Below are 72,089 nucleotides of genomic sequence, written 5' to 3'. Positions count from 1 at the left end.
TTTTCTAGAGCTCTAAGGCTTGTAATAGCATAGGCAAAGGAGAGTAGGTGTATCTTTCCTATCCATTCACATTATAACACTATACAATGCTTTCTCCGCTTATTATTTTCCAGTAGTGGGGTGCTTCCTGCTTTTTCCTCCAGGCTTTTATGTGATTGGTTGCCAGATTTAGCAAAATTGTATAATACAATTATTAATAGTATTAATAATAGGTGGGTTACAGTATAGTTAAAATACACAAACATTGTAAAACTCCGTGTTGTCAAAGGCTTTCATGGCTAGAATCACTGGGTTGTTGTGAGTTTTCCAGGCTGTATGGCCATGTTCCAGAAGCATTCCCTCCTGACATTTTGCCCACATCTATGACATCTAGGCAGATGAGAATTATGTATCTATGGAATGTCCAGGATGGGAGAAAGAATTCTTGTCTGTTTGAGGCAGATGTTAATGTTACAATTGGTTACCTTGATTAGCATTGAATAGCCTTGCAACTTCAAAGCCTGACTGCTTCTTGTCTGGGGGTGAATGCCTTTGTTGGGAGGTGTTAGCTGGCCATGATTGTTTCCTGTCTGAAATTCTCCTGGTTTTTTTTAGTGTTGCTCTTTATTTACTGTTCTGATTTTAGAGTTTTTAAAATACTGGTAACCACCAGATTATTTGTTCATTTTCATAGCTTCCTCCTTTCTGTTGACATTGTCCACATGCTTCTGGATTTCAGTGGTTTCTCTGTGTAGTCCGACATGGTGGTTGTTAGAGTGGTCCAGCATTTCTGTATTCTCAGATAATCTAGTTCAAAGCAGATAATGTGGATTATCTGCCTTGATATTCTGGATTATATGGGTGTGTGGAAGTGCTCTTAGATACATGATCTCAGTAACAGAGTCCTTCACTTGGCAAGAAATCCTGGTTTTATTTTCTAGCACTGACAAATGCTAAAGTGAGGCTGTACTTTCAGAATCAATTGGGTCACTAAGATGATGTAGATGAAGCAGTTATTTCTTTGTTGCGTGACTATAGAGGCATGATCTTTGCCCAATGAGGCAAACATGTGTTTAACAATCCAGTTTGTTAGAAAAAGCAATGAACAGAAGTATACTGACCAAGCTCTATATTTAAACAATAGTTCATATCCATTAATCCTGTCATTTGTCTTGCAGAGGAACCATGCAGTGCCATTTCCAAAAAAAGTGTGTGATCTGCATAGTGTTTGTTTATGTAATTCCCCATGCATTTTACCAGATGAAGCCAGATGTGCAATTCTGTCACATGAATGAATAACATGAGTGTACCCTCAGGTGCTCTGTAGCATCCCTGACCCCAATTCTTCAGCAATTTTTTTTCCAAAAAATTCTGATGCATCCTGCTCCTGTGAACAGAAACTTCTGGAATATATCGTTTGAATCTTTTAAAAATATATTGTAATGAATTAAATATGATAATGAATTATGCATAAATGCAGACGCTCATGTTATTTATTTGGATAAAAGTTCAAAGTATGTGTTAATGTCCATCCATTTGCAGTTGAATGAGGCTAACTTTATCAACTAGAATCTCATTATCAAAGTTATCAGATGCAATCCAAAAGTCAGTTAGGGGCCCTTCCACACAGCCCTATATCCCAGAATATCAAGGCAGAAAATCCCACATCATCTGAGTGTGGATTCAGATAACCCAGTTCAAACAGATATTGTGGAAGTTTCTGCCTTGATATTCTGGGATATAGGGCTATTTGGAAGTGCCCTAAGACAGAGTAGTTGAATCAGTATTGGTTAAGTTGACTTGCATGCAACTAAGGGCCCTTCCACACAGCCAAATACTTTCACCCAGAATATAAAGTCAGATAATCTACAATATCTGCTTTGAACTGGATTATCTGAGTCCACACTGCTTTTCTCCCATCAGTAGGATTTAAAGTAGGATTTAAAGTGGCATATAATAGTTTAAAACAGAAATTACATAACATATTACTTCAGTCAAAAAACATCATAAACCAAACACACAAATTCATTGCAGATTTTATACAGCCGCGTGGAAGAGGCCTAAATCAATATAAATTCCAAGTTCTATTTTTAAATAAGGCTGGCAATCAGAGCATCTGTATCTATTGTTCATACAACTTGACTCAGGTGGATAATGGAGTAATTATTAGGGCTGTGCAAAATTTTTGTAACTCATCCTAAGTCAAATCAAATTTGTTAGATTTGTACTTACGATACAATATCTGACTTGCAGGTGTTGTCTGCACCAAAAAATAAGAAATCAAAACTTTAGCCTAGTGTTTTTCTGTAAGTTGCGTAAATGTCATGACTCTCTGTGACACAGTTTTAATTCAAGAAAGCACTACCAGGAGGTGAAGCCAAATGTGTTGCCATGCCTCACAGCAAATCAGGGCTGAGGGAAAGGGGGGGGGGAGGGAAACAGAGTAACGGCCATTGCTCTTTCAATTCCCGAGCACCTCGCCACACCCTTCACTTGAACTCGGGAAGGGAAAGAGAGAAGACTTCTGTGCCTGGTTAGCTTTCCAGGCAGGCAGGCATGCATAGGTGACCGGGTTGCACCAGAGAAGAGAGAGGAGACTACATTAGCAGCTGCTTAGCTTATAGCTTACTGTAGCTGAGGCTGACTCTTTGCGTTGGGGAAATAGAATGTGAAAGAAGCTTTACAAACTATAGAGACACTGAGACAGGCACTGGCAGGCACCGGCAGGCAGGGGTTTGCTTATTGTTTTCTGAGGTGGGTAGGCACCTTAGGACTTATATTTTTACTGCATTTCATGGAATCTCTGAGGGTTACTGCCTGGGCTATATTATCCTCTGTGTGGTGTGTGCATACAGCCAAAAAGCACAATTTTTTCACCCAGCTATAAATTGTATTAGCAGCATTTTCTAATGCTAGTATGATCTCTGTGTGCATAATTCAGCAAAAAGCACACAACCACTTGTTTAACCATGGTACAAGTTGCCTTAGCTGCTTTTTCTAGAACTAGTTTGATCTCTGCGTGTATAATCCAGGAAAAAAAGAAGACAACAATTTGTTTATCTTGACCGCAGTCAAAAGCACTGAGTTCAAGTCCTTTTGAATGGGTGGAAACAAACTATAAAGCTTCCCTGGGTTTTGGGAGAGACTTTTCTTGCTTAATATAGCTCTTAAGAGATAACATTTCTGTACATAGTCTGAGTCAATCAACATGAAGTGTTCCAGTGGCAGTAGGTTGGGTCGTACATCCTCTGTGTCAGCCCGTGGTTTCCGAGGGAATTTTGGCTGCCTGCCCTCTTGCTTTTCCTGATCTTGGCCTCTTGATTGAAGCACACCCTGCCAAAGGAGGAGGTGGAGGGGGGGGGGGGCAAGGGAAGGAGCCAGGTCCTGTCCAGAGTCTAATTCACTTTTACAAATGTTCTGTTGCATCTCATAGTAGATTCACCTTGCTGAAAACACCAAACCACACACAGCCAGAAGTCTTTATAGTTTATTTAAAACAAAAGGTAAAAGGTTCATAAAAGCAAAGGTCATAAAAGCAAATATCCTAAAGCACTTGAAGCTTAATCCAAAAAGGCACCAGAAAAGCAAAAAACAAAGAGAACATGACAAGGCCCTGAAATCATGAACACAAAAACTGCAAGTTAAATCCAGACAAGCATAGGCAAACTTCTTGGTAGAACGCAAAGTTGCTTTGACAAAAATTTGGTCTCAAACACATGCCTTAATATCCTTTGCAAAACATGAAGGCTTTTCTTTGGTCCCTGGCCTCCCTGGCCTCCTTCTTGTTAGCTATCCTTTCACTCCTTCGGACTTGGAATTCCAAACGGTCAGCCCGATCTAAGGTTCCCATTTCGTCAAGGTCAGTCTGTTCGTTAGTGTCAGCCTGTTTTTCTGCTTGCTCATTATCAGGCTGAGAATTATCCTCCTTCTCTCAATCCATCTGCACCTGGCTATTTTCAGCATCAACACTCTTATGCCTTGCTGTGGGAAACTGCACTTCTTCGTCATCTATAACAGGGACATCTTGAACCAAACTGTGAACCTGAGTCCCATCAGCCTCATCAGAGACAGTCTGTGATTCCAGCTGAGTCACAACATGTTTTGAAACTTGATGGGCTTGCTTGCAGTGTCCTGTTCTCCAAGTGTGCCCACAACCCCACTCCACCCCAATCCATTTCAATTATGTGCCCCTAATTTTGTAATGACTTTTGAAACTGTTTGAAAATTGGAAATGGCTTTATGACCTGTGATTCTGTGATCTGTTCTATGTGGTTATGTTATTTTAATTAATATCACTGCTTAATTGTTATGTAATGGATTTTATATTGCTGTTTTATATTGTTGTTTTGATACTGTTGGCATTGAATAGTGGCCTGTGTTAGCCACCCTGAGTCCCCCCTCGGGGGTGAGAAAGGCAGAGTAGAAATGGTCTAAATAAAATAAATAAATAAATAAATAACTTTTTATTGATCACACAGTCCTAGTAATTATCAATATTTCAATAGGTTATATAAAGCATAAGGTTTTTATATATCCCAAGGAATGTGAGCAAGAACTATTCTCTAATCCTAGAGCCTGTCACAATCTCATTATATTGGTTGCTTTTCTACCCAAGGTTTGATGCTCAGTCACAATGTATAGTTCCAGCATATGTGTGCATATGGTAAAGAGTTTATTTGGTTTATTTCATAATGTAAGAAAAGGCACTGTTTGGTTAAATGAATGCCCCCTCATGTTAAGCGATAAATCAGCTATTGACTCTAAAATATTAGAATAAAATACTAACACATTAGGCATCCTCACCAGCAAATAAAGAACAACACTCAAATGCAGGAGGACTCCAGACAATAAACAATCAGGGACAGCTAATCACCTCTCAACAAAGGATTCCCCCAGGCACTAACAACCCACACCTAAAAACCATCAGGCCATCAAATGTTAATCAAGGTGGCCAATTGAAACATTCACACCTGTCTCAAAGAGACAAGAATTCTTTCTCCCATCCTGGACATGCCACAGATATATAAACCCCATTTTCCTAGTTTCCAATAGACCTCACAACCTCTGAGTATGCCTGCCATAGATGCAGGTGAAACATCAGGACATGCTTGTAGAACATGATAATATAGCCTGAAAAACCTGCAACAACCCAGTGATTCCGGCCATGAAAGCCTTCGACAATACATCCTCTTTTTTTTTCTAATACAAGTATAGCTAAATTGTTTTGGCGTGTAGGTATACACCTAGGCTTTGACCACTCCAATATCACTAACCAGTTGTCAGCAAAGCATTGCTAACAACAAGGCAGCAGGAGATGATGGGATCCCAGCTGAACTGTTTAAAATCTTAAAAGATGATGCTGTCAAGGTGATGCATGCCATTTGCCAGCAAATATGGAAAACACAAGAATGGCCATCAGACTGGAAAAAATCAACTTATATCCCCATACCAAAAAAGGGAAATGCGAAAGACTGCTCAAACTTCCGTACAGTGGCCCTTATTTCTCATGCCAGTAAGGTAATGCTCAAGATCCTGCAAGGAAGACTCCAGCAATACATGGAGCGAGAGTTGCCAGATGTTCAAGCTGGGTTTAGAAAAGGTAGAGGAACGAGAGACCAGATTGCCAATATCCGCTGGATAATGGAGAAAGGCAGGGAGTTTCAGAAAAACATCTGCTTCTGCTTCATTGACTATTCTAAAGCCTTTGACTGTGTGGATCATAATAAATTGTGGCAAGTTCTTGGTGGGATGGGCATCCCAAGCCACCTTGTCTCTCTCCTGAGGAATCTGTACAAGGACCAAGTAGCAACAGTCAGAACTGACCACGGAACAACAGACTGGTTCAAGATTGGGAAAGGCGTACGGCAAGGCTGCATACTCTCACCCAACCTTTTTAACTTGTATGCAGAACACATCATGCGATGTGCGGGGCTGGATGAATGCAAAGCTGGGGTGAAAATTGCTGGAAGAAACATTAACAACCTCAGATATGCAGATGACACCACTCTGATGGCCGAAAGCGAGGAGGAGCTGAGAAGCCTTCTAATCAAGGTGAAAGAAAAAAGCGCAAAAGCCGGGTTGCAGCTAAACGTCAAAAAAACCAAGATTATGGCAACAAGAATGATTGACAACTGGAAAATAGAGGGAGAAACCGTGGAGGCCGTGACAGACTTTGTATTTCTAGGTGCAAAGATTACTGCAGATGCAGACTGTAGCCAGGAAATCAGAAGACGCTTACTTCTTGGGAGGAGAGCAATGTCCAGTCTCGATAAAATAGTGAAGAGTAGAGACATCAGACTGGCAACAAAGATCCGCCTAGTCAAAGCCATGGTATTCCCTGTAGTCACCTACGGATGTGAGAGCTGGACCTTAGGGAAGGCTGAGCGAAGGAAGATCGATGCTTTTGAGCTGTGGTGCTGGAGGAAAGTGCTGAGAGTGCCTTGGACTGCGAGAAGATCCAACCAGTCCATCCTCCAGGAAATAAAGCCCGACTGCTCACTGGAGGGAAAGATACTAGAGACAAAGTTGAAGTACTTTGGCCACATCATGAGGAGACAGGAAAGCCTAGAGAAGACAATTATGCTGGGGAAAGTGGAAGGCAAAAGGAAGAGGGGCCGACCAAGGGCAAGATGGATGGATGGCATCCTTGAAGTGACTGGACTGACCTTGAAGGAGCTGGGGGTGGTAACGGCCGACAGGGAGCTCTGGCGTAGGCTGGTCCATAAGGTCACAAAGAGTCGGAGACGACTGAACAAATGAACAACAACAGTTGTCAGCATTTCAGATTATCATAGTAATCAGGCGAAAAAGGTTATGTAACGTCCAAAAAGGTGTTGAAATAATGTGAATTTTTTCATATTCTTTCATCTCTTCCTTTTTTTTATTTTAAAAAAGCCTTTTGCAAGCTTCAAGACTGCAGTTCTGGCATTAATATTGGACATCATGAAAAATGTGTGCAGCAATGACTGGGAAGACATAGATATATGAAAAATATTTTCAGGCATTCAAAGGAATGTACAAAAGCTTAAACTGGAGATAGGTCAGAGCTGGGGAAAGTTACTCTGTGGACAACAATTCCAAGAACATCCAAGCAATGTTCCTCATATTTATCAATCTTGTTTCATTCATTCTTTAACCTTTGCTTGCCAGGTGGCATTAAACTTCTATTCACATTGGCTTGACTATAAAATTCACAGGGCTTTTTTTGGGGGGGAGGGGTGGGAATAGCCTTTTTTCCACAACGATTTTCCCCAGAAAAATGGGGGGGGGGGAATGATGTAGAAACAAAACTTTTAGAAATCTTTCATTCTGAAATTCAGAATTTCAGAATTTCATTCAGAAATCTTTCAGTCTTCGTGTTATATAATTTGAATACCATGTCATAGATATTTATCATTGGAAAAGAACATATTCTACACACTTTTCTTTTTTTTCCGGGGGAAATGGCTTTGGAAAAAATAGGGGGGGAAAACTATTTCTTTCCCAATTCTTTCCCAGGCCTTCCTATCTCTAGTTAAGAAGAATATTTTTTCGTCAGAATCCCCAATCATAAGAGTTTTCTTCTTATGTACAAATGAAAGTAGGATTCTCTTCACACCTTGACATTTTACAGATTAAGGAACTGAAGCTATTGGGGCTGGCAGAGTCAAAAACGTTAGAATGAGTCTAACATATTCAATGATAAGATATCATGCATTATTTCAATGGGCAAATGCTAAACTAAAAAATAATGGAAAATAGCTTCACTCAATTCAATGAGAACTAGGTCCATGTTTCATGATTCCCCCATTCTGCATCTTTGTAGAGGTTCTTTGTTTTATATTTCTCAGGGTCCTTCTACACAGGTCCTAAAATCCAAGAGAAACCAGGATAAAAGGGATGGTGGCTTGATGCCACTTGCCAAAAATATGGGCTGAATTGCATCATTGGCTGAAAAACATGACTTAAACAGGCTTAAAATCTGAGATCACCTGAAAAATTGCTTCACTTTATATCTTTGTAGTCAAGAAAAACATGGACCTTCACTGCAATATGCTTGTGTCAACTGCTCCAGAGCACGTGTGCATTTTAAAATCCCTAAACACCTGATCAGGGTTGTAAAGAGATGGAGCCATGGACACACAGGTGGATAGATGGAAGCACAAATAGAAAGCAATTCCCATGAGAATGCTCTGCAACTATTCCTTTGTTCTCATATTTATGAAATTAAACAGAGCTTCAGTTTTCACAATGGGCATCAGCATGGAAGGCAAGTGAACCCAAAGAGAAGTAGGTTTTAAGAGAGCAAACATAAAAGCAGCAGGAATGGAGGAGAGATAATAACAAGAAATCTGCTTGTCTGTACATTTGTATACCTGCATCAGTGCTTATGAGGTCCAGCACATCTTGGAGAGTTAATTTTTTAAAAATAAAAAAACCCTTCAGGCAGATGCCCTGAATCAATTGGCAGTTTTCTAAAATCAGTTACAAACAAACCTTTCAAGACGCCAGAGGACTATTTGCTGGGTCTGACAGCTCCGTGTTTGGACTTGCTTTCAGGTACTGCAATATTTTGCCCCACATTTTTGTTCCAGATTATGAGGCTGTCTGGAAGGTCCCACAGTCTTTATCTAGCTACGGTTTCCAAGAGTTTACCTAGATTTAATGAGAATATTACTGAAAATGCAAAATGCCTGTTGCTGCATCAATAAAGTGGTCTTATTCCCCCATATTTTATTATTTTTGAAAAGCACCTTAATTGAGTTGTTACGAACAAGAAATGTAGTTCACACTGTTAACTATGTAGCTTGTAGCTTGTTCTTTCAAAACTTTGCATTTTTTTAAAAAATATATGTGACTGGAGATTTTTCAGGTATTTCTGAAAAATCTCTTTACACCTAAGTGCTGCCTATGGCACAGAATTAAAGTAATCAAGGCATATAAGTATGTGTTGTTTGACATTTCTGCCAATGTAATAAATTGAACTCTTTATCTGGAAAAAAATCATATGTGCTGACCTTTGGTTTTAAGTAAATAAACAACAGAGAAGAGACAGAGGTTGAAAGAAAGATAAAATGGTAGGGAAATAGTCATATGTATAGGATGTATTGTACTGTTTTTTTGATGTTATGTGTAACATTGCAAGCAATGCTGCTTCCAATAACATCTCTGTATTTACAGAAAAAAATGAGATTACCCCACCATCTCTAGCAGACTTCTCAGCAGTCAAAATGACATTGGTCTCCCCCAGCTACTTTGAGGTGACAAGAGTTTTTTCCACATATCATGTACACTAGTGATTTCAAAGAATTGATATATTTGGACTTCCAAAATATGTTGATGAAGTTTACCTCAAAGACCCATATGTTCGAGGAGTTCAAAAAGCTTTCCCAATCTAAAAAACACAGATCAATGTATTGGTTCTGACTTATTTCTCTTTTGCTCTCCTCATAAAATGTAAAATTTAAGGCATATCTGGGTTGTTCTGTTTCAGAGAGTACTTCAGAAAAAAATGCAAAAAAAAATCCCTTGCCAATAATACTAGCTATAAGAACAAACCTTATTCAAGATCCCTTTAATACATGGTGCTTCTACACTCTAGAATTAAGGCATTTTAGCACCACTTTAACTACCATGGCTCAAGGCTTTAGAATCCTGGGAGTTGTAGTTTGGTGAGCTACCAGCACTCTTTGGTAGAGGAGGCTCAGGACCATGTAAAACTGGAGTTTCAATGGTTCCATATAATTGAACTATGGTTGTGAAAGTGGTGTTAAACTGCATTAATTCTATACTGTAATCTAGTGTAGAGATATACCTATAGGTAGGATGTTACTGGTTGAAGCTATGTTGTTATTATACCAGTTATTAAAGTAAATAAATAAACTACTTTGTGTATGATGGAGATGAATATTTTTATTTATTTTATTTATTTACACCATTTCTACCCCGCCCTTCTCACCCCTGGGGGGAGGGGGCTTTTTAGTAGAACAGTTGTGGGGAAAGGCATCCTTCCTCACTTCAAGTTGTACACTTTTATTTTATTCCTTACTACATTTTATGAAGTGTGTCATAATGGTGTTACAGCGCTTAAGTTGATTATCCCTTATCCAAAATGGTTGGGACCATTGTTTTTGGTTTCAGATTTTGTGTGTATGTAGATTTTGGAATATTTCCACATAGATAATGATATATGTATGAAATGCTGAAGATGATTTTATACACAATATTTTAAATAATTTTGTGCATGAAACAAAGTTTGTGTACATTGAACTACCAGAAAGTAAAGGTGTCAACCATATGGACAATTTCAGATTTTGGAGGCTTTTGGATTTTAGAATTCCAGATAAGGGATATTCAACCTGTACCTAGAATAAGCATACAGAATCAGTGAGACTTAAAGTAGGCATAGTAGACTTAAATCCTATTGATTTCAATTTGTCTACTTGGAGTATAACTAAATTTGCATTCAAACCAATTTTCTCTTGCAAATATTCTCACAAATTTAGAATTTAGAATTTTAGAATCATGCTTGTTCTTGTTCAGGCAAGGGGGATATTACAATTTTTATCATAAATGTTGAAGTTTGAAATTGGAAATGCAAATCATTTTTCTCAGTGTCTTTATTTTAACTTCAAAAGATCTGTTGGATTTTTATTATATGTGAAAAAGTTTCAGTATTCCACATCGCTTACAGCATACCATCTTTAAACATCAGATAATACAACTCATTTTCCTTAATTCTTCTTTGCTCTAGAGGAGACAGTAGAAGGTAATGTGTGCTCTAGAAATGATGACCAGTCTCAATTTGTTCTCTAACACTTTTATCCTGCCATGTTCTTGTTCTGTGAAATGAATAAATATTCCCATCATTGCCCCCAGGGATCAACACAATATGGTGCAATTTAGCTACTCTGTTAAATCAGTAAAGGAACACAAGAATTCAATTAAAGAAACTTCTTAAAGCAGTTACATACTGTAGCAAAAGCAAAGCCAGAAATGCTGGACGCCAATTATAGCCTGTAATATTTTATGTCAGTTTTCCTTTTATTGCTTTTTTTTAATTGACCAGCTTTTCCTGAATTAAGATTAGCCATGTAATCAGTATAAAATTACACTATGTTTTTATGTGTGTTTAATGCCACAGATTAGTTAGTTGGTTCATTTTATAGCAATGCCATACCCATTCCATAATCTTTACTATTATTTCTATTTCAGTCTATGCCTCTTTTCTTTTCTCCACAGTTCTCCTTTCTCAGGAGGAATATCTATCCTTCCCTCTATCTCTTAATGAAATCCTAATTCTTCTTAACTCACTTTATGCATCCAGTTTTGAGTAATTAATTGTCTAACACTGTATCTGTCCAATTAACCTTCTATATGATGATTGAATGTCACTTCTGGCATCAGAAATCATGCTGAAGAACTTTGCAGATTAAAAAAAACCCTTCTATACATTAAAGAGGATTTCACTATAGAACACACACACACCTCAATCTAAGATTATGCTTTCATCATTGGCCAATCTAGATATTATGTTATATGTGCATTGCTGCATATATTCCAGGAGGACACAGAAAATAAAGAAAAAGGACCAAATGTTTGGTTATAATAGGACCACAATTTATTGTTTAGGGTAATTGATGTACACTGATAATCTACCCCAAAGTAGACCCCTAAAGGCTGTCAGAGTAAGGTGAACAAACCCAGCACTGGAACACTTCCAGACATACCCTGCAGCCAAACATAAATATGGAGGATGGTCTTCCAAGAAGAACCTCTTCTGATATAAAATGAGCTAGAATTATAACTCTGTCTTTCTGTGAACTGTCCTGGAACAAGGAGTGAACTTGATAGAAATTTGATCCTTTAACATTACAAATGTGAATTCTAATTTAATTATTGTTTCTTGAAACTGCAACTTGGAGTCATTTTTTAACTTGAATTTTTGCAAAGAACCTCAAATTAACATTAAAATATGAGCTTTGAAATCATGACTGTATATTCTTCAGCAAATGGTTTGAGTCCTGCTTGCACAATGCTTTATTTTAGTTACGCTCTAATAATATCTCTTTCAATGAAATATATAGTTTTTTTCTACATCTGTTTTTATTAAATCTATATTATAAAGAACTTTAAATGCAACTATCCTTGCATCTGCTTTCTTTTCTCATCTCCTGCATATGTAATGTAACTGATAGCATTTGCAGCATCTTCGCAAATCCATTTCAGTATTCCCCAAGGAGATGTACTGTCCTTAGTTTTATATTTGCATCTATTTTTCAACTTATAGATATGTGGTAGCTTATACCTATACATGTATAAATCCCAAAAGAAGGTTTCAACTACCTGGGAGTGTCTGGAAGAAGAGTTAGAGAAGAATATTGGTTTTCTGCTATACTGTAAATATTCCTTATATGAAGTCTTATCTACTACAAAGGCAAGTTGGGTATGTCTGCTCCTTAACTGGAGGGGGAGAGCTTCTGCTGAAAAAGGGGGTTGTTTCTTCTGCTCCATACAGAACCCATTAATTTCATCACAACATTCTTGAAGGTATGTCTACCATTAAAATAACAAATGTCACACAAACATGTGTCTTTTAAGTCAGATCCTACTATCCAAATCATCCAGCTCCACCTGCATTATCTTGAAGTGGATTGACTACCTTTAGCATCACATTTAACTACTATTATCTACACTGAATGTGTATTGACAGCCATGTCATTCCCCAGAACTCACTTGGGACAAAAGAGAGAACCCCATCTGTTCCATGTGATCACTTCATTAGATTATTTTTATCCAATAACCAACTGCTATAGGCTACATACATACCTGTGCATACCAACTTGGGAAGTTAACTTAGACTTAATACTAGTCCCTCTGCCATTATGTGTGAATTTTTTTAGAAATTCAAAACTAGGGAAACCCCTTTGGGATGCTTTGTCCATCTCAAACTCATATACACACTGAATGTTAGTTCTGAAAGAAGGTCTTCCATTTCAGAACCCCTGCTGGCTTATAAATCAGTGGTTGTCAACCTGTGGGTCCCCTTGTGTTTTGGTCTACAACTCCTAGAAATTCCAGCCAATTTACCAGCTGTTAGGATTTCTGGGAGTTGAAGGTCAAACATCTGAGACCTACAGGTTGACAACTTCCTCCTCTGAGAGCTGACTAGATCCTGGCCATGTGGTGGGGGGGGGGAAGGTTCCGGAGGAAGGGGGTGCTATCCGAGTCGTGTGGGGGAGGAGATTTGCGGGTCACAAACATCTCAGGGAGAAGCGCAACAGAGTCTTTGCGACCCTGGAAAAGGTGGGTAGTGGTAGGCTCCTTGGCAGCCCCCTTGGTCTCAAGGTCCTCTTGATCAATGCCAGATCCGTTAATGGTAAGACCGCGGCCATCCAGGACCTGATCCTGGATGAGAGGGCAGATCTGGCATGCATTACCGAGACCTGGCTGGACGAGCTGGGGGGGGGGGGTAAACCTTTCTCAGCTGTGCCCACCAGGTTTTGGAGTGCATCAACAGGCCAGACAAGGGGGGCGGGGAGGAGGGGTCGCAGTAGTCTTTCGGCAATCCATCGCCGTGACCAGATGCGTTGTTCCGCAGGCTTCTGGGTTCGAATGTGTCCACTTGAAGGTGGGGAGCCGTGACAGTGTGGGGCTCCTGCTGGTGTACCGCCCACCCCGTGACCCAGCAGCTTCCCTGTCTGAGCTAGCGGAGGTGGTCTCTAATTCGGCCTTGGTCTCCCAGCGCCTGGTGGTGCTGGGAGACTTTAACATCCACGCTGAGACCACTTTATCTGGCGCAGCTCAGGACTTTATGGCCACCATGGCGACCATAGGACTGTCACAGATAATATCTGGCCCCACTCATCAAGCTGGACATACTCTCGACCTTGTTTTTGTGGCGGACAATGAAATGATCAGAGTGGAAGATCAAAACATCCTTCCAGTGTCATGGTCTGACCATCATCTGATCACTTTTAGACTTGCTGCGACCCTAAACCTCCGCAGGGGTGGAGGACAAATTAAGATGGTACGCCCTAGGAGACTGATGGATCCGGATGGATTCCTGAGGAATCTTAGGGTTCTTCCTGCCATGGAGCCTGGCGATTCTATCGACACCTTGGTGGCTCTCTATAATGGGGAGATGTCCAGGGCGTTAGATACGATCGCACCTGAACGCCCCATCTCGTTGCGCCATGACAGGCCATCTCCTTGGTTCACCGAGGAGCTGGCTGTGATGAAGCATACGAGAAGGGGGCTAGAGCGCAAATGGAGGAAATCTCGAGTTGTATCTGATCGAGCACGGGCTAAAGCCTCTCTTAAGGCATACTCCGTGGCTATACAGGTGGCCAGGAAATCATTCACGACCACCCGTATAGCATCTGCAGCAAATAGATCATCGGAGCTGTTCCGGGTCGTGGGGGAACTCCTCCACCCACCTGTGGCGGAGGAGGTCGCTGATGACCCTGCAGCTTGGTGTCGCGATTTCGCACACCATTTTGCAGGTAAAGTCGCCCAGATACGTCTTGAGCTCGACTCCAATTCCATCGCAGTGCCAGAAGAGGTGACGGAGGCACCTGCTTGTCCAACCTTGTGGGATTCTTTTAGGCTTGTTCTTCCTGAAACCGTAGAGGAGATTCTTGGGGCTGTGAGGGCGACCACCTCATCTCTGGACCCATGCCCATCTTGGCTCATTAAATCAGCCAGAGGGGGGTTGCTTGACTGGTTTGTACCGATTATTAATGCATCGTTGGAGCAAGGAATTTTTCCATCTAACTTGAAGCAGGCTGTGGTTCGCCCACTCCTCAAAAAAGCTTCCCTTGACTCCACGGTGCTGAGTAACTACAGACCGATCTCCAACCTCCCCTTTCTGGGTAAGGTGCTGGAGCGGGTGGTCGCCTCCCAGCTCCAGAGTTTCCTGGACGACACCAACTACCTAGATCAGTCACAGTCTGGTTTCAGGCCTGGTCATGGCACCGAGACAGCCTTGGTCGCCTTGGTGGATGACCTCCGCAGAGAGCTGGACAGGAGGAGTGTGACTCTGCTGGTTCTCTTGGACATCTCAGCGGCTTTCGATACCATCGATCATGGTATCCTTCTGGGTCGTCTCTCCGGGATGGGCCTTGGGGGCACGGTTTTGTCGTGGCTCCAGTCCTTCCTGGAGGGACGAACTCAGATGGTGAAGCTGGGAGACGCCTGCTCTGACCCCTGGCCTTTGACCTGTGGGGTCCCGCAAGGCTCTATTTTGTCGCCCATGCTTTTTAACATCTACATGAAACCGCTGGGAGAGGTCATCCAGAGTTTTGGAGTTGGGTGCCATCTCTACGCGGATGACAAACAACTCTACTACTCCTTTCCACCTAATTCCAAGGAGGCTTCTCAGGTGCTAGACGAGTGCCTGGCCGCTGTGTCGATCTGGATGAGGAAGAACAAGCTGAAGATCAATCCCGATAAGACAGAGGTCCTCCTGGTCGATCGTAAACCGGATCGGGGTATAGGGTGGTCACCTGTGTTGGACGGGGTTACACTCCCCCTAAAGCCACAGGTCCGCAGTTTGGGTATCCTCTTGGATTCTTCGCTTACACTTGAGGCTCAGGTGTCGGCGGTATCCGGGAGGGCCTTTGCGCAACTGAGACTTGTGCGCCAACTGCGACCATACCTCGCGAAGGCTGATCTGGCCGGGGTGGTCCACGCCTTGGTCACCTCTAGAATGGACTACTGCAATGCACTCTACGTGGGGCTGCTCTTGAAGACGGCTCGGAAACTTCAATTGGTCCAGCGGGCAGCAGCCAGGATGCTAACCGGGGCTCATTATCAAGAGAGGTCTACCCCTCTGTTTAAGGAGCTCCACTGGCTACCATTTATTTTCTGAGCCCAATTCAAGGTGCAGGTGCTCACCTACAAAGCCCTAAACGGTTTGGGACCACCCTACCTGCGTGACCGCATCTCCATCTACGAACCCACACGCTCGCTCCGGTCATCTGGGGAGGCCCTGCTGGTGATCCCACCCACATCGCAAGCGCGCTTGGTGGGGACACGGGACAGGGCCTTCTCTGTGGCGGCCCCCCGACTTTGGAACGCCCTTCCAAAAGATCTCCGACAGGCCCCTACTCTAGCTGTTTTCAGAAGGAATTTAAAAACTTGGCTGTTCCGTTGTGCCTTCTCAGACTAGGAATCCCCACCCCAAGTCCTAGTAGCACCTTAGCATAACTAATCGTCGCTGCACACCGCACTTTAATCCTACGTGCCTCCTGCCATTTCAGCACTTTTAACCCTTATACCCCAGTGCGCCGGCCGAACCAGTTTTAATAATGTCTTGATGTACTGCCATTGTCGTTATTTTGCTTATTGTTTGATTTGCTTTGCTATTGTTGTGTTATGTTTTCCTATTGTATTGTGTTTTGAGGCTTCGGCCTGTGTAAGCCGCATCGAGTCCTTCGGGAGATGCTAGCGGGGTACAAATAAAGTTAATAATAATAATAATAATAATAATAATAATAATAATAATAACCACTGTTACAGATACTCCATTATACACTGAACATGAAAAAAAGGTTGAGACACACCACATTTACCAGACTATGTGAACATCCACCAACCTGTTTTACCGTCCAATGCATCCATCAATCCAATTCAACTGGAATAATGACACATGTATAACAAACCAGAATTTTCTTAAAACTGCAAAGTAAAATCATTAAATAAGTGCTTTCACCATGAAACTGGCAATGAAGTAGTTACAGGTGGTGATGATGATGATGCATAACACTTTAGAGCTCTTAAAAAAACACACACAACAAATTACTATTTTAGACTCTAAAATTCTCATCATAGTACACATAGTCTTGAACCATTTATTTATTTATTTATTTTGCTTTAAATGCTTCCTGGAGATTTCAATGGCGAATTTTTTCATATAAATAAGCAATTGGTTTACCTCTAAATAACACACTTAAGTAAATCTATTTTTCCAGGTTGACTGTATAGTTAATCAATCTAATACTAAATGAAACTGCTTAATTTGAAAATGGAACAAAGAAATAGATTTACTGTTCTCCAAAGCTGTGCAATTTAAGAGGTCTCGACAGTATTCACCAGCCCTTCAGCATAATTCTTGTACAAATCTCACTACTCTGCTCCCTTCCAAGCATTTACTAATTAACTCTGAACATCATGAGTGACATAAAGATCAAAAGAAAATATTACATTAAGAGAACACCCACCATTCTAAAATGCTGTAGAGCTTTAAGACACAATGCCCAATATCATTTCAAACCACACCAGTACAGTTTGAATCCACCAGCATTTTTTTTAACAGGAAAACCATATTTAATTCTCTTGCAAATAAAATTTCAGGGCAGGGAAAAAATCCCCATATTCCTTAAGATAATATGATTATGCAGACATTTCAAGTTTTCATCCATCTCATCCATTCATATACAAATACTGACATTTGCCAATACACCATGAGCCATCACCTGTAAAAAAATCTTCTGAAGTGCTCAAAATATTTTGAAACTCTAAACAATTAAAACATAGCAAGGGTCACAACTGAACTATAGCCTGTGAAGTGTTTAAATATAATGGGCAGTACTCTTTTTATGCAGTGTGGTTGTAAATGTAAATGTAAGGTTTGGATTCAGTACTTTAAATGAAGAAAAGTACATGAAAAATCTCACACTTCACTCCTTAAACATTTAAAATTTTACTGCTTCCTATTAGAAGTCAGTGTGGCTTTGTTTAACAGGTTCCTTGGGCAAAAACAATCAATCTGTCTCTTCTCACAAAGGCTGTGTACAATCCGAGGCTCTCACAACCAGCAAGTCTAAACTTTAATTTAAGGCAACTTTCTTTTTAAATTCCACTCACTAAAGTGCATTGCTGAAAAATTAGCAGAATGTTTCAATAAGATACAGTCAGAGTTCTATAGGCAGGCATACTAGTTTTAGATATTTAAACCATTGATTTGTCAGAAATGGATATTTGATGTTTTCATTCTCTACTCAATTCATTCTGTAAGACTTGCATATCATATTTATTTAAAAATAACAGGTTTGCATGTGTACATTGATTAGATGCTTGGTTGCACTCAGTTACTGTTTGCAATATTAAGGGATCCTAGAGTGAATTTAAAGCTGCAGAACCATATCTGAATTATAGCAAACATTTCATTTGAAAATATTGTTATTTAATGAGGAGACAGGTTTACCTTAGAGAAGGCAATGATACTGGGGGGAAAGGAAGGAAAAAGGAAGAGGAGCTGACCAAGGGCAAGATGTATGTTATCCTTGAAGTGACTGACTCGACCTTGAAGGAGCTGGGGGTGATCATGGCCGACAGGAAGCTTTGGTGTGGGCTGGTCAATAAGGTTCCAGAAAGTCAGAAGCAACTGAATGAATAAACATAACAAAAAAGTTTAAACAGCAAAATTGAAAAAGGCAAACCAGCATCAAACATCTTATTTAAAATTGCAGTATCAGTCAACACCATAAAAATAGTATCGTACCCTTTTTCAAATCTGGATTTCCCCATAAAATAAATTTGGCATAACCATATTGTTCCAATTGTAATTGTCAAGGCAATATCACCTGAAATTGGTGACAAAATACTGCTACCACAGAAACCTGAACATCTAGGTTCAGATGTGATTCCAGGAGCACACCCAAACTATGAACCCGAGGTTTCAGGGGGAATATAGTCCATTGCAAAACAGGCTGAATCCCTATTCCCTGATATACCTTTCAACTAATCAGAGGCACCTCTGTTTTGTTTATATTCAGTTTCTTTCTTTCTTTCTTTCTTTTTTGCTTGCATATATTTCATTGTCAACAACAGACATTCGTTTAGTAGAAACAGCTTCCATATAGTTGGATATGAAACAAAAATATAGTGTCACCAGCATACTGATACAGCTGGGTTTCATCATCTTGCCTCTCCCAGATTCATGTAGTTAACAAAAAGCATGGGAGGCATTTATTATTCCTTTTATCCACTCAGTCAGTTCCCTTCTGGCTACTTTTATAATCAAAATAGGACAAAGCTTTACATACTTATGGTAGATTTCAGCTCTCCTCGGGCTGTATTTATTATTATTATATCAGGCCTTTTTCTGGTTGGACTCAAGGTGGCTTAAAACACCATCCTAACATAAACCATTCATAAAACAAGGCATAAAGCAGTAAAAGCCACTAAAAGTAATAAAAGCTATAAAAGGCTGTACAAATTGAAATCTATACATTAACTCAGCATAAGCAGGAGCCAAGAATGCATCAATTGGAACTGTATCAACTATGCATCCAAATATGAATGGATCCAAGGTATTTTATCTGTAAAATGTTTAGCAAACTTTTCACAGTGGGATGTCAAGTGATCCCCAATCTTTTTTTCTGTTCCTACAATGAGTAAGTATCATGCTGTTAGTGATAGAAACTTGATGAAAGTAATGGTGACAAGCCTCTGACATTGCCATCATTCATTCACTACTCTGAAGAGTTTGTCTGTTATTGTTAGAAGGCTTTGGGTTATCAACTATGAACATTGTGTGAATGGCAGTGAAGAGCATCCATGGCCACTCTCTTTTGGTATCTAGTAAGACTAGAGGAAAGTATTTTTGAGTATCTTTAGGAACCATGTGATCTTCCAGATGTAGTTGGGCCACAATTTCCAGTTCAACATCTAAAACCCCCCTTGATTCCTATTCTTGAACTAAAAGGAAAAATAATGAGACCAAAAGCCCTCCCATATTTATTTTATTTACTTCATTTATATACCGCTTTTCTCAGCCCTTGGGCGACTCTTTGGATTACAACATCTAGAAGCCTGGATGAACCTACCTAATGGAAAGAAATGCTGAATGTTTTGCTCCAACAGCAACGGAAGAGAATAGACATTTCTCTGAAAGGGATAGGCAGGTGAAGAAGAATTCTGACCATAATTTTGGAAAGGGAGTACAGTTGCCAAAAGGAACACATGAAACTAATATCAATGACATATGGGCCATATACTTGCATCATATGGGGTAAAGGTTGTATGTATTCATTAGGAAACTCTCATGACCTATTCTTATGTACTTAGAATGAGAGCGAAATGTATCTCTATATATTTGCTAGGAAATCTGATTTAATTAAATAAATGCAGGTCTGTATATAAACAGACACACATTTGAAATGGCAGGTACTAGTTTGATTTTCAGGAAAAAATAGGTGAAAATAGCATTTATATAAATTATGTTTATACTAAAAAAAACTAAAACAATATACTCATGCAGTCACAAACTGAAGTAAACTACCATAGTAGCTTAAAATCAAAGCTTTTGTTAAAATCAGTGTACATTTTATATTCCGACCAAGCCAAGACACTCAAAATATGACAAGATTTGACACTGGATAATAATGCAGGAAGAAGTCTGTGGGTGGATCACACTATTTGATGAGACATGATAGAGTGGGGAGAAATAGAGAGAAGCAAACACTAAGGCCAAAAATCTGAGCAAGCATACTAATTTCTTCATAAGAGAGCTTGATTTGAATGATAATCACAAATGTCTGCCTTGCTAACATCTGAAAAATGCTTTCTGAAATTAATTCTTTTGTTAGAAAGAAAATGCAGCTTACAGCTAGGGAGGGGGAATCACAGAGGAGACAAAAAAGAGCGGATTTCTTATTCTAAGTGCTTGGTGGGGAGGGGTGCCAAGGAGCAACTGAAGAAGCAAAACACAGAATGAACACATTGGTTAGCAGAATTATGGCCTAAGAGTCTATATACAGATCAGAATACAGATCAGAAGATTGCAAAGTTTTCAATTGTAATATGGAAATATTAGAAGCTGGCAGGTGTAAGTCACAAAGAAGTCAATGAATGATATACATATACCTCCACAATTAAAACAATAACCCCACAATTAAAACAAGATCACAGACTGAAGTTTGTTTGTCAAAAACTACAATTAATGATTATCTGTGATTGTAAATTAAAGACCATAGATCAAGCAAGGACACTATGCTTTGTAATAAATTATGCCACTGTCCAATATTTTCAGTTAGAGCAAACATGATAACAGTTTTTTAACCAAGTTTGGAAGTTGCACAACTGATGTTGCCTCAAAGTGTGATCAAATACAACAACCAGCATAGTGATCTGTGTTTGCTGTGTACTAATCTTGTGTTAATAATAATAATAATAATAATAATAATAATAATAATAATAATAATAACAACAACAACAACAACAATAGTGCAGTTTTCTGGCATTGTATATTTCTGCCACTTCTGTGATTGTTCATTTGCATTTTCATTTTGTAGCCCACTTGTCGATCGATGTCCAGAATCAGCCGCATCCACAGCTGTCCTTTTTATCCTGAGGGTCGACTGAGCCAGTATAGACTTTGTTTTGGTTTGCTTCTCCATAGTGCCAATGGGTAAGGTGCTCTTAGTTCCACTCCTCAGCTGAGACTTCTCTGACTTGGTTGGATCTGCTGGTAGTTACTGGTAGTTACAGTACCATCAGTACACATCTCAGCGTCCTTGGAGCAGTTAAGCCCCCTACCACAACAAGGTGGCACCCATCGGGGATGGAAAATGAATGTGCAAAATGTTTTGGAACACAATACACCAGACATCACAATTGTGAAAAAGAAAAAAAGTTTGGAATATTGATGTCGCCATACTGGGTGACAGTCGCATTGAGGAAAAACATAGCCATTATCAGGACCTCAAAATTGAACTGTAAAGGCTCTGGCATAAATCAGTGCAGGTGGTCCCAGTGGTCACTGGCACACTGGGTGCCGTGCCAAAAGATCTCAGCCAAGATCACGATCTGTCAACTGCAAAAGGCCACATAACTTGGACCTGCACGAATCATTTGAAAATGCATCACAGAGTCCTAGATGCTTGGGAAGTGTTCGACTAGTGATTTTGTGATATGAATTCCAGCATATAGATCTCGTTTGCTGTGACATACTGTGATTTTGTGTCAGTAAAATAACAACAACAAGAAGAATAACAACAATAACTGGACAATTTAGACAGAAAAACAACAAAACTCACGACCATTCATAATTCACTGCACCCTCGCAGTGATATTCAATGACTCTATCTGCCTAGAAGGTCTGGTGGCAGAGGACTCTTACAAGCAGTTGAAGAAGAAAAATGCGCCCTGGCAGAATATGTAAAGGAAAGCCAAGAACCTGCTTTAATTGAAATCAGTAATCAGAAACTTCTCAAAGCTCAGCAGACAAAGAATCAGTACAAGAAAACACACTCCAAACCAGAACTGACACCTGGCACAACAAAGCATTGCATGGGCACTTCCTTGACAAAATTGAAGGAAAAGTTGACAGGGAGAAGACCTGGTTATGGCTTACAAATGGAACACTGAAGAAGGAGACAGAAGGATTCTTGCAGCCCAGGAGCAAGCCATCAGAACAAATGCAATTGAGGCCAGGATCAAAAAAATCAGCTGATGAACTAAAATGCAGACTGTGCAAGGAAACTGATGGAACCATGGACCATATCCTCAGCTGTTGCAAGAAGGGTCTACAAACAGAGGGTCTACAAACAAAGGCACAACTCTGTGGCCCAAATCATTCATTGGAACATATGTCACAAGTACCACCTGCCAGCAGTAAAGAATTGGTGGGATCATAAACCTGCAAAGGTAGTGGAAAATGAACATGCAAAAATACTGTGGGACTTTCGAATCCAGACTGATAAAGTTTTGGAACACAATACACCAGACATCACGATCGTGGAAAAGAAAAAAAGTTTGGATTATTGATGTCACCATACCAGGTGACAGCCGAATTGAAGAAAACAACAGGAAAAACTCAACCATTATCAAAATCGAACTGCAAAGGCTCTGGCATAAACCAGTACAGGTGACACGGCACCCAGTGTCACCAGCACACTGGGTGCCGTTCCAAAAACATCAGCCGGCATTTGGAAACAATAAACATTGACAAAATCATGATCTGTCAACTGCAAAAGGCCACCTTACTTGGATCTGCACACATCATTTGAAAACACATCATGCATTCCTAGATGCTTGGGAAGTGTTCAACTTGTGATTTTGTGATACGAATATATATCATGTTTACTGTGACATACTGTTGTAAGACACGGACCCACAAGAGCCAGAAAAATAGTACAGGTCAATGACTGGCTTAGAAAATGGTGTCAGGAGGAATGCTTTGGCTCCTGCTATGACCATGGCCTGCTATTCCAGGAGGATGGCCTACTCGCAAGGGATGGGGTGCATCTCACACAAGTAGGAAAACACCTTTTTGCTCACAGACTCACAAACCTCATTAGACGCACTTTAAACTAGGTCCACCGGGGGAGGGGGACAACAGCCTTGCGAACACTACTTTACCCATAATGTCTGGGAATCGTCAGAAGGCTAAACGGAGGGCTGTACAAACACAACAAGGACCAAGTACCAAAAGCACAATAATCCCAATTAAACAGATCAAGGGAAGATCCCAGGGGCTCACATGTCTTTACACTAATGCACAGAGCATGGGAAATAAACAAGACGAACTCCAACTTCTAGCACTACACCACAAATATGATATCATAGCCATCACTGAAACCTGGTGGGATGACTCCTATCGCTGGAATGTAGATATCGAGGGGTATAACCTCTTTCACAGAAACCGAACAAAGGGGAGAGGAGGCGGAGTAGCCTTATATGTCAAAAACTCTTATGCTGCAGAAGAAATTCAAGACAGCAATCTGGGAAACCAGCTTGAAATCATCTGGATAAGAATCAAGGGAACTGGGACTCAAAAAGATGTCGTTGTAGGCGTCTACTACAGACCCCCAAGCCAGGAGGAAGATCTTGATGAAGTCTTCTGCCAACAGTTGACCAAACAGGCACAGAAAAGAGATGTAGTAGTCATGGGCAATTTCAACTATCCCGATATTTGCTTGAAAACAAACTCGGCCAAGAGTACAAGGTCCAACAAATTCCTCGCTTGCCTTGCAGACAATTTCATGGTCCAGAAGGTAGAAGAGGCAACAAGGGGATTGGCTACTCTTGATCTCATCCTAACAAATGCGGAGGACCTGATCGATGCGGTCGAAGTGGTAGGATCCTTAGGGGCAAGTGACCATGTGCTCCTGCAATTTGAGGTACAAAGGAAGGCCGAAACTAAGACAAGTCAAACCCGCATTTTGGACTTTAGGAGAGCTAATTTCCAAAAAATGAAGGAAACGCTGAGCAGCATTCCGTGGACACAGATACTAAAAGACAAGGGAGCTACGGATGGATGGGAATTTCTCAAGAGTGAAATACTCAAGGCGCAATTGCAAACCGTGCCAACAAAGAGAAAAAATAGGACAAGTGCAAAGAAGCCAGAATGGATGTCCAAAGAACTTCTAACTGTGCTAAGACACAAAAGAGACATGCACAAGAAGTGGAAAAAGGGAGAAATCACCAAAGAAGAATTCAAACAAATAGCCAACACCTGTAGGGAAAAGGTCCGCAAAGCTAAAGCAAAAAACGAGCTCAGACTTGCCAGGGACATTAAAAACAATAAAAAGGGCTTCTATTCTTATGTCAGTAGAAAAAGGAAAAACAAGGAGGCGATAGGACCTCTTCGAGGAGAAGATGGGGCAATGCTGACAGGGGACAGGGAAAAGGCAGAACTACTTAATGCCTTCTTTGCCTCGGTCTTCTTACAAAAAGAGAGTCTTCAACCTCAGCAAGATGGAGTGGATGAGGGATTGGAGGACATCCAACCCCAAATTGGGAAAGAAGTCGTCCAGGAATACCTGGCCGCTCTTAATGAGTTCAAGTCCCCAGGGCCAGATCAACTACACCCAAGAGTACTGAAGGAACTAGCAGAAGTCATTTCGGAACCATTGGCAACCATCTTTGAGAGTTCTTGGAGAACGGGAGAAGTTCCAGCAGATTGGAGGAGGGCCAATGTGGTCCCAATCTTCAAGAAGGGAAAAAAGGATGACCCAAACAACTACCGTCCGGTCAGCCTCACGTCGATACCGGGCAAGATTCTGGAAAAGATTGTTAAGGAAGTGGTCTGCAAACACTTAGAAACAAATGCAGTCATCGCTAATAGTCAACATTGATTTATCAAAAACAAGTCATGCCAGACTAATCTGATCTCTTTCTTCGATAGAGCTACAAGCTGGGTAGATGCGGGGAATGCCGTGGATGTAGCGTACCTGGATTTCAGTAAGGCCTTCGACAAGGTCCCCCATGACCTTCTGGCAAGGAAACTAGTCCAATGTGGGCTAGGCAAAACTACGGTGAGGTGGATCTGTAATTGGTTAAGTGGACGAACACAGAGAGTGCTCACTAATGCTTCCTCTTCATCTTGGAAAGAAGTGACGAGCGGAGTGCCGCAGGGTTCCGTCCTGGGCCCAGTCCTGTTCAACATCTTTATTAATGACTTAGATGAAGGGCTAGAAGGCATGATCATCAAGTTTGCAGACGACACCAAATTGGGAGGGATAGCCAATACTCCAGAGGACAGGAGCAGAATTCAAAACGATTTTGGCAGATTAGAGAGATGGGCCAAAACTAACAAAATGAAGTTCAACAGTGACAAATGCAAGATACTCCACTTTGGCAGAAAAAATGAAATGCAAAGATACAGAATGGGGGACGCCTGGCTCGAGAGCAGTACGTGTGAAAAAGATCTTGGAGTCCTCATGGACAACAAGTTAAACATGAGCCAACAATGTGATGTGGCAGCAAAAAAAGCCAATGGGATTTTGGCCTGCATCAATAGGAGCATAGAGTCTAGATCTAAGGAAGTAATGCTACCCCTCTATTCTGCTTTGGTTAGACCACATCTGGAATACTGTGTCCAATTCTGGGCACCACAATTCAAAAGAGATATTGACAAGCTGGAATGTGTCCAGAGGAGGGTGACTAAAATGATCAAGGGTCTGGAGAACAAGCCCTATGAGGAGCGGCTTAGGGAACTGGGCATGTTTAGCCTGAAGAAGAGAAGGCTGAGAGGAGATATGATAGCCATGTATAAATATGTGAGAGGAAGCCACAGGGAGGAGGGAGCAAGCTTGTTTTCTGCTTCCTTGGAGACTAGGACGCGGAACAATGGCTTCAAACTACAAGAGAGGAGATTCCATCTGAACATGAGGAAGAACTTCCTGACTGTGAGAGCCGTTCAGCAGTGGAACTCTCTGCCCCGGAGTGTGGTGGAGGCTCCTTCTTTGGAAGCTTTTAAGCAGAGGCTGGATGGACATCTGTCAGGGGTGATTTGAATGCAATATTCCTGCTTCTTGGCAGGGGGTTGGACTGGATGGCCCATGAGGTCTCTTCCAACTCTTTGATTCTATTATTCTATGATTCTATGATTCTATACTGTGTTTTTGTGTCAGTAAAATAATAATAATAATGCTATTTCTTGTTGGGTCACAATATCGCTAAAAACACATGATAATCTAAAACATTCTATTAAAGACACATGCTAAAACGTATTTCTACAGAATACATATTAAAATACACAGAACAAAGATGAAACATAAGACACAAGTACAAAATTTGTGATTGAAACTGGCTGGGTAGGCCTGCTAGAAGAGATAGGTCTTCAGATGAGTTTCATTGAGCTGTTGGATCTCTTCTGCTCTTCTGCAGGGCATTTCAGAGTCTTGGGGCAGCCAATTAAAAAGTCCTCTGGTTGATAGATGCCAGTCAGGTTCTGGCAGCCTTTAGTAGCCCCCCTACCCCACTCCACCCCAATGGTAGTAATTATTGCATTAATGTGCATGCACAATCACTGTAATGAAATAGTAACTACATTTCATTAGTTTAAGTTCCATTGCTTTATGGAAAGAGAAATGTACTCTTAAGATGCACCATTTCTATAGAAAAATATCTAATTGAACTCAGTGGCACTTTCTTTATGAATAGATGCATATTATAATGCTGTTAAAAAGAATATAAGTTCTTAGTATTTCAACAACAACAACAACAATAATAATACTTTATTTATAAACCACCCCATCTCCCCAAAGGGACTCGATGTGATTTACAACAAAAGTAACAGAGTGGCAAACATTCAATGTCAAAATGAACAAAGAACAAATCAACTGGAGCCATAGTGACCTGGTGGAGGGCAATGATGAGACCCTCCTGGGCCCGGCTTGGAAGAGGGCGATGACAAGGCCCTCCAGGACCTGGCCTGGAGGAGGGTGATGAAAGGGCCTTCCAAGACCCAGCCTGGAGGAGGGCAATGACAAGGCCTTACTGGGCCTGGCCTGAGGAGGGTGATGACAGGGCCCTCCTAGGCCCGGCCTGGAAGAGGACAATCATGAGGCCCCTGTGCCCCCCCCCCCACACCCACCTATGAAGCAGGTGGCCTGACAAGCCCTGCTGCATGTGTGGATTCAACAGTCCTGTTGCCACCCTGTGGCCTCAGAGACCCACTGCCGCCATCATGGCTTAGCAGATCTCCCTTGCATGAGGTAGGACTGGATGGTCTCTGGAGTTTCTGCAACTATTATTACTATTATTGCTATTATTATTACAAAGGTCAGATGGCCAACTTATTGGGCTGCTTTGATTGTGTCTTTCCTGAATGGAAAAAGGGGCTTGGAATGGATGGCCCTGGGGTTTTTTAACTGAAATATTTTAAAGTTTATATTAGTTAAAAATTTTCTTCATTATAAATATTGTATTTATTTTATTTTTGCACTGTGTGAATTAGTTCACACAAACATTCTCCATCCATCTGCCACTGGCCTGGCCCAAGCCTGATTATATATATATATATTAGGGCTGGTCAATTCGTTTCGTTAATTCGTAATTCGTTAAAAAATTCGTTAATTTTTGAATTACGAAACGATTACAAAACTTTTTTTTAACCTGGAAGTGTTTTTAAATATCGAAACGGCAGGCGCCAAAAAATTTTGTATTTCCTTCCATTTTGGAAATAGGTAAGATGGCCGCCTGCAGATGCTTGCTGGGAGCTCTCCTCTCTCGGCGCCGGCTGAGCAAGCGAGCGAGAGGGCGAGCGAGAGGGGCGAGCGAGAGATGACTACCTGTCATCTCTCTCACACACACCTCTCACTTTCTCTGCCATCTCTCTCTCGCTCTGTCTACCTACCTATTCTCTCTCACTTTCTCTCTCTATCATCTCTCTCAGGATCTAAATAACTATAACACAGCTAACCCAGGCATGGGCAAACTTCCTTCAGCCCTCTGAGTGTTTTGGACTTCAACTCCCACAATTAAGCAGCTGAGGGGGAACAGGAAGGGGTCTGAGGTTGTTAGGAATTGTGGGAGTTGAAGTCCAAAACACCTGGAGGGCTCAAGTTTGCCCATGCCTGAGCTAACTGGAGTCATAGCATTGAGCTATGTTGTTTGGGGAGGCACCCACTCTCTTTGGAAGAGAAGGCGAAAGTCCTTGTCAAACTACAACTCCCAGGAGTCTGTAGCATTGAGTCATGTAGAACTCCTTTCGTTCTTCAGTGGAGATGCATGAAAGCGGCGATGGCAGCTCTTCTGAGAGGGGCGGGCGAGCGAGTGGCGAGCGAGAGGGGCGAGCGAGAGGGGCGAGCGAGCGGCGAGCGAGTGGCGAGCAAGAGGGCCCGCCAGAGTGAGTGCCTGCCTTCCCTCCTTAATAATAATTTTAATTTCTCCTCCCTATTCTACTAAATTAATAATTAAATTTAAAAAATATTTTAAAAATATTGAAAAAAAAGGGCGCCATCTTTACAAAATGTTTTGTAAATATTTACGAAATTTCGTAAATACCGAACTTCTTTTTTGGAAAATTTTGTAATTATTTTAAATATCGAAACAAAAAAAAAAACCCCAATTACAAATCGATTTTAGAAACAATTTTTTGCGTTGTTACCCAGGCCTAATATATATATATATATATATATATATATATATATATATATATATATAATCATATATAAACATTTATTGGGGCTCCATGATAAACTTTTGCTTCAAAAAGGGCCCTATGCCTGAATAAGTTTGAGAGCCCCTGCTCTAGGCAAATAATGGAGCAGGTTGCTTAGAAAGGCAGTAAACAAATATGGATGTGCATGCTTTTTTCCCCCATGGAAAGCAAGATGTCCTTCATCTCTCTTCCTTTTCACCAGCAAGAATTTCGCAGCAGCACTCCAAATTTTAGTGGTAGCCAAGATGTGCCACTTGCTTATATAAAAAAAATGCTATGAAACTCAGAAACAGGAGAACTCCAGACAACAAGAAATCAAGGGCCAGTTAACACCTCCCAAACAGAGGATGCCTCCAGGCAACATTTCTATGTAGATACCCTCATTGATTGACTTTGCAACCTTCACGGGTACTCAAATGCTAATTCAAACTTGGTAATTGCAACATTCACACTTTCTTTAAACAGACAAGGGTTCTTTCTCCCACCCTGGACATTCTGCAGATATATAAACACCCCACCCCTCACTGCCAACAGAACCTCCAAAGATGCCAGCCACAGATGCAGATGAAACATTAGGAGAAAATGCTGCTGGAACATGGCCATACAGCTTGAAAAACTCACAGCAATCCAACGATTCCAGCCATGAAAGCCTTCGACAATACAAAAATGCTATGATATATTAATTTTACTCTTCTTTTTCATTATATCATACTTCCCTTTTATATTATAAATGTGTCAAGTCCATCATTAAAAGCAGAAGCAAAAGTTAAAAGGGGCATTTTACAAAAACTTATTTTTAGTTTTGCTTTTGGCAACTTTTACAAGTGTACCATGAAAAGCTTTCATGCAGAGGAACAAGAGAAGAAAGGACATGAATGGCGGAAAGGAAAGTTACTCAGCTTTTCATCCTCTGCCCTCACTTCCCTGAAATAATCTGATTAAGGAATCTGTGCACAGTGCAGATATACATCTTTTGCACAAGGAAAACAATGAATTTTGAAACTTTTTTTTTCATATGACTAGAGTGTTTTCCACCATGGAACTGCAAGAGTTCCTTGTAATGTTTTTTCATATTTTGGGACTGGGGTGTGTGTTCATTTTCATTGGAAGATGAACAAAACTTACCTTTGGAAGAGTCACAGCAGACATCTGGTATCCAGTCAATTTTCTCTTCTGTTCAGTTGGTCAGACTGGGTTCAAAGCAGGGAAAGGAGCTGGAGACCTTCTCAGTCCAAAAGAAAGGTTCAGGTGTCTAACCCATACCATTCCACACAGGGCCCTCCTACACATGCATTATAACCTGGGTAAAACTGGGTTAAAAGGGGAGGGGCTAGATGATGTTTAGCCAAAATGAGGGAGGAATCAGGAGGAATTGTTTCAATGTCTGGAAAACATGTGTTTAAAAGCTGTCCTTTAAACCCGATTCTTCCTGTGAAACACATGTCTTTCAATGCCTGTGTATTCCTGCAGACATATTTCCCTTCTCTCCCCGCTGCCTGGACTCCCTCCTGCCCCCCATTTCCCTCTCAACTTACTGAGAAAGCCTTCAATGCAGGCGTGCAGGCTTTGCCTGTTTTCATCTTCTCTGGAAGAACCAACAGAGGGCCTTGGAGGATAAATCCCCTCTCCCCCACCCAAAACCCTCCTTCTGCTGTTCCCGGTAAGTGGAGAGGGAAATGGAGAGCAGGGAGGGGAATGCAGGCAGCGCCAATGTGCACCCCTGCTGATCTCGGATCAGCAGGGGTGAATATCTGGACACTACCTTTGCAAAAGCACAGGGTTTAGGACAACTGTGTGGCCTCCATCCCAGGAGGAAGTGGGATTTAAATCCTAATTCATCTTGGATTTTTGGCCTGTCTGGAAGGGCCCACAGATGAAGTGAGAGATTGCAATCCAGCATCAAGAGAAGCACAGTTGTGGGACATCTCCAAAATGTTGTCTGGGAACTGGGTGTTGTCTGAACATGTTAAGTAAAATTTTAATATTTCTTTTGAGATATCAGTTTGCAAGATTTATAAACCCTGGATAGTTTATGCACTCGACTACTGTGACACCCTGGAAACTTGACTGATTTATTGTTGTTTGATACTGGGGGCCTTTTGTTTCTACAGTTAACCAATTTGAACTCTGAGCCTTGTTTGAGGCTGAGAGCAGGACAGTGAAAGCTTCTGCCAAGCCCGGGACACACAAAACTGGACTCAGATTTTTCTGAGATCTATTCTTTGTTTATATTCTGTGACAGCAACTTGCTCTCATGGCAAGATGGTATAGTGATCTGATCTGAGTATTAGATTAGGTTTCTGAGAGACCATGGTCCAAATTCCTTATGTGACATGGAAATCTGTTGCATGACTTTTGCGTCCTCTCAGCCTTATTCAGTCTGCTCTAAATAAATTTGGTTAAGAAAATCTCAAGACAGTTAACTTGAAGACATATAACAGGAGCCTGATTTGCTTTCAGAGTGCTTACACTTGGTTGATTTATCACATTTCTAGAGGCTGCTGTCCTTGATTTAGAAATTTTCTAAGAAATATTTATCAAATTGCACCCTGCAGATTTACAAAATGGAAATTAGAGTGTGGGGCACAGCTAAATTTTAGGGCTGGTCAATTCGTTTCGTTAATTCGTAATTCGTTAAAAAATTCGTTAATTTTTGAATTACGAAATGATTACAAAACTTTTTTTTAACCTGGAAGTGTTTTTAAATATCGAAACGGCAGGCGCCAAAAAATCTGGTATTTCCGTCCATTTCGGAAATACATAAGATGGCCGCCTGCCGATGCTTGCTGGGAGCTCTCCTCTCTCGGCGCCAGCTGAGCAAGCGAGCAAGAGGGGCGAGCGAGCGGCGAGCGAGAGGGGCGAGCGAGCGGCGAGCAAGAGGGGCGAGCGAGCGGCGAGCGAGAGGGGCGAGCAAGCGGCGAGCGAGCGGCGAGCGAGAGGGCCCGCCAGAGTGAGTGCCTGCCTTCCCTCCTTAATAATAATTTTAATTTCTCCTCCCTATTCTACTAAATTAATAATTAAATTTAAAAAATATTTTAAAAATATTGAAAAAAAAAGGGCGCCATCTTTACAAAATGTTTTGTAAATATTTACGAAATTTTGTAAATACCAAACTTTTTTTTTGGAAAATTTTGTAATTATTTTAAATATTGAAACAAAAAAAAACCCCAATTACAAATCGATTTTAGAAACAAATTTTTGCGTTGTTACCCAGGCCTACTAAATTTTTATTAATCTGCCAAAGAAAACAAATTCTGCTACTACTGGTTCTCTTAAACTATTTTCTTGATAGTTTACAGGACAGATTGGATTCAAAGTGTTTGTTACAATCCTAATTTCTTCATATTTAGTGCTCAGATTGAAGTAATAACTAATTATCATTAATTCATTAAAATTGTGTAGATTAGCTTGCCAATAATAATTTGCAGTTTAGAACTGTCATTCCAAAATGAATTGTGTGTGTGAGAAAAAAAGAGACAGAAAGAGAATATATTCAAAATGTATTCTGAACAGAGGGAAAATGTGTGTGTGTTCATGCACACAAAGAAGCTGTTTTGCATTGATTTGGGTTTTGTTTGAAGTGGGACTTCTCCAAAATGTCTTGAATTAAATTGGGCACCTGGAGCCTTTAGTCTACTTCAGAGATTGAGAAGATGCAGACAGAATCATATAGTCTCAAGCTGCCTGTTAAATTGGCTGCATTTCCCCTCTAAGCTCTTCATAAAAAGGAAAATGGCAGAGAGGCAGGATGGAAGGGGGTTGTAACATTGTTATTGACAGCTCTCACTTCCAACTAGGGAATAACTTCATGAGGTGTCTCCATTTTGCTTCTAATCATGCTACTTTGGGGAGGGATGCATAAGGAACTTGTCATTTGCTGTCAAATGAACATAAAATAAAAACAAAACCTGAAACTGTTTTTCAGTCATTGTAACTCCCCAAGTCCTTCAACTGTCTTACTGAAATTTTACTGAATTTTACAGCACTTTTTCAGAAGTACTCCTGAACTAGGAGGAATTATGTTATGTATGCCACAAATCACTTCAGAAGGATAAGGTGAACCAGCTGTTAGGAATTGGGAGTTGAAGTCCAAAACACCTGGAGGGCCGAAGTTTGCCCAATGCCTGTTCTATACAATGGCAAATCAAGGTTTGCTTTTGAGATTTTTAAAATGGAAAGTTGTGGATGACTGACTGACTTTGGACATACAGAATCTGTGGATATGGAGTATCAACTGCACTGTTGATATCTGATTTCAGCTCTTATTCCTTACTGTTTCCCTTTGCTGAAATCATGAGTTCGAGTTCCCAATCAAAAAATCAGAGAAGGCAGGGTGAAGGCAAGGCCAGAGGTTTTATTTGCTTTGGCCAAAAGTGGATGTTGGAGAGTGTTCTCAAATCAGACATAACACAATGGATACAGACAGAAGCATTTATAAAGACTTGACAGCAATTCACAGAATGGACTTTTGCTGCTCCAGGTGCTAATTGGTTTCCTTGTCTGGCGGGAGTTTTAAGAAATTGCCATTCCTTGGTTTGAAACTTTAGTTGTTTTCTGTGCCCACCTTCTTTGGGTACTGGAAGAAAGAATATGGGCAAGGTCCAAGATTGATGAGCTTTTATGGGTTTAATCTTGTTCCCTGGGATTTGGCAATGGATCCAGACTGAGGAAACAATGGGTGTATTTGTTAGTGAATCATGAAGAGTAACACACAAAAAATTTAATTTATATGATTCATTCTATATTTTATAGACTTAATTAAAGATTTAATTAAATCAATTTTCTATTTTAATTACAAAGTTTCAAGTCTTAAAAAACCGAAAATGACTCTTAATTGGTAATTCATAGTTACAAAAGAATACCACAACTCCTCTTGGAAACACTTGAAAACTGTGTCTATACACGTTGACAGAAATCAGGTTCCATTGATAAACTTTGGTGGACACTCAAGAGTGTGAGTCCAGTCAGCCTTTCTTGCCACACTGTGCTTCTTGTGTATGTTTTCAAATGTTCAAGAGTTGAAAATGACCTCTTACTGTAGCTGTTGGCACTGGCAATGTTGCAGAAATCTGAAGAAGTTTCTTCACATTTGTAAAAACTATCCATCACAGACAAGATATGCATCCAGTGCATTTGATGGTTTTTCTGCAGGTGCAATCTTTTTCCATTTTCTATACCACACATCAAATTCTTCCAACAGTGTGCCAGTATCTTGAAGGAATTTATTGTAAAGTTCTGTGCACTTGTTCAAGTTGGATTTTAAATGGCCACAATTAATAGGGAGGAACACTTGCAGTTCCTGAACTACTTCCCTGTGCCTTGTAAACCTTTCTTGAAACAGACTGCAGAAGAAGTCCAGAAATGGGATGTACACATTTAGCCTATAATATTCCATTGGTATTGCTGAAGTTGTCTGCAGGTTGCTTTTACAAGTCTGTCTTGAACACATGTGAGGAATCCTAAGTTCTCTACCCATAGACTCCATCACTAATCTTGCTGTGTCAAGGATCTCCTGAAATTCTTAGTGCATCTCTCTGGGTTTTTCTAAGTGACTGGTGACATGTTTTAGACTACCAAAAATGTCCATATCAACTTTTTGTAATGTTTTGCTAAACTAAAGGGATGATGACAGAAACTTTCTTAGGATGTGTATGGTTACTACAGTTTCAGGATTGAGAACAGCTAAAAGAAGTCGTTCAGCTTGGGAAGAAGTCTCACTGTTGTATAGAGGGTTCTCTTTTAGTTCTTCAAGTGTTTTCACTACCACACTGTACAGTTCAACAAAACATAAAGCTACATTATGTCTCTCAACCCAATGGGTTTCACAAAGCGGCAACAAGCTGTCGCTCTTGATTAAGGAAAACAGTCCTTTATAATTTTTTTCTTCAACAGTTCCCTTTTGATGAATGATGCTCTGAAAAAAATGTTCACAGATTATATTGTTAATGGGCAGTTTCTGACAGGTTGAATGCTGGAAGTATTTACTAATGCTAGATTTAGTGAGTGAGCACTGTAGCTGATGTAGATAGCCATTGGATACTCCTGCGATATAATTGCCTGTACTCACTGATATGACCAGTCATATTAGTAGCTTCATCATAATTCTGTCCACACAAATATTGCAAGTTCAGCCAAATGTATTCCAGTGTTTTAAAAATAATGCCAGCCAGTCCTCCACCTATCACAACATTTATCTTCACAAAACCTATAAAATCTTCTCTTATTCCTGCAACTTTGACATCAATGTACCTTATCGAAAGCGATAATTGTTCTGAGGTACTCACATCCAAAGTTTCATCTACCAAAACATAAAAACACTGTGATTCATTGCATCTTTCAGCTAGTTTTGGACTATCTTGTCACCACAAATGTCTATTCATTTTGTATTTGAGGACTAGTATATTGGGCATTCATAACTGCACTTTCAATATGACTTTTCAGGTCAGTGTCTCCTGATCTGGCTTGAGATTTCAGCAGGGTCCTGAATTTACCATCATTATTCAAAAGTTGTTCATTGGTAATAATAATATAATAAAACTTTATTTTGTAGACTGCCCTATCTCCCTGAAGGGACTCAGGGCGGTTTCCAGCATATATGGAAAAAAAGGGAAAGCATGCAAACAAATTATATGAAAAAAATCACATCAAGCAATATATAAGCTTTAAAATATATAACTTTAAAATTAATAACATAAATAACAAAAGATAAAAACTGAAATGACCTAAACAAACATAAAGACATAGTATACATTTATCACTAAGTAAAAACAAATAGAAACTAATAACTAAAACCTTATAATATCTAAAACTGAAACTTTTCGTAAAGCTGGTAATAGGTCCTGAATCTTTGTTCCCTCTTAAAGCCAGTTCTTGTCATCCACAAAGGACAATAGGTTCCACAATTGGCAGAAGTTTCTTTTTGTTTTCTTCTGCTTTCTTCTTATTTTCTTTATGGTGATTACAGATTAAATCTGAGTGGAATTGCCTGTGCCTTTCTAAGACTGAGAGAGTGTGACTCTCCTCCAAACAACAATTCATTAAGCAAAAGAAGGTGTTATCTGCAACCGTCCTATGTGACCTAGCAATCATGACTTTAGGTCGAAAAAGTGTGACCCAGGCTACAACTTATTAAGAGTTTATTTTAAAAGGAGGGAGGGAGGGCAAAGAGCACAGCAGGAGGGTGGAGCGGCTTTAAATAGCCTGCAGCTCTGCACCTGTCAACCAGCCCCATCAAGTCTGGTCTCCTTCATAAGGGCCTTCAAACCTCCCCCCCCCCCCCAATGTTAGGCTTTGCCTGCCAGTTATGGGAGGGTAAGTAATGACAGTGTGAATACATTTTCAAAGTTTGGTTGAGATAGGGTTTGCAGTTCTGGAGGGACTTGTTTAATTTTTACTTCTCGTAGTCTGAATATGAGGATTTGGTTAACTGGTTAAAATTCAAGAGTAGGCCAGGTTTTTTTAACCTGAAAAAATTCAAGAGGGGAGGTTGAACCCCTAAATCTCACCTTGGTTTTTTTTAATTGAGTCATCAGCAACCAGTCAATTATATTACATTTCTAACCGAACAAAGCAAACAAACAGACAAAATACAAAAATACAAAATACAGAATACAAAATTTGTGAGTTTGGAAGTTGATTAAATGTCCTTTGACCAGTATCTGGCCACTTGGAGTGCTTCTGGTGTTGCTGCAAGAAGGTCCTCCATTGTGCACGTGGCAGGGGTGGTCAGTGGTTTGCTCCTCTCCACACTCACATGTCGAGGATCCACTTTGTAGCCCAATTTCTGAAGGTTCGCTCACCTTGGTTACAGGCCTGGTATTAGTACACTTTGATGGGTTCTCAGGGAGAGACAAACACAGGATGTAGGATGACTCTGTAATATTTCCAGATGGACAGATGGATCCCTATTAACTCATTGTTTAGTGGAAGAATTCATTGTTGACCAGGTGAGGTGGATATCAGGTGATTGTGACTTTTGTGCAGTGGAATAAGGAAACTAGCCCTGTGCCGCCCCCCTCCCCCGGTTGGGTGCTTGTTCAACTGTCTCTGTGGGAAATGTAATTTCTGGATGTCAGCCAGTAGGATCCTTCATGGCATCTTCCTTGGCTGTGGGTCCAAGGTTTTGATAACAGTGTGGAAATTTGACTAGTGCTTTGAAATCCTAATTGACTGTTGATCAGGTCTAACCTCCCAATTTTCCACTCATGGGGAAATCAAAGAGTGAGGCAAACTCATCCAAGGTTTAAATAGGCTGCCTGAATCCAAAAGTCAGGATTCCAATGATACCTCAAAGGATGAAACATACCTCTGCTTTTATTTTTTCCCCTCAGTTTCTGCACACAGGAAAGTCAAAGGAGAAATAAAGCAAGTGACTACTGCCTTAAAATGCTGGGCTAGGTGAGTCATGGTTTTATGTCATAGTGGCATACTGACAGCAAAGAAGAATCTTTCAAAGGATTGCCACTGTAAATGTGTGAGGCTGGCATTTTGTTCTAATACTTTGTAGCCCTATACTTAACCCACCCATCCCCTTTTATGAATCATGGGTTTAAAAACTGGACAAAATAACGATTAACTTCCAGAGACAATTTGCTAGGGTATGAGCGTAACTTTTTCCCATTTGAAATAGGTCAGCAAAGCAAACTGCTACCGGCAGTAAGCTGCATGTATTTTCTCTTTTCAAATTGCTTTTTGTGGCAACACAGGTAATTTGGAGAGCTGGGCGATTTCCTCTAAGTCCATATATCTAATTGTGTCATAATTTCATTTCGATAAAAATTGCTAAGTGTGGGTGTCATTATGTTCAAATACCCAGGCACATACTTCCAAGCCAAATCCTTGCTATCTTACATTAGGACAAAGACCTAATGTCATATGAGCAACAGTTTCTTCAAAAGGGAGCAGAATGCATCCTTATATCACCAGCCTACAGATTAGGGACACAATAAACTTTTGAAGAATACTGCTTTCTAGCATCAAGAAGAAAATTACAGTGTCTGAAATGCTCTAAAAACAGATTAATTGCTTCTTGCAAAGCTATAGCTATAGTGTTTGTTTCAAAGCAAGTACTGTAAGAGAATATGTGGGGATGGGAAAGTGAAGTTAACTATATGAAACAAAATGAATGTTCTGCCCTATTAAAAATACATCTCAAAGAGACTGAATTAGTGATTTCACAATTCCAATGAAGAAAATATTTTACAATAATACTCTTTCTTGCTCTTTCATTTCCCTTGGAACAATGACCACATTTCACAAGTTTTTTTCTGCTTTCTCCCAAAAATAACAAGCATTCTAAACAAAGGGATATTAATATGTATATTCTTGTGTATACAGTAAATTGTATTATAAATGGCTTTATATTGTGTTATAAGGAGATATAGGCCTAAATGATGAGCCCTGATACATACAACATAATGCCATAATGGGTATTATAAGTGTACTTGGAATTGTGTACAGCAGGCAAGAAGATTGCTTCAGATGATGTATGCTAGGTCAGGACAACGTAATTCTAAAACACTTATCTAGAGTAAGAGTGAATCATCATCAGCATCTTTATTTATATCCCATCCCCTCCATCCCCTCTCCAAAAGGACTCAGGGTGGCTTACAACAAAATTAAATCATAATACATACATAAGCAAAAGTAAAAAGACAGGATACGTTTTTTTCATATCTCATTGTAAATCAGAAGTAATTTGTTAGTTTCCTACTTACGTCAGATATCGTGTCAAGTAGGAAACTGATGAATTAGTTCCAATTTACAATGAAATATGAAAAATTGTACACCCCTACTAGCTACACTGACATCACCTTATATAATTTAGAACAGGGACAGACAACTGCAGGTAATGTGAGGTCCCTTCCACATTGCCCTATATCCCAGGATCTGATCCCAGATTATCTTGTTATCCCAGATTATTTGGCAGTGGAAACTCATATAATCTAATTTAAAGCAGATAATCTGGAATCAGATCCTGGGATGTAGGGCAGTATAGAAGGGGCCTGAGAATCAATTTTGGCTTTACCTTATTTATTTAGAATAAAAAGCAACCTAATGACAAAAGAATACATTTGCGAGGATATATTTTGTTCTAGGATTATTTTGCTTTTAGAAAGAAAATATTACACAAGTTCTTAAAACTGCTTGACTGATCTCTGATACCTATCTGTCTGTCTATCTATCTATTTAAACTAGAGAGAAGAAAATACCCCCAATGGTTTAGAACAGCCACAAACCACAAAAAAAAAGACGTTTACTGGAATGAATGAATCTTTGCTCACTTACTTTGCTCATACAACTGTCAATCTCCCACAAGATCAAATTTGTAGGTCTACTATTGTGTAAATTCTGCAACTGAGAAATTCACAGAAGTGGAATTCCAACTATACAGACTGGGAAAGGGAGCTGCAAGTGAGGGAAAATAAAAATTATTTCAACCATAACAGCATATTTCTATCTCATCTTGGTAAAGTGAACATTAACAATTTCCAGTCAAAAGCATATGATGACAATAAGGAAATGGAAACATCATCATATAAACAGACATAATGTAATTGCCTTTAGATTCAGCATGATGTTGTCCTGAACATGTTTATTTAGCTGCATAGATGGAAAGTTTTCACTATTTTTCATTCTCTTATATTTATTCCATTCCATTTCTACATCAGCTTGTGAGTATTTTAAAATTCAAACATTTGCACTAACCTCTGAGCACATTTATCTTTCTATATTCATTTTTATGATTGTGAAACAAATGAGTTTCTTTGTTGATTGGAAAGATGAAAAACAACAGCAGTCTTGGTTCTTACTGAACTATTAAGCAGAATATCACCTGCATATCATGTCTATAAAGCCTTAGGAATGTGTTCCATTTCAAATACAGTGCTGACCTCTACCCCTTTTGAGAAGAAACTCTATTTTTAAGGAGACCTGGTGATGTACTAAAAAACATGTTTCCTGCTTTTTAAACCTGCAGTCAGCAGGAATTTTTAACATTTAGAAATAGCTAAACAAAACTAACCTCCTACTGGAGTTTAGCACAGCTGGTAAATCACCAGCAATGATAAGATCTACCAACCAAAAGGTTGCCAGTTCCCTGGGTCAGTATGAGCTGCCAACTGTTAAGCCCAGCTGAGTGTTGACCTAAGCAGTTCTAAAGCAGCTTGTGCTGTAATTAGAGAAATTAGGTACCGCTAAAAATAACTGGGGGAGATATTTTACAATACCATAAAAGAAAAAGACCAGAAAATGCTGGTGGCCAAAAAGGAAGGAGGAAGTCCTGATGGCCCTTAGTCATAGAGGATGGAGCAACAGCACCCTCCTCTGGCTGGATTTCGAGTGCAACCTTCCAATGTGCCAAAAAGCTGAACAATGACAAACCTCCTTCTGTTCTGTCTGTCTCTGTATTGTCTATCCAAAATGGCATTGAATGTTTGCCGCCTATGTGTACTGTGTTCTGCCCTGAGTCCCTTTGGGGAGATAGGGCAGAATATAAATAAAGTATTAATATCATCATCATCATCACCACCACCACCACTGCGTGGGGTAGTTACAGCATTGGGAACTCCCTTTACGTGCCAATTTCAACTGCTCCTTGTTCCCAGGGAGCCCAGGGGCTTCACATGCGATCAGCACCTGGGTAATCAGGGTGAGTCTTGTTGCTTGCTCTGATTGGCTCCTGGGGATGAACCTGAGGGAGGACCTCATCCTTCAGATCCATTGACTATTTTAACTGGCTCAGCTGCTCAACTGCCTCAGTTGCCTTCAAGCTCTCAAAAGTGAAGGTTTGAAGAACAGAGAGGCCTGGGAAAGTTCACAGCTTGACAGGTGGTACTTTGATAAGGGCATGTCCATGGGATGTGCAGATAGCTGTGCAGCATTTGAAACATTCAGCACTTTTCTTGAATGGGTGGCCAAAACCCAATCAGGTCCCAGGTTCATTATACACTATATGAACAATTTTCTTTTAATTGGAAATAAGGAGAGTGATGCATGTTCCTGCCTCCTGGAATCTTTCGTGACCCTTGCCAATGATTTTGGTATCCCTTTAGCAAAGAAAAAACAAAGTGCCCCTCCACCTCAATTATCTATTTAAGGATCCTGTTAGACTTAGTACGGCGGAGTGGTGTGTGTTTGTCATCTCTTAAATCATGCATCTTGTATGCTATACACAAGCACAAGCTTACCCTTAAGGAACCACAGTCTCTCATAGGTCAATTCAACTTTGTGTACAAAGTTCTAAACCCAGGCAGGCCCTTTGGTGCTAACCTGGCCAGAGCCACAATGGTGGCCTGGGCCTGCTATTAAGGAGCAGGGTAACACAAGGTTTGCAGGAGGACTTGTAGGTATGGTTTGCTTTCCTAGAAAGGTTTGATGGGGTTTATTTATTGCAAGACAAATTGAATTGCAAGTCCAATCAAATGCGGCAGGGTGTACATATGAGGCCATTGGTATGCCATAAGGTGGATGGACAGTTGAAATAATGGCAACTTACTTTGTGACCTCACCTTACTTGAGTTTTCCCCTATTTTGGTAGCAGTCTGTATTTGGATGGATATGTTTAAGGACAAGTGGGCATGTTTTGATTTGATAACCAAGCAGTGGTCACATTAATTAACAGGCAATCCTCCAAGTCGGGAAAGTTGATGAGACTGGTGAGGCGGTTTGTGTTAACATGTTGGGTGGCTAACATTACTTTTTTGCACAGTTTGTTCCAGGTTTAGACCATGAGATCACAGATGTGTTATTTTGTTTTCAGGATTACATGTTTCAGTCATTGGCACCGGATGGAAATGCATTGTCAATTAGGTTCCCAATAAAGCTGTGGAATCTTGGAGAAGGAATAATAAACACTTGGAAAGAATAATGAAAGCTATTGTTCCCTCAACCATGAAGACATACAGAGTGGCTGCTGGCTGATTAAATTCAGGTTGGAGGCCAGCTATGAGGATGTTTGGCTTGTGAGAAAGGACAAGGTGATTCACTTCCTAGTCCACTTGAGAAATTTGGCTGTGTGTCCACACATTCCATGGAACTACATACAAAGCCAGTGTATTTGGCGACTCTTGTCAGGCCTTCAGGATCTGAAAAGTTGTGAAAGGTGGGAGAAACAAACAGGTGCCTCAATGTCTGAATCTCAGAAGACACATTTCATTCAAAGTACTCAAGCAGTTTGTCTGACAGCTCAAGAAGATCCTCTATACCAGCTACTAGGTAACTTGTTTTCAGAAGCTTTTATGACAGTCTTTTTGGGGGCCTTTAAGTTGGGGGAATTGGGGGAATCGGTGGCAACCTAAAAAAGAGACAGTTCAGGGAGGGCCATATAATTCAGGGACATTTTGTTCAGAGATGATGAATTTGCCATAAAGATCAGGCAGTCAAGAACCAATCAGTGGGGCCAGGGGGCTATTCTATCTATTCATGGTTTGAAAAAGGGACATTCTGCCCTGCCAGAATGCTCTTGCACTACTTGCATACCACAGGCTCCTCCCCTGGCTTGCTATTACTGCATAAGGATGGTACCCCTATCTCCAGGTTCCAGTTCATGGTTGGATTTCACAGGTCTCTCAGACAGCTCGGACTTCCACAAGCTGAATTTGGAGGGCATTAATTTAGAATAGGAGCAGCTACCACAGCTGTGATAGGGGGGTTCCAGTGAACATTATAAAAAGTTTGGATTGCTGGAAATCCTCTGTCATTCATACAGCCAGATCTACTACTGTAATAATGCAGGATACTGTTTTTGTTATTGTTGGAGTGTGCGAAGGGCAAAAGTGGCAACTGGAGGTGCCCTATCATGGGAAGAAGTTACTGGATGAGGTGACAGAAGCAACTAATCAGCTTGGGAGTGGATAGAATTGGTGGGTCCAGCAATCTCTCCAGTGAATGCACGGGTGTGGATTAACATACCAGCTGCCATTGGTGACATAGTGAGACTACTACATTTTTTATTCTTTTTGTTGTGCGGCTGATGATAGGGTTGGTGCCCTAAAGGTTTGGAGTCAATCACCTTTTTTGGCAGTTGGCAAGGGCCCAGGATCTGGTTCTGATTTGTTCTCCCTCCTGTTTGAGGATTTACTGTGGAACCTGAGAAGGACATGTTGGTGCAAGTTTCTTGGTGCAGTGTGGGCAGTAACCTGCAGTATGTCCCTTCACAATGGTTCCTTGCTGCTGCTGGGCAAAATCATCTGGATCCATTCAGAGGCTCTTCCTCTGTGACATCGGACCAGCAGTCAGGCTGTCCAAGTTGTCAATCCAGGACCCATGTATGGCTTCCAACAGTGTTTTCAGCTGTAACCAATAAACAAGTTGTTGTAATCCCAACTCCTGTGTTTGGCTGGTTTTTGTTCCTGGGGGGTAGGGCAGGTTGCCCTGCACAGACAAATTAAATTAAACCAAAGCATTCACAATCAAGATCTAATAACTTAGAATAAGTAAATTCAATATTATATAATTATGTCTTCTGTCATAGCAGTTCTGGTGAAGATGTGCAAAACAGCTTAGAACTCCACCTGTCAAAGCATAATTCTTTAGCACTGACCTCTGGCCTTTTCACAAATATATTTTATCTCCACTGAAGAAACTTTGCAAGGGAGGGGACAAGTGGAACTCTCAATTTTTGAAGCCACCATGTCTGTCTGAAAGATCTTTTGACTATACTTCTTAAGGTGTTAATTAAAAGAAAAGGGCAGGATGGGAATGACCCAAAGTTCATTTGCTGTGTGATGTGGCTATAGCAGAGTAATTTATAAGAAAAAATCAATGAGAAATTTGTCTTCCGAAACTTGTTTCTTGGGAGAAGAATTGCAAATATGATCACTTTTTAATCAGTTTTCTGACCATAACTCTACAGAAGCAGCATGACTGGAAAAAAAAAACCAAGTCTTTTTTTTTCAGCAGAAGTCCTCAAAAGGATTGACATACAGTTTACCTTGATCATATTGTTTGCAGTTGAGGGAAGACATTTTCCTTTAAAAACAGACTGCATGGATCACAAGGGAGACATAGCTTGCCCTTGATGCTCCCAGAAAGAATAATATCACTTACTGTTTGCAAGGGAGAAGGTTCTTTTGTTCAATAAAAATAATTCTGGGTGTTGAAGAACTAGTCAAGAAAGCAGAGGTGACCAAAGCTGGGGTTGCTCTTTTCCACTCAAATCTGGGCAGTATTTTGCATATTATGCAAATTATTCTGGTTACAAAAAATCACCACCTTAATTATTTACTTTTTTATTTTCTACCATGTTTCTATCTTCCTACCACTTCCAACAGATACATCTAGTATAGGGGAACCAGTACAGAGGTATGTTTTGATTGCTGGGACTAGGAGTAGAGAGAATGTACAAAGTGGGTCACCACTAGCTCTGAACAGAAACGGACAGATCTGTCTTATGCTATATTTATTCTTAAAGGTAGCAATGAGTAATTTCAGCAATTTCCTTACTATGAGAGAGTCTTTGAAAACAACACTGTCTTTGGAGCTTCAGAACTTAGCCAGTTCAAAATTCACACATGGTTGTTTTGTGCAAAACACAAAGTTTTCTGTGAAACAACATTTTTCTGTGTGGAAAATAATATTTTAAGAGAGGAATATTAATTGCTTTGTAGAAATGATGTTTTCTGCGCAGAAAATTGTGTATTCTATGTAAATCAACCTCCTGAGAACTTTATGCAGAATATTCTGCACAATAATGAATGTTTCGGTGTTGAAATGTTACTTTTGATATGGGAAACACTGTTTACTACAGAGAATGCCGATTTCTTTTTTCCATTGTTTAAAATAAATTTTATTGTGTAATAGTGGTATATAGAATGCAAAAGAAAGAGAGAAATAATCAAATACACATAATACAGTTACCAAACCCACCCCTCACCCTGCTGTGAACTACTACCCATGACTTCTGACACCACTCAACGTGAAACTAATATCTCATTAAAAATCTATCTTTATCTTTATATTAATAAATTTCCATTGTGGATACTTACAAGTCTACATTTGTCTTCCTTTCTAAATATTCAAATGCAAGCCTCCATTTTCTAGCAAAATCTTCATTATTTCCTCCCTGAATACCATTGAAGAACTTGGCCATTTGAATATAATATAATAATTTTGCTTTCCAGTTCTTTATAAGTAACTTCCCCCCACCCCCATGGTTTTGCTATTATTAATTTTGCAGCAACAAAACTGTATTGAGAAATGTCTGTGTCTGCTTTACTAATTCTTTCACAAAAGAAACCAAGAGACACATTTCTGGGTTTTTCTTAATCTTTTAAGTAATTATTTTGTTTCCTTAACTACCTTTTCCCAGAAAGTTTGTACTGGCCTACAAATCCACCAAGCATGATATAAAGTACCATTCTGTATTTTACATCTTCAGCATTCCCCCCAGTTGAATTTATATATTTTGGCTATCACCTCAGGAGTTATAGAACATCTATAGAATATTTTGTCAATATTTTCCGTGATGGACCCAGTTATTGAAAATTTAAAACCTTTTTCCAAATATTCCCATTTTTCCAAATGTTTTTTCCTAAGTCTTTAGCCCACAAATTCATCACTGTTTTTATTCAATGATATAAATTGTATTCTAAGATGTATTTGTATAATCTGGAAATGGCCCCTTATTCCCCTTCTCCAAAATATCCAATTCTGATTTTCTTTGGGGAAATTTATTTATTATTTATTTAGAACTTCTCGACCTCCAGGGAGGGACTCAGGCCGGTTTACAACAAGATTCATAAACAGTAGTTTAAAAACATCACACCCTATAACACACTAATACATAAAATACATTAAAAGCAATCATATAATTACATAAAGCCAAGTCGTCCAAAAAGAAATCACAATTCATTACTATCCGTCCGTGACGTCAAAAGTTCTTGACTCATTCATCAAATGCTAAATTCCAGAGCCAGGCTTTCACCAATTTTCTAAAAGTCAGGAGAGAAGGGGCAGTTCTAATCTCCAGTGGGAGAGAGTTCCAGAGTCGAGGGGCCACCACCGAGAAGGCCTTGTCCCTTGTCCCCACCAGACGCACTTGCGAGGGTGGTGGGATTGAGTTCTTCTGGAGGGTTCCTCCAGAAGAACTTAACAACCTTGATGGTTCATAGGGGAGAATCCGTTCGGACAGGTAAACTGGGCCAGAGTCGTTTAAGGATTTGTAGGTCAACACCAGCACTTTGAATTGTGCTCGGAAGCTAATTGGCAGTCAATGGAGCTGGCGCAAAAGAGGAGTAGTATGCTCCCTGTATCCCGCTCCTGTTAGTAATCTGGCTGCCGCTCGTTGGACTAGTTGAAGCTTCCGGGCAGTCTTCAGAGTCAACCCCATGTAGAGAGCATTGCAGTAGTCTATACGGGATGTAACCAGAGCGTGGACCAACGTGGCCAAGTCAGACTTCCCAAGGTATGGGAAATTCTACCTTATTATCTTTCATAAATCTATCATGTAATTGGAAGTAACAAAACCAATAGTTTATCCCAATTTCTTCTCTCTTTTTTAACTTCCATTGCTCTTTTCCTTTGCTTAGCCTCTCCCTATAGGTTCTCCTTTCTTCATTCAATACTGGATTTAAGAGTGCTTTCAGAAGGCCCAGTGTCTTTTTCTCCATCCCTGCCTTGTATCTCTTCTATATAGCAAGGAGAATTGCTCTTATAGTGTGACTGTTGAAATCTTTATTGGCCTCTTTTTCATACCATAAATATGCATGCCATTCAAATCTTAAATTATATCCTTCTAAATTAAGTAAAGCATGATTTTCTAATCTGATTCACCCCTCTATCCAGCTTCATAGTAATACCTATGGTCTGGGAGTACTAAGCCTTCTTCTGTCTTTGGCATTAAATTAATTAAATTTCTAGAATTCTGATCTTTGTGCCAACTACCATGTGCAAATTTTGCACAAAATAAGCCCCGAATTGTGAATATTTTTATCAGTATGGGCTTCTTCTCATCAGTTTCCCAATATTTGAAAAACACTGAGTTTTTTAAAAAACTAATATTTTCCAATATTTTTTTCTATTTCTAATTAATTTCCTGTACTTTTTATGTTCTGTCACTCACATAATTGTTTCCCTTCCATCCTACTCCTCCCTTTCCTCACCTCACACTACTACTTACTCTTTGCAATCTATCATTTACCTCTCATACACCTCTTATACACTCTTCCCTTCTCCTAACTCTCTCAGTTCACATCACAAATATGTACCTTACTTCTTTCAATCTGTTGCTTGTGTCACTCATTTTTCTTCCCCCATACTCACTTCACTTCTTACCATGCACTGCTCCACTACCTGTAGTGGTCATTCTCCATTTTCTTGCACCAGGAATTGTTTCTTATGAGACAGTTTCACAGAATTGTGCCTCCACATTTTGCTCTGTATCTCATCTCCTAAAAGGGCTAAGGGCTGTTTTGTGTGTATGTATGTGTAAATTAGGGTATAGTGGGTGTATATAATCAAGGCAGTTCATATGGGCAGTTCAGAATAGGGCTGTCCAAACACGGAAAAATTTGTTTCTAAACTCGATTCGTTTTTAGGGGTTTTTTGCGTTTCGTTATTTAAAAGAATTCTGAAATTTTCCTTAAAAAAAGTTCGATATTTACGAAATTTCGGAAATCATAAAACAATTACGAAACAATTATGAATCGATTACAAATCGATTCGTTAATGGCGGCCGCGATCGCGCAATACGCTAAAAAATCTTCTGAAGCTTCCCTCTCCCTCTATTGTTGACTGTTGGTGTGATAATTATATATTTTTTCACTGAGAAAACAAACGGCAACCCTAAAACTTGCACCAGACATGCGGAAATAATAACGAAACATTTACGAATCAATAACAAATCAATAACAAATCAATTCCGAAACAATTACGAAATGAATTGGAAAAATTCGTTTCATTTTTTAGTTGCTCCTGAATGGTTCAATATCGCTTCGTTATAAAAAAAATAACGAATTTTTAACTAATTACGAAATTACAAAACGAAACCGCCCAGCCCTAGTTCAGAATGCTTAAAATCCGGGGAAAAATCCCATCAAACAACAATCGTATATGAACCCTAGCTAAATCAAGGGAGTTGTAAGCTGTATCCACATTGTAGAATTATAGACTTCAATATATTCAATATTATGGTTCAATACTATGGAATTGTGGGATTTGTAGTTTTGTGAGACATTTACCTTTATCTGCCAGAGAGATTTGATGCCATAGCAAACTACAAAACCAGAATACCATAAGATGGAGCTATTCAATTAATGTGCTGTCTACTATTATAAGTCTGAAGTGTGGATCATCTCACAGTCTAAGTAAAGGAAGTTTTCCAAAGTATGCTTTTAGTGAGTTATTTTAACCCATGCCCCTAACCAGCCACATTGTTAATCTGCCAATCTTGGAACCACCAACAATATAATAATGAGAGGGACAGTGAACCAAAGTCACTCCATATTGTATCTGTCTATCCCAAGGGTGTCAGAAAAGGCATATTAACTTCTATTCAAAGATGCAGCCTACGTCCCTGAAAAGGGGAAGTAAGTGTTACATAACATACATAGGAAATAGCCAGTTACTGGAAGATTGACCAAGACATGCTCGCTCCATGATTGCTTCTGCTTAACCACAAAGGTTGCTACACGTTAACTGTAAAGGGTGTGTTATGTTACTGAAATGTGGTTACTACATGCAATGTATGCAATATCACCATATATGATACACAATCTCGGAGTTGTTTACTACGACGGAAATCTTCTGAAATCTAGTGGTTGGCCATTCCGGGAGTTGTTTATGATAAAGGAAATGCTTACTAAATGATATGCCAAATAAGGATAAAGGGGAACCTTAATTTGTCAACAAATAAGGTATATAAACCCTGTTGTTCGTCCCAGTCGGGGCAGACAGTCTTATACTGGCATGCTGTGTGCATGACCTTCTGTCCGTCTCCTATTGCGCAATAGTGAATAAAGGTGTTTGCTTTCAAACTCATTTGGGCTGTGAGCGTGAATTCTAAAGTGGCTTTTCAAGATCCCAGTTGGTAAGTTAAGAATATAGCAATTTCCGCTACATTTAATTGGTTCCCTGACCGGGAATTCAGGAATGCTAAGTTTCCGCTGTGATTTCGACTCGTAGCTGCTCTTGGGAGTTGAGAGTGGGCGTTGCCCCTTCCGGGGTGCGGCAAATGGTTCACACCGAGAGCGGCCGTGATTGTAGACCGGCGGTTCCTCTTTGCAGCACCCGGGCAGGGTAAGCGCTCCCTCTTCCAAAGTGGGAGTTTTTGAGACAAACACCACTGAAGACAGCCGTGGGGACCTGGACCGCTTGCCACGGGATCCTGGGAGGCTTGGATAAGGCAAGTAGAATTTCTTGGCATGCATCGTTTGGGCTTTGTGGGATGCTTGTGAGAGAAGTACAAAGTCGGCCAAAAGTGTGTGCTAGTTAATTCACAGAGTCCAGGCTATCTAGGTTTGGTGGATGAGAAATTGCAGTATGTCATAAAACCTACTAGATAGAAGTGAAAAGTGCTTGATACTGAATGTTCAGGATAGATTCCGCGGAAGGGGAGCCAGGAGGGACTCCAAGGGCTTGGGCTTTACATTAGGCTTTGGCTTGGCTGTGGAGGGACTCCCAGAATAGGCAGCTCTGGGCGGAGGAGACAGGCATTGGCTGGGGCAGCTGTGCTGGGGTGTGAGGTTTGCGCCAAAAACACTCCTTAGACAGGACCCTTGTTTCCCCCCAGAGGTGCAATTTGACCGGCTCTGATCTCCTGGACTGAAGGGCTGCCCGGCCCTTCGGGACAGAAGATCCGAGAGGGGTGTGGGAGACGCTCCAAGGGTTTTGCCAAAGCAGGGGAGAGACTCCGAGAGTGGGAGAAACTCCAAGAGTCTTGCCTAAGCATGGGAGAAACTCCCAGGGCGTTGACAGTGTAGAGGGGAGATTCCCAGGGCATTGGCTAAGGCTCTGAATCCATTCCAATGGACTCCTTCCCGTAATTGGTTGAGGTGAGATTACTGGTTGGACTCAGATTGATTTTCGATTGGGGAGGCACAGGTTTGCCATCACAAAGGTGTCCAAAACTATTACGAATGCTAAGACTGCCACTTGTGGCAGAAACCCCATTAAGCGAGTGTTCAGGGAACCAAAGGGGGAGGAAGCCAAGAGAGAAGAACAACCCCTCTCAGATCATGGGAGTCCAGTTGATGAGCCCCAACCGCCCCCTGCCCAAGTTCCAATTCTCTCTCCTCCTTTGTCACCTCAACGTGATCCGGGAGGCCAACTCCAAGGGGCTGTTACAATCCAGGCAGGAAAAGACACCCCCGTGATGACTCCACTTGTGGAGGAGCCCATGGCAGGCCCCAGCCTTGCCCCTTGTCCTTCCCCAAATCCTGAGATTGGGACGTTGTCCCCACAAGATGAAAGGCGGAACATCGCTAGGGCTGAGGAGGCTGCAGGAGAGTTGAGGAGGGAAGTCTTAGAGGCAACACGGTTGCAGATGGAGACTGGGTCATCCCTTGAGAAAATGGTCCCCCCAATGGTCCCCAAAGCAGCCGTGGAGGGAAAACAGAAGTCTGTGAATAGGTCTCTGCACCTACGGGAGGACATTGTTCAGACACATGGTCCGCTACAATAAGATACTAACATTAACCACATTTTGTGCAGGGGAGTGTCAAATTAATCACAATGACAGAACAACAAAGTAATCCTAACAGCTAGGAGACAGGGAAAGGGAAAAGAAGAAAGAGAGAAAGAAGAGAAGGAGAAGATATTTATCCAGAAGAAGAAATAAAACACAAAATAAAAGAATTGAGTGAAAAAGTGAATATGTGCAGACTTTTGAGGGAAGAATAGGAGAGAAAACAATGAAAGAGAGTGTGTGAGAGAAAAGGTAAGGATAAGGATAAAGAAGGCCAGCATAGAAATGAGAAAGTATGACTAGTTCCATGTGCTGACTAATCTCTCTGGTGAGATGTAGTGCTGACTTTAGTTTCAGAAATACTGGAACTGGAGACAGACCTCCTGAGCAATTTACAGCAGTTGAAAAAGTATGCTGCAGTTGAGGATAACCCACATCAATGAGAGAGAATGAGAAAAAAAGGTATTGAAAGGGAGAGATTGAAAGAGGAAGATTTCCAAGCAGCACACTCACCTTGAGATTTGTCCTCTTGCTTCTGATACTTAGAGTACAGAGAGCTGGAAAATTTAGTTGTGATACAAATCTAAAAGGCATTCAAATATTTATTTGACAGGCTTAAATGTTGTTGATCGGCCATGAAATAATGAGTCAGGTCCAGATTTGGTTTAGACAAGACCATTTTTGACCTATTTAACTCAATTACAACATATCTGAGTGCTATGGAGAAGAAGAAAGGAACCTGATGTGGATTAGGCTAAGGGCCAAGCATCATTCTATAACACTATGTGACAAAATTTGAAAATAATTCTATTCCTAGTTCAAAAATATTATTTTCTGTTTAAGTGTGAGTTTCTTACTTTGAATGTAGTTGTTATACTCCAGAAACTTCATTTTTGTGGCTGCCACAAAATATGTTGCATTGGTTGAGACCCTATGAGATAATAATTGAAAAACTTTAGCAAAAGGTACTACAGGATGTTCTGCAAAAATGAAGTTTTAATAAACTTTTCCGTGTTTTATGATAGAATCAATTAGGAAATGACATTTTTAACCTAAGAACAAAAGTCGTGTCTCATAGTGTAATCAGCTCCTCAGCCTCTCTTATGTAAAATAACTGAGACTTTGGGACAATCCAGTGGTATTGGTTGCTCTCCCCCAATCACTTTTTTCTGGAAGATGAATTTAGGGTCCTACCTCACAAGATGCCAGACTTTATAAGAGAGAGTCCCCCTCACCCAGGTTTTCCCTGAAGAAAGGCCCTTTTACAGTCCTCCAAGTCACAAGACTTAAAGAGCCACTCAAGAGTACCATCTTTCACCAAAGAGGTTCCAAGGTTTACCCTAGAGGTGTGTGAAACAACTGAAATCATATTAGTAATTCATTTGGAGAATCTGATGGTCTCCGCTTTGATTAGCAAAGATTCAGAGGGGTCCTGTTCCATTTTGTAATCCAAATTTCCAAAGCTCTATAATTGCTTTGTTAAGATTCATTCCATTAGCAGCAATGGGGAAAATTGCAAGGCTCATTTCTCTGTCATTGTTACGGTGATCAGGATGAAACTTGGCACACTTGTAGGCAACATTTATGACTTTAAGCCTGCCAAGTTTTAAAATATTTTGTCCATCCATTGATTTTTAGTATTTAAAAATATTATTACATTAAAACACAAAAGGTATCCTTTTGAATTTCTTTACAATGAGACAACATAAGCAGGGCAGCAATCCTGCAAAGTTTTAGCAAGATTTGTTCATCTACTGATTTCTAGGAATTTTAAAAAGACAACATGAGCAGGGCAGCAAACCTGTCAATTTTCAGAATAATCAGTATATCCACTACACATGCTGATTTCTGCCATGCACACAGGCACTTTTTACTGTGGCCTCACATTCATGGAGGACATCAAATACACACTTTAAATACAGCTTGCTTTTCCACATTTTTTTCATTTCAGGAGTTACTTGAGAAACTGCAAGTCACTTCTGGTGTGAGAGAATTGGCCGTCTGCAACAATGTTGTCCAGGGGATGCCTGGATGTTTTGATGTTTTACCATCCTTTTGGGAGGCTTCTCTCATGTCCCTGCATGAGGCTGATAGAGGGAGTTCAACACACTCTCCTCAGATTCAAACCGCTGACCTATTGGTAAGCAGTCCTGCCAGCACAAGGTTTTAACCCATTGTTCCACCAGGGGTTCCACATGGTGCCAGATGCAAAACCACAGTCTCAAATGTACATTTATGTGTGAAAGAAACATTATAAGAGCAGACATTCTAAGTAAACTCTAAGTCTTAATAAAGCAGCTGATCACAATTGAGAATGGGGATCAGCAAGCACAATTCTAATTACATATCACATTTGGTCCCTCCTGGTTTTTCAAAAGACAAAGAATTGGGTTATAGACATGAATGTGTTAAACCACACCTGGAATATTGTGTCCAATTCTGGGCACCACAATTGAAGAGAGATATTGACAAGCTGGAATGTGTCCAGAGGAGGGTGAGTAAAATGATCAAGGGTCTGGAGAACAAGCCCTATGAGGAGCAGCTTAAAGAGCTGGGCATGTTTAGCCTGAAGAAGAGAAAGCTGAGAGGAGACATGATACTCATGTATAAATGTGTGAGAGGAAGTCATAGGGAGGAGGGAGCAAGTTTGTTTTCTTCTGCCCTGGATACTAGGACACAGAACAATGGCTTCAAACTACAAGAAAGGAGATTCCTTCTGAACATAAGGAAGTACTTTCTGACTGTGAGAGCTGATCAGCAGTGGAACTCTCTGCCCTGGAGTGTGGTGGTCTCCTTCTTTGGAAGCTTTTTAAAAAAGGCTGGATGGCCATCTGTCGGGGGTGCTTTGAATGCAATTTTCCTGCTTCTTTTCCTGCTGACCCAAAATTGGCATCCCTTGCAAATGGTACTCACTTCCAAAGAAAGAATGTTCATGCCTTGATCAGATTTTAGGTGAAGGAAATTATTTTGCCAAGGCTAGTTGCCACCCATCATCTTTGGTCATCTCATTTCTTTACGTTGTGTATCACTTCACATTTTCAAGATAGATATGACATATAGATATGCCAGTCCAGCTGTCATCTTTTGAAAGCTGTATAAAGAACTCTGGAGTTCAGTGTCTATTATTCTTAATGTCAGTCCATTTCTTGTGTTCCATCCCTTTGTCTAGTGTTCATTCCTGACTATTTTTTTTAAAAAATCTGAAATAATTTGCTAAACAGAGGACACTTACTTAACTTAATTCCAGGGTGAAAACTACATTGAGCTACAGAGTTCAGTATCTTTGCCAGAGAATCTTGTTAGCCTATCCTCCTAAAATTACAAAAAAAAAGTTTCTTCAAATAGAGCCCCTTTTTATCCTTTTCTCCATGCAATAACTATAATTTATATACTCCTGACTTTCTCTTCAAGAAGCACCTGATGAAATAAATATATTTTTGAGAATCCTCTGCTATCTTTTGGAGGTCCTTTCAGCATTAACACATAACTTTCTATACCTCTATACACCTATACACTTTTGGCCCGCCTTTACAAAAACTCTTTATATGTTCATGATTTGATGCATGCTTTGACGATTAGATATTTGAACACTGTGTGAATAAAAACAAGGAGACCTTTGTATGATTAAACCACACACTTTAATCTATTGTGAGAATTATTAATTCAGGATGTATCTAAAACCTATAAATGAGATTCATCTATTCTTGTTTACCTATTCCTTCCACCAGCAAGACAAACCAGAGACATAACAGCTCTTGCTATTTTGCATATTCATAATATCACTGATTCACTAAGAATGCCAGTACCGCTATCTGAATATTAATGCAGATAATGCAGCCAAAGCTGAAGGGCAAACCTATACCAAAAAAAGGCTATATGCTTCCCAGTAGACTTCATCACTTAGCTTAATTATGAACTTCTTTCTCTCACAGCAATAAATTTCATACTGTTAGAGTAGCATTACCAGTTTCTTTCTCTTCCTCTCTTTTTGAAAACCTTTGTGATGTCTAAAATAATATTGCTTATATAGGAAAGCCATGACTCATGTGAAAGCCAGCTTGTTTATGTACAGAAGTATTTACAACTTGCCTTTGCTTTCTAATAGAGACATTCAAAAATGTTCAACAAAAGAAGAATAATGTAATGATTAAAAGCCAAGAATACATTAAAGAAAACACAGAAAGTGCCTACAGGAACAAATCAGAATCCAAACAACAGTAAACTCCAAGACTCCTGAAAAGGGCATCTTCGAATGCTGTCAGAACACAAAAAGAAATGGAGATATGGTTAGACTACAATCACCAGATGAGGGCAGAAAACAAAATCACAAATTTCCTGCTCATTGGTTGAGCTGACTGGTTCCAATGGGAGTTGTAACATGGAGATACCACATGCAGCCTGCTCTAATAATGAGTTTTGGGAGCATATAAGGTGCTATCTCAGGGAACGCTCTGTCAGAACATATGTTGCTCCATGATTAGAGTGGTGAAAAATAATTGAAAATATTTGAGATCTGGTAAAAATATGTGTAGCTCTGAGATGAGACTCCTGGGCTTACAAGAATCTTCTCAATTGCATGTTCTTCTTTGCTAAATTCAGATGCCATTATTTTGTGCAGAAAATAGCATTTTTCTGAACAAAAATACATTGTTTTCTGCACAGAAAACATGAGTTTTGTGTGTATTCTTTTCTGTACATAACAACCCATCAGTTTCTATGCAGCAAATGTTTTCTTCTTTGTTTACAGTACAATCACACACAATGTCTTTGAGAATAAGACTTAAAACTGTAAATAGTATTTGAAAATGGTTCATTTTTAAAGACTTTCTCACAGTGAGAAGGCAATTGCTAAAATTACTCATTGCTTCCTTTGAGAAAAAAATAGCGAGATTTACATCTTTGTCCCAGATAAACTTAGAAAGCAGTGCTCGAAGGGTCTTTAAAGGACAAGGAGTTTTGAATGAGAAGAAACAGTTTTTCATTTCATCCTAATTATTAACTGATAAGGGATTGCAGATAATGACTAACACCGTGAGTTATATTATAAATAATAAATGTGCATATTATTATTATTATTATTATTATTATTATTATTATTATTATTGCCAGAGTTGCATTCTTTCACAATGGTAGGCACATCAGAATCAAGGGAAGTATGTTTTAAAGGTAGACTTGGCTGGCAAATACATTGAACAGCATGACAAAGCATTCCCTTTTCAAACTGAACAACAGTTTGACACGTTTCCAATTGGAAATCTCTTAAGTCTCCCAGACAGTACTATAGAAATTTCACTGCATTTCCTGGCAGTTCTCCTTGTCAGAATTATGTGCTGGACAAAGCATTCCCAGTAGGCAGCTACTCCTTAAATCAATCACTCTTCTGTAATAGAAGTGGTCTGTTCTTAATTCTCTTCAGTAAAAACATGCAATTTAATCATAATATAAAGCAAATATATACCCAGAGGAAATTGTTAAGAGGAAACCTCAATATGTTTATAAATGTTAACCTTGAAACCATGATTTTTCTTCTCTAATCTCCAATTCCTAGTAGTATATACACAGCTGGAAAAAACTCTCTTTTAGATTATAATTCTTCAACTTCTACTTCCTATCTGCCTCAACTGCAGAGCTACAGGTCATAGCAGCTGGGGGATTGTGGGAACCATGTTTCACAAACGTACTGTTGTCAAGCTTTAATCCTATAAACTTGGCTCTGTATTTGATTTCTAATGGAAGCATTTTAAGAAGGCAATTTAAACAAATGGTTTTGAAATATTTAAAATGACATTGAATGTATGAGGTTTAAAATAAAAATCATTAAATATCCTTTATAACATTTTACCTACCTACCTATCTGTCGATCAATCAATCAATCTATCTATCTATGGGGTTTAAATGAAACCACAATTTAAATGAACATTTTAAAGATAACAGTTATAATCAGGGCTATCTCTCAACTGCATTGATTTAAATGTTAGTTGTCTATGTTAGAGAAAAGGGAGGAACAGGGAAACTTAATTTTGAGATCAAGCTTTATAAATAGTACTAATGGGTCAATCCAAAGGGGGCTTGGATTTGTTCTAAAGAAATAGATCAGTTCCAAGATCCATGAGGTCCAATCCAGCAGCAGACCAAGACGTGTAGGAAGCTTCAGGAGGCAGAAGGGCCTCTGCAAGTGAAATAGGTACACCAAGACTACTGCACTTTCCCCTCTGTCCTCAGTAGGACAATATAATGAGTTTGGCTTCAGTAAAACTTTACCTGGTTGGTTTCATTTTGCCAAAACAGGTGGAGAAACAGCATTCAAACAACAATATGACATAGAATTCTGTACCAGCAAAAAGAGGCTTGCAAGGGGATTCTTCTTCTCTACCAAATGACCTCTCTTTCCATGAATAGAGAGACTGAAATCTGTGCTATATTATGGACCCTAGAATGCTTTACTGGTGACCAGATGACTGCAACATTAGGCAGAATGGTGTGCATATTGGGCCTATGAACTATCAGAGGGCTGTTAGGGAGTGGGGTGAATATGGCAACTTATGTAGAAGTGACAGCTTACCAAACAGGTTACATGTAGAGAAATAAATACTTCAATAGAACAGGTGGTGGGCCCAGTGTTGTTCAATATCTTATGAATGACTTAGATAAGGGTTTAGAGGGCATGCTTATCAAGTCTGTAGATGATACTAAATTAGGAGGGATAGCTAATACTCCAGAGGACATGATCAGAATTCAAAATGACCTTAACAGATTAAAGAGCTGGGCCAAAACTAACAAAATGAATTTCAACAGGGACAAATGTAAAATACTACACTTAGGCAGAAAAAATGAAATGCAAAGCTATAGGATGGGTGATACTTGGCTCGGCAACAGTACATATGAAAAAGATATTGAAGTCTTTGTGGACAACAAGTTAAACATGAGCCAACAGTATGACGCAGAAGCTTAAAAAGCCAATGGGATTTTGGGTTGCATCATAAGGAGTATAGTGCCTAGATCCGTGTTTGTCAACCTGGGGGTCAGGACCCCTGGGGGGGGGGTCGCAAGGGGATGACAGAGGGATCAGTAAAGACCATCAGAAAACATGGTATTTTCTGTTGATAATGGGGGTTCTGTGTGGGAAGTTTGGCCCAATTCTATCATTGGTGAGTTCAGAATTCTCTTTGATTGTAGGTGAACTATAAATCCCAGAAACTACAACTCCCAAATGTCAAGGTCTATTTTCCCCATACTCTACCAGTGTTCATATTTGGGCATATTGAGTATTCATGCCAAGTTTGGTTCAGATCTATCATTGTTTGAGTCCACAGTGCTCTCTGGCTGTAGGTGAACTACAACCCCAAAACTCAATGCCCATCAAATTCTTCCAGTGCTTTCTGTTGATCATGGGATTTCTGATTGCCAAGATTGGTTCAGTGCCATTGTTGGTGGAGTTCAGAATGCTCTTTTATTGTAGATGACCTACAAATTCCAGCAACTACAACTCTCAAATGACAAAATAATCCCTCTCCCCCCAACATCACCAGTATTCAAATTTGGGCGCATCGGGTATTTGTGCCAAATTTGGTCCAGTGAATGAAAATACATCCCTCATATTGGATATTTACATTACGATTCATAACAGTAGCAAAATTACAGTTATGAAGTAGCAACAAAAATAATTTTATGGTTGGGGGTCACCACAACATGAGGAACTGTATTAAGGGATCATAGCATTAGGAAGGTTGAGAACCACTGATCTAGATTGAAGGAAGTCATGATGCCCCTCTATTCTGCTTTGATTATGCCTCACGTGGAATACTGTGTCCAGTTCTGAGCACCACAATTCAAAAGAGATTTTCACAAGCTGGAAGGTCAATGATCAAAGGTCTGGAGACCGTCCCCTATGAGGAGTGTCTCAAAGAACTGGATATGTTTTGCCTACAGAATAGAAGGTTAAGATGAGACATGATAACCATGTATAATATGTGAAAGGATGTCATAAGGAAGGGGGAGCAGACTTGTTTTCTGCTGCCCTGAAAAATAGGACTCAGAGCAATGGGTTCAAATTACAGGAAAGGAGATTCCACCTGAACATTAGGAAGAACTTCCTGACTCTAACAGCTGTTCTGCGGTGGAACTCTCTGCCTTAGAGTGTGGTGAAAGCTCCTACCTTGGATGCTTTTAAAAGGGGCTGGATGGCCATCTGTCAGCGATTTTTATTGTATTTTTCCTGCATAGCAGGGGGTTGGACTGGATGGCCCATGTGGTGTCTTCCAACTCTATTATGATATTATTCTATTCTAAGGTAGACAATTTAGGGTTCTCTAAACTTTATAGCTCCTCTTTGCTGCCATGCTTTTTACAATGCTATCCTATCCTCCTAACTGCCATGGTAGTTACAGCAGCTTCTACTCTTCACCACTATACCAACCTGAGACAATCTCCATCATCTCCCTCCATCTCTAACAGCTATTGATGCTGTTCCTAACTATCAGTGCTTGCATAGAACTGTCAGTTTCAAACATTATTTTTCAAAAGAACAGAAAGTTGGAAGTTCAGTGTGGCACTTCAAGATGGCAGCAACAGCAATAAAATCAAGAACAGTATGTAAGGATATTCCATGCTTGCAGACTTTTGGAAGTTTGCAAGACTTTCTTTTTCTTTTCCATCTTTCTCTTTTATCCATTCTAGCACATTTCTTCCAGATTGTGGAAGTGTAGAAAATTTATTTTGGAAAGTTCCCATTCTCTGTGGTTGTGTTTCTATCATGCCCTTCTGTAAAACAGTTAAACTACCCCAGAAGTTTTCTAGATAATACAATAAGTGTCCTTCAAACTACACAACAGATAGGTCCAAGGCAAATTCTTGTATAAACAGTGTTTTCAATAAATAACAGCAAACTGAGATTTCTCTGTCTCTCTTTTCCTAGCCATATCTCTTGCTGATTTTCTCTCTCACTGGACTTCTGATTAATAGATCCAGAAGAATATCCATTCAAACTTTTTTCTCCCCTTCTTGCTGTAGCCTACTGGAGAGAAGAAAAGGTCATAGGCCCTTCAGAATAGCATCTGTGTTATTGATGGGTGTCATGATTGACACTAATGGTTTCCTTTCAGGACTGTAATCAACTATCTAACTCCCCATATCTTTTCATGTAAAGACTAGTACTGTATCTCGAGGAGAAAAAACTTCTACAATGCAAAAAATTGCTTGTGTTGAGAAGCTGCTGCCTAGAAGGTACTATTCCTGCTGTGCAGTACATTTTTGTTCTTTCATTGTTGTACTTCAGAAAATATTGACCTCTCTCCTTCTCTCCAATCTTTCATCTTTGCTTAACTATTAGATGGCTCCTCATGGGTGTTCCTTAAGGTGAGATTGTTCCAACCTTCACTTACTCTGAGTAGTGCTTTCTTAAGAAAACAACTCCACTGACAATAGAACAGTATGCTTGGAAGATACTAAAGTGGAAACAAGAGAGGAATGAATCATCAATTCATTTTCTGCCTCCTTCCTTTGCATTATATTGGTTAGAGTCAAGGAACTGTATGTAGGTCATCCTTTAATTAATACTATCATATGAAATTTGTTTTATCTTACTGTGCACTGTCCTTTCTGTCTCCTACATTGTGCCCTTTAAAGTGTCAGACCATTGCGGTCATTAAAACATTCTCTTCCCAGTTATTCCAACTTATTGCTCAAAAGCTTGAACCCACAGCCAGGTTTAAAGTTGTTTTATGAAAGGTCAGGAGGGAAAGGACCAATCTAAAGTCGTTGGGGAGGGAGTTCCACAGCCAAGGAGCCACCACAGAGAAGACCCAGTCTCTTGTTCCCAACAGTTGTGCCTGTGAAGGTGGTAGGACCGAGAGCAGGTCCTCCACGAATGATCTAATTATCACTTTCTACTTATATATATGGAAATATGAACCATAACTGGGCCATTTTCCATTTTCTCTCCCCCCCCCCCTTCTCATCCTATTATGTGGAGCAAGCTACTTAGAGGCCTTTCACAATGCACAATTATAGAACTATGATTCTTCTTTAATTATCAAAGCAACCTCATACCGAATCCTGGGATTGGCAGTTAAGAGAAGAATATTTAAAATCTTCAGCCAAATTCTCCTCTTGTGCCTCATCAAAATTTCACAGAATATAGGAATTTCAGTGAATTTGGAATCATGGTGCTGTAACTATTTTGTGTGAGACTAAATGAGGATGTGTGATGGAGATATGAGATATGGCAAAAAAAAAGTCTCTAATTCGTGGCTCACATATGCACTCAGAGGAAAATGAAAAATCCAGAATGAAGCACTACTTGCACAACATAGTAGATACTCTTTCTTTCCCTCATGCATACTACAGTGAGTTAACAAAATACATTTGGTTGCTTTACTTCCTGTGTGACACTACTAGCTGTGTAAAATAGGGCATTGAGAAATCTACATAGTCCTTTTGGTGATTTATATTTACAATAATATTCATTGACTTGGTTGTTAGTCACTACTGTTGTTTGTCACTACTGTGTCTGTAGTCACTGTTATTGCTGTCATTGTTTCATGCTTTCGATTCATTTCTGACATATGGTGACCCAAAGATGAACCTACTGTTTTGGCAAGATTTGTTCAGATGGGGAATTACCATTGCTTTCCTTTGAGGCTGAGAGGCTGTCATGTACTCAATGGATTCCCATGGCCAAGTACAGAATCAAGTCCTGATCTCCCAGAATCAAATCCATCATTAAACACTGTATTGCACTAGCTAAATCTCTCTAGACATATTGAAATTAATATTGATGTTGTCACCAAAGACATACTGGTGGGACACAAATAGGACACAAATACAAGAACCAATCTCCACAAGGAGATACATTTCTTACCACCTAAGAAGCTATAGGTTTTGATTTAAAAAATCCATCACTTTTGGATTGATCATCAAAAGATTAATCACAAAAGTTATAGTTGGCTTATTGCACTTGACCAGTCAAAGTGCTATGTCAGCATATCCACATGATTGACCATGTCAGAAGCGGGTGACAGGCAGGATATTTAACTTGGAGACATTACTGCAAGAAGGTCACTGCCCTTAGCAATTAACTTTGACTCTGAGTCATGAACTTATCCATGTCTTGCCACCAAAGGGCAGGATAACAATTCAAAACTTGAAAAAAAGGCCTTCCATGAATTTTCATAGAACGTCAAATTAAAGGATTGTGGAAAAATACTTTGTTGTGTTGGCTACACAGTGAAGGATTTTTTACCTCCATCATCAAAGCTAATAGTTGACATATACATTGTTATATTGTTCAGTCTAGCTTTGGCTACTGGATGGAAAATCAAGCCAGAACTGATGTCACCGATAGACATTGTTAGAAATGCTAAATGTTTCAATTCTTGCAAATGTGTTCATATGGAAGATAGAAAGAACACCATTAGAACATCCAAAAAAAAAAAAAAGGCAAACTGGAACTACTAAAACTGACAGATTTGTCCATCCAGGCCAAGGACTTTGAATGATTCTTAAAATGATAGCTTTGAATCCTTGGCTTTCAATCACATTGTTGCTAAATATAGCTTGCTACCTCTTTCCCTATGAATCTTATCATCTTTAAGACCTATATGTAGGGAAGTTATCTAACACGTGTTACATTTGGCTGGTGCAGCTATAAGAAAACTTCATTCTAGTTTGTTTGTGAAGACTTACCAAAATTCAGAAAATGTCTTCATCATTTGAGTGGGGAAAATTGGTGTTTACAACATTTTGATGTGGAAGACAGTAAATCTGACAATTTCTCCATCACTAATCATTGCTGGGCTCCCTGCTGTATCTGTTTCTTTTTCTTTGAACATACAAGCAGCAACAAGAGCAAGAAAATAAACCATGCTCTTTTATCTCCTTTTATAAAAAATAATTTTATTAGTTTTTTTTTGCTTGTACAGTGAAAGAGTGGGAACAATATTCTAGATAGAAAAGGTGGGAAAAATTAGAGCGGATATTGTATGGTGGGAAGAGTGAAGGATGGGTAAAAGGGCTGGGTGGGTAGGGAAGGGAGTTTGGGAAGGATGGGGATGGATAAGGGGGGTAGGAAAGAAGGGGAAGAAAAAGTGTTTGACTCCCGTTCAGTCCGCAGGGAAATAATCAACAGTTTTAATAATTCTTCTTATATTTGCATTAGTCTGAGTTCAATCCCATACGTAGCACCTCAAATATCCAGTTTAGCTTGTTTTCTTATGTATTCTCCCAAATATTTCCAGTTTGTTTGTTTCTCGCTGTTCTGTTCCTCTAATACTTGCGAGAGCTTATCTAAATCTCTAAATTCTATTATCTTTTTAATCCAGTCTTCATTTGATGGGGCTTCTTTGTTTTTCCACTTTTGCGCTATTAAAATTCTTGCCGCCGACGACATGTAGAGGAAGATCCTTTCTTCATTTTTTTTTAGATCTAGGTCTATTATATTCAATAAGTAATACTCGGGCTTCATATCAAACTTTGTTTGGATTATATTTTGGATGTGTTTATGTACCAACCGCCAAAATTTTTGAATTTTCCTTCATTCTCAGAATTGATGATAGTAGATTCCAGTCTCTTTCTTGCATTTCCAGCAGGTTCCGTTGTAGTTTTTGTTAAATTTAGAAAGTCTTGTCGGTGTCAAGTGCCATCTATAAAATACTTTATGCCAATTCTCAATTATATTTATGGCTTTCGTGAATCTTAACCGTGTTTTCCAAACCTGTTCCCAGTCTTTAAGTAATATAGAGTACCCAATACCTCTGGCCCACCTGGTCATATTCTCCTTTACAAGCTCCTTCTCGTTGTTCCATTCCAATAGTTTTTGGTATAATATTTTGATCAGCTTCTTTCCCTTTCTCATTATTATATCCCAGCACGTATCTTTCTCATTAAATCCTACCTTTCGATCTATTTTAAAGCACTCCTTTATTTGTAGGTAATTAAACCAACTTATTTCCTTGTCCTCTTGTTTAAGTTTTTCCAAGGGTCTCAAACGCCATTCATTGTTGGTTCTCACAAGTAATTGTTTATAATTGAGCCATCTACTTCTCGGGATCTCCCTCCTATGATATGCCTCCACTGGTGATATCCATGTTGGTGTTTTTTGGCAGAAAAAATTCTTGTATTTATTCCAGATCTTTAACAGGGATGATCTTACATAATGATTGGTAAAGTTTTTTCTATACTCTCTTTCCCATACCATAGGTAGGCATGCCATCCCCTTCGGATGTCATGCCCCTCCAAGGTTAAGATTTTTTTCTGTTCTAGTGTGGCCCACGCTCTCATCCATAACAAAGCACACGCTTCATAGTATATCTGCAGGTCTGGTAGAGCCAGTCCCCCTCTGCATTTTGCATCTGTGAGATTTTTAAATTTGATCCTGGGTTTTTTCCCATCCCATATAAAGTTTAAGATGTCTTTGTTCCACTTTCTAAAGCATTGACCTGTTTTTATTATTGGGATCATTTGAAATAGGAAATTCATTTGTGGCAGCACATTCATTTTGATGGTCGAGATTTTCCCTAGTAATGACAAATTTAAATATTTCCAGTTTTTAAATTTCTTTTGTATTTTATCCCATATTTTTTCATAATTATCTTTGAATAGATATCTGTTAGTTGATGAGATTGTTATCCCTAGAAGTTCGAACCACTTCTATCCCCGAATTTTCAGATATTTTATCTTTCCCTTCTTTATTTACATTTTTTGTTAATATTTTGGTTTTGTGTTTGTTTATTTTGAGTCCCGTGAACCTTCCAAAATTTTCTGTTTTAGTAATCCATTTTGTTATAGTCTGTGATGGATTTTCTAAAATGCATACCACATCATCGGCGAACGCTAGTATTTTATATTCCTCCGATCTAATTTTCAATCCTTTAAGTTCTTTGTCTGATCTAAGATCTTCTAATAAATTTTCCAATACTAATATAAACAGCAAGGGGGATAAAGGGCATTCTATTTATTCTATTTTAACATAACTCACAAAGTACTACTTGTTTTTAAATGTTTGCATTCACTTTGTTTTAAATGGGAACCAAAGTGTGTTGTTGTTAGTTGCTGTGAAGATGCAGTAATTATCACTGCCACCAAATTTTAGAAGTAGTCAGCAGAGGGGTAGCTAAATTACAAGTGCTGTTGTGTAACAGGAGAGTAGAGGGAGATTTATTATTTATTTCTCTGTATTTCTGCCACCAACGTGAGGTAAGATGTATTATTGTGAGAAATGGCACACTGGACGCAGAATTGATGGAGATGAGGCAGTCTTCAAACAAAAGTTAACAAATTTATTGAGCACAAAGCGTGTGGTTGCAAGTTGTAACTTTTCTTATAGAACTCAGAATAATACTTGGTTAGTTGAACGTTTCACTCTTTCAGGTTACACAGTATCTTCCTGAGGTGAAGCACTTATTTCTAAACAAAGTTTCAATACAGGGATATCTCCCTTATCTGATCCTCCCTTGATCAGATACTTAATAAGCTTATTCTTTAGCCTTTCCTTAGACTAAAAGAATACTGGCTATGTTTCCCTTATCAGCCTCTCTATCCTAAGAAACTTCCAGTAGCTTAATCTGGCTTTCCAAAGCCTTGAAACTTTGCTTCACAATTCACTCTCTTTCAGCTACAACCTCCTAATACTTTCCTCTACCAACTCCTCACCCTCCAATCTTAACTGACTCACTAACTGTCTGTTTTCAAAACTCTCCCCTCTAGGCTCCTCCCACTTCTCTCTCTGCCGGCCTGCCTTGGTCTCCATGGCAACGCAAATGGAGGATTCCTTTGAAATAGGCTGCTCCAGTGTTACTGCAGCCAACACAAACACATAAATACAGTTTAAATCATGCAAATTATTATTAACTTCCTCACAGTCGCTTTGAGTCCCCATGAGGAGAAAGGTAGGGTATAAAGTAAATAAATAAATAAATAAAAATCTTAAAGCCCATAATTGCACCTCCTTACAACTGTATTCATGCATTATAGAAAGAGGAGGAAATTCAAATACAAATCTTCCACCACTTTAACTACATTTACAGCTATTTGAGTATGACAGTTTGTTTTTCTGGCAGCAAAATAACTGTATTTGAGTTACACTGCCTTTCATTCCAGAGGGCAAGGATGTTTTAGATGCAGATGCTCAGCCCCATACTGATCCACCATATGAGAAAATGTTGCTTCATTTGTATATCTATTTCTGTGCAGTCTTCTGATCTGCATCATTCTCATCTCTCAAAGGTGAAAGCAAGTTCAGTATATAGAAGGTACTGTTTTTTTAAAAAGTCCTATCAGCAGGACCTTCTCGGCTGTGGCCCCTCGCCTATGGAACACACTCCCAAAGGAGGTAAGATCTGCTCCCTTGCTCCTGACCTGGGACCAGGCTTTTGGACAATAGATGTATGCAGCTTTTAATGGGACAAGGACTGGAGCAGTGACTCAACTGATGAGATTGTTTTATGGTTTTAATAACTGTTTTGATATTTGATGATGTATTGTTTTTAATATGATTTATGTTTAAAGTATGGTTTTAATATTGTAGTTGTAAGGCATTGAATTTTTGCCATTATCTATGTGAAAACCGCTTTGAGTCCCCCTAGGGGTGAGAAAAGCAGTATAAAAATGCTGTAAATAAATAAAAATAAATAAATTGTCTTTTGGATTTTTTTTTTTAAAAATGGTTAGAATATATAGATTGTATTTATCTCATTTGTTTAATAAGCTCACGTTAACGATGTCTGTTCACATTATTCAGAATATAAAAATAGAAAGCAGACTTACCATACATTTCAATTCATGACTAACCTATTACCATTTATTCTATTTTTTTTAAAAAAATCTATATCCTGTTTTTCCAATGCTTTTATAATTGTCAATTTTAAAATACACAATTAAAATAGTTCATTTTAAAATATATCATAGACTGTTAAAGAAATAATAAAATGATCCAAGAAGATTTTTAAAAATGAACTTAAGTATCAGGATGGAATGACTCATAGATAGAGGCTAATATATGTGGGTTGATTGGGTTCTACAGACATTGAATAACCTCTATGCAGCATTGCTGGTGATCCTGTTGAATCCTTGACTTTTTATTCAAACATGTAGAGGAAGGGGTAATCTAATAGTGTGATTCCCAAACGCTATCCCTCCAGGCATTTTATGCCCCTTCTACACTGCCATGTATTCCAGATTATCTGCTTTGAACTGGATTATGTTAGTCTACACTGCCATATAATCCAGTTCAAATCAGATAATGTGGATTTTATATGGCAGTGTAGAAGAAGCCTCAGTTTCTCCTAGATGTCTTTTCCTGCTGAATAGAATCCACTGTCTTTTTTAATATCCCAAGTGACTGGGGATGATGAGAAATAAAACAATGTAAGTGAAGACACAAGCTGATTCAAATCAAAGACAAGTTAAAAAGACAGGGTTTGAGCATCTTTTGAGATAGTGATGGCAACAAGGTAGCACATTCCTATCACTGCTGGGCCTTTTCAGTGTGCCTGGAATAGCCAGACCAGGTTGTGGTTGAGTAAACATTAAGTAGGAATGTCTGAAGGGAGACATCCATATCTCCCAGCATGGCTCATAAATAGAATCATATCAAGGATTACCAATATAAATCATACTTCCCTAGAAAGAATATTTTCTTCCTAGTTAAAACACAGAAATGAGAATTTTGCATTGTTTCACAAATTAATTTCCCAAAATACTTCGGCATGTGTAAATATTCTCTGAGAACTGTACAGAAACATTTGTTTTCTCCCACAGTGAGGAGAAAATTAAGGAAATTATAGGAAAAATACACAAAGATGTTTCCCTTTCTAACACTTACCTCAGCTGGGGATATCTCAATTGCTGTTAAACTATTTATAAAACTGTCCATGTAATTTTTTCCAGGCATCATGGGACACTCATTCTAATTCCACTGACAGCGTCTTTGTTGAGTCCTAGAAGGAGAGGCTTTCTAGTTTTAATTTTTGAGGAAGCTTATTGATGCTTGCCACATCAATCCCAATGATGCTGTAAGAAGGAGGGTTATCCGGAAACTGAATCTGGTGCAAAATGCAGCTGCTCGTCTTCTTGCCAAGGTGCCGGCGAAGTATCGTATCACCCCAATTCTACAACAGCTGCACTGGCTACCGATTGAGTACTGGATTACTTTCAAGGTGCTGGTACTAACCTTTAAGGCCTTATATGGTGTGGGGCTGGCATACCTGAGGGCCCGCTTATCCCCCTACCAACCCCAGAGATTACTTCCGAAGACCAAAATTTGCTTGAAGTCCCCAACATCCAGACTTATCATCTGTCCTCTACTAGGCAGAGAGCCTTCTCGATTGTAGCCCCTTATTTATGGAATGTCTTGCCAGTTGAAACCCGAACTATCCGAGACCTACTTGCTTTTTGGACAGTCTGTAAAACCTTTCTCTTCCGACAAGCTTTCAATGGGTGAATAACTCGGGACTATGTCTGTTTTTGTTTTACTGTATTTTAACGTTAATTGTATTATTTTAATTTACTGCTGTAAACTGCTCCGAGCCAAATTGGGAGTAGCGGTATACAAGTCAAATAAATAAATAAATAAATTGACATTTTAGTAGAATAATTTTCTGCCCTCTAAGTAGTAGCTGCATTGGGACACTGTTCAACACATCTGGAAGAACTGTAATGAGCAACAGAAATCATCTGTATTTTCCAGATCTTCTATTCACATGTGTATTAAAAAAAATCAACCAAAGCACCTTTGAATAATCAGTTGGCAAGATTTCCAGCAAAAATGCATACACAAAGCCTATAGCAGCAGCAAACATAGAAAGGAAAGACAAAAGTGAAGCACACAGCAGCCCAGAATCTTCACTGAAAAATATTCTTGCCCCTAAGAGCTTAAATGTATATGCACATAAAGAGATAGCTGAGCACTATCTTCATATTATCATGGTTAGTTCACTGTACTGTATGGTTCTTATTTAAATAATCTATGATTATTATCTGAGCTGCAGCAGTAACTCTGTTATATCAAACAAAGAAGACTTAAACATAATGGTAAAGAAAGCACAGGAGATAATAGTCAATTAGAGAAAATGTGTTGTGCTGAATTAATGGCATGATATATAGAATGGAAATAAATGTAACTCACCAAGCAAATTGGTGGTTTGTAACTTTAGTTCCTGCAGTAATCCAGTGCTTTTGTATTTATTCTGAATTTTCTATTGGACCCGCCTTATTTTCAACTCAGGAAAATACAAATTACATGACTCTGTATATGGCAATTAAACTGGTGTAAACATGCTATGATTGTGTAAAGTGGATACATTATAGGACAACTAGGAAGGATCCAAGGACCATCCTCATGGTGGGGAACAGCATTTAAATGAATAATTATATTTCTTTATTTACCTACTTATTTACTTCACTAGTGTACCACTTTTCTCTCCCCCCCCCCTCCCCAAGCAAAGGATTTAAATTATACTATCCGGGAACATTGTTCCCCCCCTCTTCTTTACCTAAGGAATTCAAGGGATGTGCTGCAAAGTACTTCTGAGAACCCAGTGGGTGTTCACCAATGCTTCCTCTTTATCCTGGAATGAAGCGATGAATGGAGTGCTGCAGGGTTCAGTCCTGGTCCTGTTCAACATCTTTATTAATGACTTAGATGAAGGGTTAGAAGGCATGATCATCAAGTTTGCAGATGACACCAAATTGGAAGGGAGAGCCAATACTCCAGAAGACAGGAGCAGAATTCAAAATGATCTTAACAGATTAGAGAGATGGGCCAAAACTAACAAAATGAAGTTCAAGAGTGACAAATGCAAGATACTCCACTTAGGCATAAAAATGGAATGCAAAGATACAGTATGGGGGACGTGTGGCTCAAGAGCAGTACATGTGAAAAAGATCTTGGAGTCCTTGTGGACAACAAACAAGAGCCAAAAATATGATGTGGCGGCAAAAAAAGCCAACAAGATTTAGGCCTGCATAAATAGGAATATAGGGTCTAGATCCAGGGAAGTCATGCTAAAATGACAGGCATCCCCAGAGGTCTGTGAGGTCTGACAACCTCTGAGGATGCCTGTCATAGATGCAGACAAAATGTCAGGAGAGGATGCTTCTGGAATGTAGCCATACAGCCCAAAAAATGTACAACAACCACTACAGAATGTATCTTGTTTGTAACTTGGGGACTACCTGTATATGCTTAAGAGGAGGGACAAATTTGCTAAGACTTGAACACGGATGTGGATGAGAAGGTCTCTTCTTTAAAGGGTGGCTGCTCTGATGTGACTTCAAACAAAACCTGGCTTTGGAAATCTTAGGCCAAAACCATCAGGAATTTCTTGGCCAGATTGTGTTGTCACAATTGCCTTCCTCTGAGGCTGAGAAAAAAAAGATCGGGGAGAAGGGGGAGTGGAACAGAAAGAAAGGGGTACAAGAGAGAAATGACTAGTCTCAAGTCTCAAGACCTTGGCCCAATAGTTATGACTTGACCTTGTACCCCATCCATTCCCCAGTTCCCTGTCATCTGATGGCACCTTTTCTTCCAGCCCAGACCTTTTTTTATAGTCCTTTAATTGACCCTAGAATTGAGTGGCCCCGGTCCCCTAGTGGTGCCATTTCTGAGACCAATCCTTGCACTGTAGCATTCAGACAGCCCCATTTTCCCCTTCTCCTTGCACCAGCTCTCTACGTGGGGTTGCCTTTTAAGACGGCTCGGAAGCTCCAATTAGTCCAACGGTCGGCAGCCATGATACTAACTGGAGCGGAGCGCAGGGAGCACACAACTCCTCTGCTGCACCAGCTCCACTGGCTGCCGATTTGCTACCGGGCTCAATTCAAAGTGCTGGCGTTGGCCTTTAAAGCCCTAAACGGTTCTGGCCCAACCTACCTATCCGAACGTATCTCGGCCTATCAGCCCACCAGGACCCTAAGATCTTCTGGGGAGGCCTTGCTCTCTATCCCGCCTGCTTCACAGGTGCGGCTGGTGGGGACGAGAGACAGGGCCTTTTCTGTGGTGGCCCCTCGGCTCTGGAACGCCCTTCCCATGGAGGTAAGATCAGCCTCCTCGCTGATGGTATTCTGAAGAAGACTAAAAACTTGGATGTTCAAGCAGGCATTTGGCTAATTCGGTGCAATGAATGTGTTGATTACGGATTGGTAATATGGATGATGCAATTGGACCACGATTTAAGTTAGGAGATGTATTGGATTGTGATTTCGTGTAATATTGTGTATTATGTTTTTTATGGTTTTAATTGTATACTGTGCACTGTATATTTTGTTGTAAACAGCGTTGAGTCGCCAATTAGGCTGAGAAACGGCGGTATACAAGGACAGTAAATAAATAAATAAATAAATAGCCTTGACCCAGCCCATTCCAAATAGTCCAGGCACCTTATTGAAATCTTTGCCCCTGGCAGATTACGTTGCATGAAGAAGAGAGAAGAACTGGTTTTAAATTTATTTTAATGTGTATGTTGTGTTAACAGTTTATTTTTTTGTTTTATATTGTATGTTTTTGTATTATTTTGCATATGTGGAAACCGCTCTGAGTCCCCTAGAGAAGATAGAGCAGTATATAAATAAAGTTTTATTATATAAACTATAAAAAGTAAGAGGGGAGGGGAAAAATGAGAGTTGGATAGAAAAAAAAGGGAAAGAGAGAAGGAGAACAGAAAAGGGAGGGTGACAGAATGAAAGAGAAAAAGGAATGGATAGAAAGAAAGACTCAAGGCCGCTTATAATAGCATAACATCGTGCCTCAACACAATTTTACAGTTTTAGTGCACATTTTATTTATTAAATAATGTTAATACATGTTTTATTTTATTTTAAATGTGGATTTTTAAAATGTGTTTAACTATATTATAATCATTTAATTTATAAGTAACCTTGGGTAACCTTGGGTATCAATCTGAGAGAAAGGCATGGTATAAATAAGATTTACCACTTGTTGTGTTGCTGCTGCTGCTGTTATTGCTGGTTTGTTTAGCTCTAACAATTCATTTGACCTATGACTGTCTTCCATAATGCTCATTTAATTATCTTGATGTAGAAGCAGACTTGTCAAAACAGTACCTTATAGAAGATACCCTAAAATTTATAGCTCAAAATTCAAGAATGACAGTATCACAAAAATCAATGGAAATGCCACCCCACACTGAAAGAAAATATGTGTAGCAGATCAATCACAGTATGTGTGTGTGTGCTGTCATTGGTGCTGAGGCCAGCAACAAAATGTTCAGCAACTCTGTGAGTGGGATTACACTGGATCCATTTCCATTGATGAGTACTGCGGATTTGAACAAGCTGCTAGGGATGGTAAGGATGACAACTTATTTTCTTCATCCCTGTCCCTCTTGGCTGGTCGCCCAGAGAGAAGATGCAATTCAATCTCAAATACAAAATGGGATCTGGGAATTCTGGCAGTTCTGGAAACCGAACCTCCAGAAATGGGATAGACAAAGGGGCTTGAATTGACTAAGCCAAAATTGACGATGTTGTTCATTCGTTCAGTCATCTCCGACTTTTCGTGACCTCACGGACCAGCCCACGCCAGAGCTCCCTGTCAGCCGTCACCACCCCCAGCTCCTTCAAGGTCAGTCCAGTCACTTCAAGGATGCCATTCATTCATCT

Source organism: Anolis sagrei, chromosome 3 (assembly GCF_037176765.1).
Source record: "Anolis sagrei isolate rAnoSag1 chromosome 3, rAnoSag1.mat, whole genome shotgun sequence".
Classification (NCBI taxonomy): Eukaryota; Metazoa; Chordata; class Lepidosauria; order Squamata; family Dactyloidae; genus Anolis; species Anolis sagrei.
The sequence above is the reverse complement of the archived record's forward strand: the minus strand, read 5'-3'. Positions refer to the sequence as shown.